We start from the raw sequence: 54,324 nt of genomic DNA, 5'->3' as shown, positions 1-54,324 counted from the left end.
ATGTTCCTTGGGTGATCTTTTCATAGGCTGTCTGGAGAGGGCGTTTCCAACATGGGACTCTGTGAGGAGTTGAAGCTGGGAGGTGGAGGGATTTTCCATAGCTCCCTGTGGCTTACTTGGACGTGACCTCAGTTTCTCCAGCTACAAAGGAAGCTGCATCTTAGATTCTATAAAGTGCTGGAGAAGCCCTGGCTGACCATGCTGAATTTGAGCATCATTCTTTTCTGGCTGTCAGGGTGTTTCTTCGGGGCTCTGCTCATTTTTTCTTGATTCTTGTGTTTGAGGATGTCTTCCCCAGTGGCCCAGAGAGAAGCCTGACTAGGGATCGATAAATCAATTGATGGATTGAATATGACCCTGGGTGGGAGCAGGCTTTGAAATGAGTTCCCTGTTCAATCTGACTGTTGGACCACTCCTGGCCTCCCCTCTCCCAAAAATTGCACTTGGGGAGAGGAACCCCACTATCACTGTTCCCGCTTGTCACCTCAAACTAGAGTCGTGTGTCCTAGTGCTCTAGCCAGGGGTGTGAAACACAGATCAACCTGGCCAGAGAGGAAGTGCATTGCTTTGTGGAACCTAGGAGCAAACACATCTGTGCAGAGGGCACTGAGGGAAAAAAGAGAGAGTGCCTGCCCATGCATGTGTACACACGTGCCAATGTGTGTGCCGATGTGCACCCGATGTGCTCCCCCTAAGCATGTGCATCTGCGGGCTAAGACAGGAGAAAAAGGGGTGGCGTTGAAGGTGTTGGTGAGAGTGCACGATGGGGCCCCGTTCCTTTGTTTCTCCTCCTCACCCCGTGTGCTCTAGATGATAAAAGAGAGCTTCTGACTCAGAAGTGACTGCGTAAGCTCTGTCCCTTGTGACTCTGATTCTACAATTCTCTGATCCCCATGTTCTCTTTAGAGAAAAAGGGGAAGAAAGGGACTCTGTGGCGGGGACTAGGAGGGAAGAGAAAATAGCCTGGAAGCAGCCAGGGAAGCAGAGTGTGAGTGAGGAGAGGCCGCAGCCTTCGGAAGCAAAGGCAGGATCAAGGCAAGACACTAAGTGGGACAGGAAGGGTGAGCTTGATGAGAACAGGGGCAGCCAGCGCAGGAGGGAGGGGCCAAGGCAGGTGGGAAAGGGTGACTCCCAAGAAGGCAAGGAGCAAAGACACCCCAGAAAAACAAAGCAGGAGAAGGGGAGCCAATGCATAGCGCCCTCATCAGCTCTCCTGGTGCTAGGTAATGGGAAATATTATGGTAAATAAAAGCCAGAAGGACTCTTTGATTTTACAGTATTTGCAAACCATATGCTTTAAACAGCCCACAAACTTCATCCGTTTGCCTGCTTCTGTGGGAGGATCAGCCGCCGTGTGGCTCTGGTCTAGATCTCGAGCCTTGACACACCGTGAAGAAGTCAGCAACACAGCCATGGCTCTGCTCTGCCCGGTGGCCCAGCCCCCAGGTGGGAGTGGGAGGACCCCAGCACTGGCAGGGGCCTTGGCCTGGAGAGGCTGACCACATGAGCGGGCCGAGTGAGCACAGTTTTCACAACTCTGGGAACAGGGTGTCTTGCTCTCCAAAGGGCCATCGTGGGAGCAGGAGGAGTGTTTCTATCAAGGTGCCCTGCCCTGCTCATCAGTGTGGCTCAATCCAGAAGAAAGCAGGGGAGTCTTCTCCCACACAGGCAGAACAGGGCTCGTAGGGACCAAGCCAAGAAGGCAAGGACCACACTGTCCCCACTGGGGAACAGGAGCAGGAGGAGCTCAGCTCTTCTCGGCCACTAGTGGTGTTCAGGGAGGGGGCACGTGGAGCTGCTCCCCTGCCCCCTCCCCTCTACCCCAGTTTGTCCCCCTGAGCCAGGGGAATGTCCACCCAGCACTTCTCACCAGCCACACAACTAGCATGCAGCACATTGTGTCTGGTTTGGGCTGTGACGCTGTACATGACTTAGGAGCAGGGAACTTCCAGAGAAAAACCAGTTCCTGTTCAACCAGTTGGGTTTTGCTAACCTCTTACTGAGGACCACTGCATTTCAATGATCTGGCACCTGCCACTGCCCACCCACTTTCAGATGGCCTTGGGATGATCTCAGGCCCCTGCTTCTCAAAATTTCAAGGGCCTGCAAATTGCCTGGGGACCCTGTTAAAATGCAGAAGCCGCTTCAGTCCTGCGTTTCTAACCAGCTCCCCGGCGCTGCAGGCAGGGTCTGCACTTGAGCAAGCAGGAAGGGTGAAGAACTTGGCAGTGAGCTAAACAGCTAGAAAAATCAAATGGGATTATTTTTCTGAGGCTACTCAGTCATTTCTCTTAGTTGGTAATGAATACGTCACTTTGATTTTGGGACAGACCCAATTCCGAGCTGTCATTATGACATCATCCATGTTTGACAGCCCAGTGACTTATTATCTTCATCTTTACCAGGAATCAAACACCTTTCGGACAAACAGGAATTTCCTAATAGTAATTGTTTTAAACATGAGCAGAGTTTACAGAAAACATTGCAAAAGCTTCTTAGGAAATCTTTGAACATAAAATTGACACCCGTCACATGGGGGCAATAAGTGAGACAGGCACATGGGCCTCCATGACATTATTGGGTCTCCAACAACCCCAAGCAAAACAGCCCACAGTGGGGACAGATTATCACTGTCAAAATATTTGCCAGTTGCCTTGTCTAAAGTCGACATTTCTGCCTGTCTGTACCAAGAGCAGTATGTGAAAAAGATTTATTGTCTCAATTCTTTTAAAAAATATATTTTTCAAGTTTCACCACTTCATCACCGCTGCCATGCCAGCCTCCTGTCCCTCCTAGGCAACAATGTCCTCCTCCATACTTTCCTCCCTGCATTGTTTCTTGCCCCCAGTACATTTCCCACACAGACGCTGGAGTGAAATTTGTAAAATAAGTTAATCTTATCAGATCACTCTCCTTCCAACTGCCCAAAGTCCTAATGTGACCTTGCCAGGTTTGGCCTCTGCCAGGATCCCTCTCCAGCCTCCTCTGGTGCTTGTCCTCTTTTTTCATGTCCCTGAACCACTGGCCTTCTCTCAGCCTCCAGATAGCCCAGGATTTGTCCCACATAGCTTCTGTTCTTTACCTGCGAATTCTTGGTCAGGCCTGGGTTTAAATGTCACTGCCTCAAATAGTCCCCCCCATGACCTATAGACTAGACCCCAAATCCCATGCTTCCTGAACAGCACAGACACAGACTGAGTTATCTGACTGCTAGACTGGAAGCTCCCTGGGGCAGGGATCGGCTGTTTGTAAACCACTGTGTGCCCAGCATCTCCCATGGTGCATAGCATGGAGCCTTAATAAATGTATGTCTAATAAATGAACAAGCAAAACCTGCCTTGTCTCATCCGTCCATTCGTTCTGTAACCCAAACGTCTCGGGCTTTACAGACACAAGGTAATATTAACAACCATGGTCTGATTACAGTAGCTTTAGCCACTGCCCTCAGATTCTCCTTGAGGACTTCTGAGAGTCCCAGAGAGGGAGGTTGGTATCTCTCACATGTTTGGGCACCGTCTGTTCATGCTTCTTCCTGGGGTTGTGTTCTACTGCCCTGGGTGTCCCTTGCTGGTGACACCCTCCCTGATGCTGTGATCTGCTATGCACTGCATTGAACTGCAGGGGAAGTGGCCTCATCCTTCAGGACACCAAAGCTGCCCCGCCGGCCACAGAACAGGACAACCGGGTAAGGGGTGGGCTGGAGGATGGTTTGCACCCAGCTCTGAAAGGGACCAGCGTGGGCCCAGCACCCCTCAATGTCTTCCATGAATTCTACTGGTCCCCTTCCCTCCTGAGCCCTCTCTCCATCAGACAGAACGGTGGATGCCAGCCTTCCCCCCATCTCTCTCGAGTCTCTCTCTCTTCCTGGTAAGTCTTTCTCCTTCAGCTGGAAAGAAACATCCCCCACCACTTCATCTGTGCCACAGATAACACGGAAGGGCTCAGCTGAACAGTCTGGACTCGGCTATAATTCATTCATTAAATCAACACGTCTTTACAAAGCACCTCCCAGGGGTCCAACACAGTCAGTCACGGGTCCTTCACTTCCCCCGCTCTGTCTTCTCCCTGCCCACACCATAGTCACAGCCTCATCTCCTACTCTCTCCCAGGCAACTGCAGTAATCTCCACGCTGGTCCTCTGGCCTCCAGGCTGGGCCCCTCTAATCCAGCCTCCGCCTGCTGCCAGTGACATCTTATTAACATGCAAAGCAGATGACATCAGGCTTTTGTTCAAATCCTCCAGGGCTCCCCACAGCTTTCAGGCTGGTGTTTAAACTCCTTAGCTTCACACTAAAGGCATTTTATGATCTAGCTGCTGCCTGTTTGTTCAGTTGCATCTCCCAGATCTCCACTCCCAAGCATGCTTTACTTCCATTTCTCTGAACCAGCTGTAGCTCCAGAGGTCTGAGTCTCCCACATCCTTTTGCCCTGGATGACTTCTCCCACTTTTTTTTTTTTTTTGTCTAGACCAGTAGTGTACAATAAAACTTCCTGAGATGGTGAAAAAGTTTGTATTTGCCCTGCCACTAGCCCCATGTGACTACTGAATACTTGAAATGTGGCTCATGCAATTAGCAAAATAGACATATGTGGTTGGTGGCTCCTTACTGGGCAGCCTGGGTCCAGACAATGGTCACTCACTTTGAAGTACTTAGCTCAGGACTCAAAGTCTCTGCCAGAAGCCATCCCACTGCCATGGTTGATCTTGTCGATCTGCCTCCGACATGAGAGTAGTTCAATGGTTGACGTGTGGTGTGTTGGTAGTGGTTTGGCCACCAACCTTCTGAGACAGCCCTGATTTGTATCATTTGCCAATTCTATGTGTCAAGAGAATGAGAAGACAAGCCACAGACTGGAAGAAAATATTTGCAAAGACAAATCCGAAAAAGGACTATTACCCAAAATATATGAAGAACCCTTAAAACTCAAAAATAGAAAATGAACAATCTGGTTTAAAAAATGGGCAAAAGACCCAAACAGACACCTCATCAAAGAAGATATGCAAATGGAAACATATGAAGAGATGCTCAACATCATATGTCTGCAAGGAATTGCAAATTAAAACAACAATGAGATATCATTTCACACCTATCCGAATTCCCAAACAGAATTCCCCAGAATCCAAAACATTGATGGCAGCAAGTTCTGGTAAAGATGTGGAACACCAGGCAGGAACACTGATTTATTGCTGGTGAGAATGTAAAATGGTACAGCTGCTTGGTAGGACAGTTTGGCAGTGTCTTGTTAAAATAAACACATTCTTACCATACAATCCAGCAACACAGTCCTTGTCATTTATCCAAAGGAGTTGAAAGCTTAAGTCCACACAAACACAACACCTGCACACCAACATTTTTAGCAGCTTTATTCAGAATTGCCAAAGCTTGGAAGCGACCAAAACGTTCTTCAGTAAGTAGATGGATAAACAGACTGTGGTGCATCCAGACCAGGGAATAGAATTGTTTAAAAAGATGAACCATCAAGTCAAGAAAAGACATGGAAGAATCTTAAATGCAAATCCCAAAGTGAAAGAAGCCAACCCGAAAAGACTACACAGTATAGGATTCCAACTCCTGACATTCTAGAAAAGGAAAACCTATAAAGACAATATAAAGATCAGAGGTTGCCAAGGGTCGGGGGAGGGAGGGATGAACAGGCAGAGCACTTTTAGGGCAGGGGAGCTACTGGGTAGGCAGCCTGATGGTGAGGGCAGGTCAGTGTACATTTTTCAAAATTCATGGAACGTACAATACCAAGAGTGAACCCCCATGTGAGCTATGGGCTTTGGGTGATTACGATGTGTCGCTGCAGGTTCTTCGGTAGTAAGAAATATACCCCTCTGTTGGGATATGCTGACAGTGGTAAGGCTTTGCGAGTGGGGGAACCTGGGAAACATCTGTATCTTCTGTTTCAATTTGCTGTGAACCCAAAACTGCTCTAAAAAAAAAAAAGTTTACTTTAAAAAGAACAACTCCCACCATGGCTGTCTTCAAGCTATTGACATGACATCACCAAACTCCAAGCTGGGAAGAGACTGCACAGCTGGCTCTCGGGAACAGATGGGAGCCTGAACACGTTGTCCTGGACGTGGGGATGCAGGGAAGCCTCGGGCTCTCCAGGGAGGAGCCTCCTCAGACTTGCTGGAAGCTGGGCGTGCAGCTGCCCGTGGAGTTGAGTTCCAACTCACAAGAATGGAGGAGTCAGATCTTTGATTTTTTCAGAGAGAGACTTGTTTCCTTTCAGTCCTTCATCTTTAATGCCAAGACTTGTCTAGACATCTACTGAAAGGCCACTCAGACAGGTGGAAAGGGAATGAGCCTCAGGTGAGAAATGGAGGTTGGACCAAAAGCAGCTTCAACAATGAGGGGTTTGTGATCTCCCAGAACAAGGTGTCCGAGGGGGCAGTTCCTGCTTGTTTAAGTCAGTAGCTAGCAACGCCATTCTCCAACTCAGTGGCATCCTTTGCAGTGATGCTGCAGTGCCCGACGTCACATGCAGACATGGCCATGTCAAACGAAGAGGCACGTTCACTCCCAACTTCAATTAGTGAGCAAAACCTTTCCCAGAAGCCCTTCAGCTTCAGTCCCCAGACTGCCATTCCTAAACCATCTCCCAGAGAACGAGCGTGCCAGAGTTGACTCAGACCAGGGGGCAGGACCCTGCAGGGCTCTGCCCACAGAAAGAAGCAGACTTGGGGGGGGCGCTGTCAGAACCCAATGTAGAGGGACTTTTAGAGAAAGAGCCACTTATTTTATGACCTGGCTACATAAACATTTCTTGAGATAATTAAGGAATAAGAAGGCAGTGTGAGGAAGCTCCCTGCCCCCAATGGAAATGCCTACGTGGACATACTTGGACATTCCCCGTCCCCATCAGCCTTCCTCCATGGATTCCATATCCACACCAGCAAGTCAATGGGAAAGTTCCATACTGTTCAAAAGAACTAGTGCTGTACACAGGGAAACCCTATGTCTGCTGTGGGGATGGAGGTCCCAGCCAGCCCTGGGGGCTACATAGTCCCAGCAACTCGCTGATCCTGGCATGAGACTGCCCCCCTCCTACCCAGGTACGCCCAGGTAGGGCTCTGAGCAAGGTCATTTGTGGCAATCCCATTTCTACATGTCTGAATTCCCCAGAGAGTCAGCACATGGTGTCTCACTCCCCCAGCTCTGACCTGGTTATAGGGAGTTGCTAGGTAACTGCTTCCCACGCTGAAGGAGGCTTAGTTACCATGGTGAGCCTAGATGGGTGGGGGTGCAGAGGAAAGGAGAACTGGTGGAGAGGGGTGCAGCAGCCTCGCCTCTTCCTCACTCTCTTGAGCTCCTGGACCTCAGAGGATTGTCTGAACCCCTCCAGGCCTCAGTTTCCCCATCAGTAAAATGAAGGAATGTCTCTTCTTGTTCCTTGCTCTGATGACATCACTAAATAAGCACTGATCCTCAGACCCCTCCCAGGCGAGGAATGACTAGGGATGGTGCAAAAAAGGAATGGATAAAGTTTATTTGTCTTTTTCAATGAATAGGGGATTAGCCAGCCCATGTCAGAAGCTCCTGGGACTCCTTAGGTCTCCTTCTGAACCTAGACTTCCTAAGGTCCCCAAATGCCCAGCTTGCTACAGTGTGCTGTCTATCAGATGGGCTCTACCAGCTCTTGAGCTCTGCTGGCCCCTCTGCCCCAGGTGGAGCCATGGCAAAGCCTTTCCTAGGTCACTGGCAGTGACCTTGACTCCTGCGGTGTGGGCCTCTGCACAAGCCTCTTGGGTCGACTTGACACTGGCTTCGTTCTGAGACCTGACTCCGCTGCCTTCTTCCCTCATTCCTGCAGTGAGGTCCTGCCTGGGCCAGACACTGGGTCCTCTGCTGTACCCAGCCCTTCCCTTCCCTGCTGCCTCGCTCATGCCAATACCGGGTGTAGGACCCAGGTGGTGTCTGCCGACCTTGGTTGCCATCCTGCCTGTCCACCCACCTGAGCCTTCATATCCTGGGGTCTGTGCACCACCCCTCAGCACTCCAGTGACCATGTGCCAAACCCTTGATCCTGCTAGCCGCCCACAAGAAAGGCCAAACCCTTCCCATGCAGCCGCTGGTCTGTCTTTCCCCCATCTCCCTCAAACCCTGCCTCCCAGGTCCAGTTCTAAGCCTTGGCCACTTCTGCTCCCTCCCCACCTCCATACAGACTTGGCAAACAGGGTGATGTCTGAATGTGGCTGGAGACACTAGAATTGTTGGGGAACATTCTCCACCCCCACTGGACAGTGAGCTGCCCCATGGTTGGGGAAAGAAGGAGGAATTCATACCTTGTGCATAGGGAGTGAGAAACACTGGGCTGTCACCTTGACTTCTCAGTGATATCATTCTTAGCTGCCCACTGTGCTCTGATGCATTCTAGAACCTTCCAGACTAGAGAGAAAGCCCCAATCTTGAGCTGTGTGCCTGGCGTCTGTCTCCACTTCTTTCTAATCATTCACTTTCTCCTTCAGGTGATAACAGAAAAGGCACAGCTTTGAGTCAGATTGACCTGGCCCCGGTACAGACTGTACAGCTTATGCTGTGAGCCTAGGCAAGTTACTTGACCTCTCTGAGCTGATCCAGATAACTGCGGATAATAGCACTGAGTTGTCACAAGAAGCAAAAAAAAAAAAAAAAATTATGGGAAACACTTGGTAAGGGGCCTAACAAGTGGCAGGTGTGACACAATGGTTTGCATTCCTCCTTTTTATTTCTATGGCCCAGGCCAAGCAACAAGGCATGAAAGAGAAGGAACCTCAGTCCTTCTCTGAGGCTCCTGTTCAGTCTTTCTCTGAACCTCCAGGAAGGATTTGACCTTCCTGGCCCTTTCACGAGTCCCGCTTCCCCTGGTCAGCACTCACATGGGTGTTTACACACACAAAAACAAACAAACAAACAAAAAAACCTACCTTCCATTTTGGCAGAAATACCCCTGCCACCCTGTGCCGTATCACCCCCAGCAAGGGGTGTTTCTGCAGCGGTCTCCTTCCCTCTATACGTGCCTGTTCTGTATTCTGCCCTCCTCCAGGCAATCTCCCTGCACCTATCAAACTTCTAATTTGCTGATGTAGAAAGTCAACCTGGGAGAACCCCCTTCTTTCCCTTACCCGCCCTCTTCCCAGTAGGTCCTCCTCTGTAACATCAGCCTGCAAGGGACAAAGGGGTCAGGGTGTGACAAAGAGTGTTTGCTCAGCCAAACTTGAGTCACACCCTTGGCTCTTCTGTGAGACCCATCTGTGCACTTCCTGGTAAAATCCAGTTTTACCAAAGAACCTTGCCAGTGTGTTTAGCCAGAAGCCCTACCCTAGATATCTGTTGGTCCTCCTGCCTGGTGGGTGTTCCCCATCCTCCACCATCCTCCAGGGGGCCAGTCTTCACAAGAGTCCTATTAGGTTGGTTAGGCCTGAATGCCCTCACCCTTCATGTTTGCTCAGGAAGATTTTCATCTACACACACACACACACACACACACACACACACACTGCTCCTTGGCCATAAATCCCCACTGGTCCATGCTGTATTTGGCCTTGAGCCCAATCTCTCTCCCCCAGCTGCAGGACCCCACTGCAGTGATCCCGGGACCTATCTCAATGGCCCTGAACAAGCCTTCCTCACCAGGCTTTAAGGAAAGTCATTGAACAATTTTTTCCATAACAATTGGAAAATAAAGGAATTGTCCTTGAAGAGAGAGTGTCAGGCTGGGCTATGGTGTCCTAGGGCCCGCAGGATATCAGCTCTCCTGGTTGCTTCCTTGGGGGGCCTCTATTACTTTATAGAGCATCCCACCCAGATCAGGAACTTCCTTTTTTTAATATGTATTTTTAGTTGTTGATAGACCTTTATTTTATTTCTTGACATGTGGTGCTGAGAAGGGAACCCAGCGCCTCACACATGCCAGGCAAGGGTGCTACCACGGAGCCCCAGCCCCAACCCCAGGAGCTTTCATTATTGGAAAACATCCCTTGTCATCGAAGCTCAGGGCTCAAGTTGCCACCCTCAACCCCTGACCCTTGCCCTGCAGGTTCCTTCTTTGGTGACCGTGTTCATGCAGGTCCCTCCACCTAGAGATCCTCTCTCTATTCACCTCTGATGGTATCCTAGCAGGTCTTCAAGGCCAGAGCAACGGCCACCTCCTGCCTAGAGCCACCTCCCTGTGGCACTTCCTCTGGCATGTGCTCTGCTGGCCTTGCCCAGAGTGGTGGGTGCACCCAGGGCCTCTGCCCTGTGACCTCAAAGCCCCAAGGACACGGATGAGCAGATACTGAGAAAACTATAACTCCAGCCCAGGGCCCTTGTTGGGGTCCACAAATGTTCCTGGTTCTGACAGTGATCAGGAGGGGGCACTTCATGACCAGCCGTGAGGGCCGGGCCAGCTCTGAGCTGCCTACACAGCCCACTGGCTGCTTGCTCCAGGGCTCCCTGTGCCTGTGCTTCTGCCTGAAGGAGGGTGCAAGGCCCTGTCCCTCTCAGAGGACTCACTCCTAACCCAGCTGATCTCAGACCTTCGGCTGTCTCAGACCCTCTTTCTGTGTCGTCGTCGTTGGAGTCTGCCCTGGGCTCTCCCTGCCCCGTCCACACTGTGATCTAGCCAGGTGCATCTTAAGAGCCATCTTTACTGCATTTGCCATGAATATTACATTTATTCACTTATTTACTCCAACTGCCGACAGGGTTCAATCTCACCCTGCAATTCCAGGGTGCAAGAACTCCCGCAAGGCGACTCATAGTTCTGACTCTCTCCTTCCCCGTCATTCTCCCACCCCTGAAACACACACGTGTGTGTACATATTCTGACATATGTACACGTGTCATGCCTTTTTACACAGACATATGTGACATAAGTATTGTTTTAATCAGCTTTTGCATCATGGTGACCAAAATGACCAACAGGAATAATTCAGAAGAGGAAAAGTTTATTTGGGGCTCCGAGTTTCAGAGGTCTCAGTCCATAGATAGCTGACTCCATTGCTCTGGGCCCAAGGTGAGATATCATGTGGGAAGAGCCCAGTGGAGGAAAGCTGCTCCGCTCACAGCAGGATCAGGAAGCAGCGGGTAGGGAAGGGGCCGGAGGGAAGATGTACCCTTCCAGGGCTCGCCCCCAGTGACCCTCCTCCTCCAGCCACACCCACCTGCCTCCAGTTACCACCCAGCCAGTCCATTCAAACTAGGATGGACTGATTAAGTTATGGCTATCATGATCTAATCATTTACCTCTGAATATCCCTTCAGTAATAGAAGTTTTGGGGGACACCTCATTCGCAAACCATAATACATACGCATACACCGTGACCCGAAGGTTGGTGTACTCTGCATTTGCCATGAGTATTACATTTATCCACTTATTTACTTATTCATTCACTCATTCTTCCATCGACGTCCCCAGGTCTGCTTTAGAGATGGGCATGATTTTCCTGCTCCTCCACCATCTAATTAGAACTCTCTTTCTTCCAGATCTCTAAGCCCTTGAAAGCCTGGCTCAGGTCCACCTTACTGAAAAAACCCTCCCGGTTTCTCAGGCCTCTAGCAGCTCTTCCTGCTCTTAAGTTTCTCTAACAGTGCTCTCTAAAGGAACTTCCTACAACAATGCACGTTTGAGGCTGGCACTAACCATGCTTGGCCACTGAGCACTTCAGATGTGGCTGGTGAGACTGGGGAACTGAATATTTATTTTTATTTAATTTTACCTTAAAGAGCTATGTGTGGCCAGTATCAACTCTGTTGGAGAGTTCTATTGTATAATTCATCTGACCCTTGGATCCCATGGTCTTGTAGCAAGAGGACCTATGTTGGAATTCTTAGCTATGTGACCCTGGCTGGGTTGCTAACTCTCTCTGAGCCTTAGCTTTACCACTTATATCACATGTGGGTTGTAATACATAATATGAAAATGAAGTGATTGAAAGTATCGGAAACCCCTGATGCATGCAGATGGCATACACTAAAAAGACACTGATCCTTATACCCTTCTTAGGCAAGGAACAACGTAAGTCGAGTTTGGTGAGACTTGAGAGGGACTAAACTCTGGTTGGAGGCCTTAGGTTGTCTTAGTCCATCTTCATCTTTAGGAATTCTCTCCTGATATTGAACCAGCAGAAAGAGTCTGAGCAAGAGGCACAAAGGACCATAGGGTAGAGCTCAAGCTAATGGCCAGTCACTTCTTTAGTGATGAGCTCTTGCTTCAGATCAATGCCCGGCAGGGGCACATGATGGACAAACAACCCAGGTGAGTGGCCTCCAGGTAGGAGAAGTGCATAGCACCTGCTTCTTCCTAGGCAGCTTCATCAAAACCTGACCCTTCCTGATCCTTTCCCCCTTCCCCATCAGCTAGAGTAAGGGCCTCCTTTGTCTGTGTCTGCAGGACATGGGTGGATGCTGAAATCCTCTTCAACATTACAGATGAGCAAAAATGTGCACTATGTATCCTACACCCCCCCCCCACGCACACACACCCCTGCACACAGTCGGGTTACCACTGTATCCAAGTTCCTGTTCTTAGGTTCTTCATACTCTGTGACCAGGAAAGAGAGAAAATGCTGACTGGTTTTAAGAAGAAATTCCTGGTCAGTTTGAAGTAAAGCAGTGGTGACAGAGGGGGTACTGGGGTGAAAGTTTTAGTGGTTAGGGTATAAAAATCAGGGAACACCATGACAAATATGACAGTCACCCCCTCAAGGAAATGATAAATGACCTAACTCACACTTGGAGGCCTAGGAAAGACCATGGAGGAGGTGACCACAGGCTGAAGACTGAAGGATTCAGAGGAGTCACTGGTGGATGGCAGAGAAGAGCATTTCCACAGCAGGAGGTCCAGCAAAGATGGGCCACGCCAAGGAAGGGCAGGGGAACGAGATGGAAGAAGCAAGCTTAGCATGTTGGATCCAAGATGGCCTGGAGGTGTTTGGGCTTTCCCCTGAGATAATGGGCCTTGGAAAAGTTTTATGCAGGAAAAGGATGCAGTTCTATTTGCCTTTTAGAAGGGATTGGACTGGGGAAGACTCCAGTCAGGGACACTTTGTTATGAGACTCTTGCAACAATGCAGGGTAGAGGTAGTGCGGAAGGAGCATCCAACCAAGTCCATCTCTCCCATTCAGGCAAGATGGCGGAGGGGAGAGGACTGTGTCATTCTGGAGGTGGGAACCCCAAGTGGAACAGCGGAAGGGGCAGTTGGTTTCCTTTTGGAACATGTTGTGTTGAAGGCGCCTCTGGCAAGGAGAGGTGCTCTGCTCTCTCAGCAGGGAGCTGGAGACACTGGTATGGAGGTGAGGGGGGCTTTCTGGGGTTGAAAGGGAAGTTCAGGAGTCATCCAAGCATAGGAAGTTGGCCCAGGAAGCAGTGAAGCGTAAAACACAGGAAAGGCCAAGAATGGACCCTGAGGGACACCAACTCGTAAAGATGGATGAAGGCGACAGAGTGACAGAGGGGGAGAAAAATCCACTGTGTCAGAGAAAGCAGAGCAGCCACAAGGGTCAGGGACCATAGAACAAAGGCCTCTGTCTGGAAGGTCTGGGGGAGGAAATGCCCACCACATAATTAGAGCTCAATACGGAGTCACCAAATGAATACACAAAAGCTCCAAGTAAGTTGCAAACTGGCAGGTGCCAGGCCTCTGTGTTTGTGTTTCCTGGGACAGTCGGGTGGCCCCGAGAAGGCTGCTCTGGACTTGCTGGGTCCAAGATGCTGGGCCTCTCCGGCCAGGTGCAACCTCTTACCCTCTCTGAGAACAGGAGCAAGAAAAATTTTCCCCGCAGTGTGAGAGAGCCCCCAAAGTTTCATAAGAGGCACTCGTGACAAATGGTTACAGAAGGGGGAAAAAGTCACCCCTGGAAACTTATCTAAGAATATATCATGAGGTGGGCTATTTTGGGACTCAAATTATACAGGAAGGCCTAGGAAAATAGACGTGTGCGGGGATGAACACAGCCACAATTAATGCTAACTATAAGGTGTCATATCTTCACCGAACACTCAGCCTGCAGTGTGCACAGCAGAGGGTGAGAGGAAGGTGAATTAGAGCCAAGTGCCCTGGCGGTGTCCTCGGAGGAAGGAAGAAGGAGGAGAAAGGGGAGCCTGGGGGGACTCACCGGAGCAGGCAGGAGTTCTCAGAAGGTGGCAGTCACCTTGGGCAAGGTGGCCTCTGAGGTTGGAAAGGCAACCTCCAGACTGTGGGGGACTCCAGACTCAGAACCAAGGGACCAGTAGAGGATCAGTGGCTTTCACAGAGCGCCACCCCCTCAAGGAGTGTCCCCGGGCCCAGATTAAGCTCAATTACCAAACTTAATCTGTAGGGCCTGGCCTAAAAGAAATCAGTTTCCACCTCTGGTCAGGTTCTTAAAATATTGCAATAGTAATGCATGGAATTTGTCTGGGGTTGGCAGGGGTAGGGGGTGGGGTAGAGTAGAGGGAGCGGGCCAGGCTGCGTATCAGGCTGTCAGCAGACAACCCTGAACATACATCTCACCAACTGACCTCAGTTGACTCCTTCGTAACACCTCACAATAATCTCTTCCACAGTCTCCTTTAACAGATGGGGACTCACAGAGAGACCAGTCCAATAAGATAATTGTACATTAAATGCCTCTTTGAACTACAACCTCTGTGAATGTCACGGTGCCACTTATTACCTTGCCTTATGAAGACTGCTGTTTCGTTTTGTTTTTCCGGGTTGGGGATGGAATCCAGGACCTCACACATGCCAGGGCAAGCGCCCTGCCACTGAGCCACATGCCCCTCCCTTTGCTATATTTGACTTCCAGCTGAAGGAAGGGATCACCAGGGCAGCTAGCTATTATGTCTCTTTTCTTCTCAGTGGCAGGCATGTTATCTTTCACATGTAAACCTCTCAAAAGTGTCGATTGAAAAAGTAAGTCATTGGTATGTAAATGTGAATGTGACCAAAAAAAGACCACCATGAGTTTCCTATCAGATCTGGGAAAGATCTTTTCCAATGTGAATTGTTTCTAAAATATTCTACCCTGCCTCTAGCCTTCTATCCAATCCCATGTCACATAACATTTGTGCCCCTTGAGAGTAAAAGTCATGTTTTAATCATTCAAGTTCAATGTAAGCTCCAAGTGGACCCCTAGTAAACAGAGCAGGTCCTTGTGCTAAGTAAGGCTCAATAAGGTTTGGTAAATTTTTGGATGAATGACTTCTCACCCTTAACACCATGCTAGACACATGGCAAATGTTTATTGAATGCGTAGGTTGTTAAACAAGGTAAATATTTTCTCTTTCTACCACCCCTTTCTAACATTCTTGATTAAGACAATGCAGCAAGGTGAGTAGGTTGACAGACTCTGGGGTCAGATGGTCTGGGTTTGAATTCTGTCTCTTCTACTTACTAGCTGGGTCACCAAGAGTGAGCTACCAAACCCATCTGTGCTTCAGTTTTCTTACCTGTAAAATGAGGGTAACAATTTTTCTAATAGGATTCTATAATTCATTTAAATTATAAACTATGTTGTGTTTGGTACACAGTAATTGCCACTATTTTTTGTTTGTTTGTTTGCTTGTTTTATGGTCTCTGAATCTTCAGTGGCTCCCCTGTAGCTACAGAATAAGATCTAAAGTCAAGGTCCCCACAACTTGGCCCCAATGTCCTTCTCTTTCCAGTTTCAACTTCCTAAACTTCAACACTCTTTATGGGTGGCTACCTGTGCCAGACTTTTTGCAAAGTGGTACATATCCAGCAACGGGTTTCCCCTTCTTAAAGAATCCCATGAGGTAGAACTTATTACTGCCTGCATTTCTCTGACAATGAAACCAAGTCCCCATCTGGAGAAATAATGCTCCTAGGGACAAACACTAATTCTGGGAAAGCTGGGTCCATTCCAGGACCCACACAACAGAAGTCCGTGCTCTTATTTGCCAGCTCTGATATCCTTGCCATGCCAAGCTCAGTCTGTGGGTCAACACTCCCAGCACAGCCTGGAGATTGGCAGAAATGCAGAATCCCAGACCTGGTAGTCGTCTTCTGAATCAGAAGCTGCATTTTAACCTGTGGCCATAAGGCATGGGAGGCACAGGCTCTAAACCACTTTAACAAGTCAGACCCAAATAATAATTAAATCAAATGCACGATTTCATCTAACCCCTGCAACAATCTAGGAGGTCAAGAGAGGTCAGCACCATTATCCCATTTTACAGATGAGGACACTAAGGCTCTGAAAGGGGTGGTAACCTGAACTGAACCCACATGTGCCTGGCACCAGCATGATGCTCGGACCACACCCAGTCTAACTCCCTCTCCCCACCTTCAATTCTTCTTTTAGACTCAGAGCCCTTTCCTACTGAGTGAAGCGCATCTTATCCACATCCTACTGGGCAGATAAGTGGATTTTTCCTTCATATTCTCCACAGATCCCTGGACATATAACTTCTTCTTGGCCCTAATTCATTGTTTTCTTTAAGAAATATGTACTGAGCACCAACCGTGTGCCAGGCATATAGTAGGCACTGAGTAAATGTTTGTTGAGCCAGTTTGCTTCCCAAGCATTTGACTGTTGTTTATTAAAGTATTTCCATCACTCTTACTATCCACCTTTGCTTTGTTTTCCCTGTCTGTCCCTCCCACTGATCTAAGTGCCTCTGTGTCCCCAGAACACAAAGTCTGGCATCTTGTAGGGCCTCAAATCATTAGAAAACAAACTAAGTGCTCTCCCATCTAAAGATGGAATTTGCCTATAGTACTTAACAATAGAGTATCATCAGCCTTCTAATTTCCAAGAGTGGCAAAGGACAGATGGGGTGACAGGCACCATGTACTGCTCACTACCCCCAATCTTTGGGCTGGCACAGGGTATCAGAACTAGGGGGGCTGGGGTTGTGGCACAGCGGTAGATCACGTGCCTAGCATGTGCGAGGCCCTGGATTTGATCCTCAGAACTACATAATATAAATAAAGATTTTTTTTTTTTTTTAAAGAACTGACTATGGTCACAAAACTTACAGATGTTTGAAAATCTAACCCTCATTTTTCTAGACCATCAAAGGAAGGCCTCGAAATGGTAACTGACCTCTTCACAACCTCTGGAAAGTAAAAAGGGCAGGGAGGTTACACCGTAGGAGAAAGATCTCCCCCCAGACAGCGGCAGTCCCCAGGGCTCTGCCTCTCCTGGGCAAAGCACTTGTTTCTAGGCCTCAATTTCCTCTTCTGTGAAATGAAGGGGTTGGACTAGTTTCTAAAGCTCCTTCCAGCTCTTAAGATGTTGTGCTGTAAAATGAGAGAAATGTGAACCTTTAGTTGCTATGATCTGAAAATATTTTGAATGTGGAGAATCAAATTGTACAGAGCACAAGAATAAAATAATAAGTTAATGACTAAGAAGATTGTATTTAATCCAATGGGAAACAGCAGAGCTGCTGCTGCTACTGGTGGTGGTGGTGGTGGTGGTGGTGTGTGTGTGTGTGTGTGTGTGTGTGTGTGAGAGAGAGAGAGAGAGAGAGAGAGAGAGAGAGAGGGAGAGAGAGAGGGAGGCACTGCGAACGAGTATCTCTATGTGTGGCTTCTTTCCTTAAGCTCAAACATATATTTTGCATCACTAATATAGTAATCAGGCCTCTGGCTGCCTATCTTGCCCAAACACACACAGAAACACGTGTGCACACCACTTCAAATTAAAATGGACAAATTCCACTGCTGCTGCTTACATCCTTTTACGTCCTTTCTGTTTGGGTGGGTCTCTTTTTTTTTTTTTTTTCTGAATTTTGAATTTTTATTTTTTTGTAGGGAAGGTGTGGGACTGAAAGCCCCGGGAGGTCTCTGATCTCAGAACTGGGACAAGTGGGCGGGTAACTATGAATTTATTAGCATTTTGCTTTCCCTCACCACCCCCACCCACGCTCCCCGCAGCGCAGCCGTCGCAATTCCGTCCAGCAGCGGGGCCCCAAGACCCTTAACTCCGGAGGGGTCAGATCAGCGGCCCTAAAGGCGTTCTGGCCAGAACTCGTGCTCTGGGCCCTACCTGGACCCAAAGTGAGCGCGCACCTGCCGCGCGTTTGCGGGGGCTGGCTGTCGGAAGGGGTCGGCCACGGGAGGCAGACGTGGGCCAAAGGCTGCACGTGGGTCTAAGGCTGCAAGTTTCTTTCCATTCTGGGCCCCCAACCAGGGCGGAGCCCTCCACCCGGGCCGAGCCGGGAGCGCGTCCCGGGAAAGCCCCGAGGGCCTGGCGAGCCCGGCGGGGGCGGGGGGCGGCGGCCCCGCCCCGCCCGACGGCCGCGCCCTCGCTGTGGCCCTCGCGGATTGGCCCGCTCGCGGCCGAGGGGCGGGCCGAGGCGACCATGCGGCCAGGTGAGGCGCCCCGCCCCGCCCCTCGGAGGCTCCAGGTGAGGCTGTGGGACCTCCGCGCCCGGGCAGGGGCCGGCCCGCGGCCCGGGCGCCATGGCCGATTCCCAGCTGAGCTGCCTGGACGAGGCGCACGTGAACCCGAAGGTGACCGAGGCTCAGGCCGCCTTCTACTACTGCGAGCGGCGGCGGGCCGCGCTGGAGGCGCTGCTGGGCCGCGGCGAGCAGGCCTACCGCGAGCGGCTCAAGAAGGAGCGGCTGCGGGACTTCCTCTCCAGCCAGGAGCGCCAGGCCCTGTGCACCGCCTGGAGCCCCTACGAGGACGCGGCCGCCGCAGCCCCCGCCGTCCGCGGCAAGAGCAAGAGCAAGGCCAATGTCCCAGCGAAGGTCCCGGCTGAACCATGCGAGTCCCTGGCCTACTGGCCGGACCGCTCCGACACCGAGGTGCCCCCTCTGGACCTGGGCTGGACCGACGCTGGCTTCTACCGCGGCATGAGCCGCGTCACTCTCTTCACCCATCCCCCCAAGGAGGAGAAGGCGCCCCACCTCAAGCAGGTGGTCAGGCAGATGATCCAACAGGCCCAGAAGGTAGGCAGGGCTCCGCTGCCCACACCAGTGGTACCCCCACTCCCAGCCTCTTGGACCAGGCCTCACTTCCGACACGGGACCCCATACAGGCCACCCTGACCACCCTCTGGAAAAGGGTCCCCAACCCGCCTTCACCTCCTGAGGCTGTGGTAAGCTCTAGAAGGGGTAAAAGTGAAAGTGCTAGATGGATGTTGGTCACCGCTGGCCCAGTGTCCAGAGGCTCTGACTTTCTGTGCCCTGCCCTCAGGCATAGCCTGGGAGAGGGGGCTGTGAACCTCTGCAGTACAATGGGCCACTCAGGGGTTTTCATCAAAATCTGGGCACTGTCCAAGGATTTGCAAAACTTATCCCTGGACATTTTCTCATTTGATCTTCACAACAGCCCCATGAAGTGGGTAGTAGTGACGCCTCCACCCCAACTCCTCTTAGGAGGCCCCCAACCAGACAAAGCTGACCTGACACCCTCACCTTCACACCTTCTCTGGGCCCAGTACTGAAGCTCCAGCAGCCTGGAATGAAGGAGGGAAGCTATTTGTATCACCCGATGTGGCCTGGCATGGTGCTGGGCACTCCATCAAGGCAGGTGCTAGACTGCAGTTCAGGAAGAAGTTCCTTCTTGGCCCACTTGCTTTGCTTGGGTGTTGAAGGGAGATCCTTCTAGGTGGTGAGGCCAGTAGGTTGTGGGAAGCAGCCCACGGGGGATAACTTTAATCTTTCCTCTGTGCCCTTGTGCAGGACTACGTAGGTAGTTTCCAGGTAAAAGGTAAGATGTTCCATTAATGAACTTCAAATAAATAACAAATATCACAACTATTGCATGGGACATACTGGTACTGAAAAGTTGTTTGTTCTTTACCTGAAATTAAAACTTAGGGACATCCTATATTTTCATGTAATCTGGCTCCCCTCCACTGAGATGTGTTAAGAAACACCAGCAGCCTTTTGATGCCTAGTTCAGAATATACAATAGAAGTGGTTTGAGTTCATCATTCCAATTCACCTGCATGAGTGTGATTGGTGTCCCATGTCCCCTAGAAACCAGAGCTTCCCCTGGGGCTCCTCTGCCTGGGAAGGGTGACCCATGTAGGGGCTAGATGGGTTGTAAGAGGAAGGGTTAATTTTTCCCTGTCCCAATTTTATACCCTCTCTCTCTAAGCAATTGTTCCTCCTGTGAATGAGCTTTCCTTGTATGTAGCATTTTGCAGAAGAAAAAGGCAAGAGTGAACACGGGTGGGGTGGGAAGAGAAGTGGGAGGTGGTGCTGGGCAGTAGGCTCAGCTAAGAGTCAGGGGTCACGTCTCATGTTATGTACTAACGAGCTTCAGTTTATTTAGCCTTATGTGTCAGCCACTGTCCTAATGACTTATCAGCATTTTCTCTTTCTTTTCACAACTACTGGTCAAAACAGGTATTTTCCTAATTTTTAAGAAAAAGGAAATCCGGATCAGCACAGGACAGCACAGTTTCTTGCTTGAGGTAACATAGCTAGTAAATGCCTAGGCCAGGATCCAAACACCAAAGCCCTGGCTCTTAGCCTCTGCACTACCCTGTCCCACAGTCTGAAATTACAGTTCCATGGGATGAAGCAAGGAGTTTGAATGGAGCTAGCCTGGTCACAGTCTGCTGGGGTAGAGATTGTATACCCTGGTTACAAGAAGAGAGAGATAAGGTCCCTGGTCACTGGGGCTTCTTGTCCCCTGTGGGATGTTGGGACTCTTCTGTGGAGTTTTCTTAACTCTTTAAATATTTAGCTACAGAAACTTCAACAGTTGTGAACCAGTCCTAATGTGTACAGATTTAACCAATAATTGTTTCCTGGGCCAGGCTTTGGCCATAAAGAAGATCCAGGCTGTGACCTTTGCCCTCCAAGAGTTTAATGCTGAAGTTCTGCTGGAAGGAGGAGGGGTTTTGAGGCTGAATGTGCATTCTGGGAATGCCCTCTGAGGGAGGGGAGATAGAGTTGGGAAAAAAGAGAAATTGGGGTATTTATCTCATAAGAGACTCCCAAAAAGCAGAAGGTTGATTGGCAAGAGTGGCAAGAGAAAGAGCTGTTGCGGTGGGGCTGAGAACTGAGTGGGTCTGGTGTAGGGTCCTTCATCTGGGTCCCACGTAGATGTCTACCCCTGGAAGCAGCAGCTTCTGGCCCTGTACCCACCCAACTCCCAGACCCTCTGGGCCCCCACGCCTAATCACTGTCTCTCATGTCTGTACAGCACTCTGCTTCATGGGGGAGGAAAATGAGGCACAGAGAAGGAACGGCGTTTGCCCAAAGGCCACGTGACTGGCCAGAGAAAGACCTAGAGCCTTAAAGGCTGTGCACCCCAGCTTGTCCAACTGGCAAGTCACTTTCCGTGGCTATTACATTAAATCCTTCCTCCTCCCTATTCTCCCTGAGGGAGGGAATTTCCTTTGTTTCCAGAGAGTCTGGCAGCTGAGGCCTGCCGCTGGGCTGGGCAGACTGCAAGCTGGTTTTTGTGTAGAGATGCAGGTAGCCACTGAGAGGAGGCAGAAGGGCCAGAAGGGCCAGTGTGTCAGAGAGACTTGCTTCTATTTCATTTAATCCTCAGTAATCGAATAAGGTGCTGTCGCTTTTTGTTCCCAAATGACAACCAGGAAATTACGACTCAAAGGGAGTTGCTGTGACTTGCCCACACTCACAAACCAGCCTGTGTGATTGGTCCTCAGGGATATGGAGGGAGAAGCCTAGTTAGGGGACACTTTGAAAGCATGATTGGGGATGGGAGAGAAGGAGCTGGGTGGCAGACAGGCCCCATACCTGTGGATAAGGGGGAGACCTTTGAGGAGGTTGGTCTAAACTAACTGCTCTCTGGGCCACTGCAGATGACTGAGAGCTCTTCCCAAGTTGAGCTGGGTATCCAGCACCCCCCAGAGAGCTGCTTAGTTTAGTGTCATTGAATGATGTCCTTTGTTGCTTAAACTGAAGACAGAATACCTTGAGGGACCCAGAAATGAGCCTCTGAACTAAGCTGTGCTAGCAGAGGAGATCAGGGCAAGTCCCTGGTGCTTGGGTCATTGCAACTGCTAGGAAGTACTTTCTGGCATAACCGAGTGTGGACTGGGAAGCTCTTGGTTCTTGATTACAAAGCCAGAGTAGGAGGAACAAACAATGTCATCCTGCTGGGCTGGCAATTTGGAGGGTGTGTGCATCTGTTTGGTTCCTGGGCAAAGGTCCGGAGGTCTACTATGCGCTAAGCATACGTTAGTAGCAAAGAGACACATAAAGTACACCTCTACTCTTAGGTCATCTAATAGTCTGCTAATTCATCACTATAATTTATGACAAATGCTGGAGAGAAGGTGTGGCAGGAGGGGTAGGGCACTAGCCCAGCCCCCAACCCAGGTCAGGGAAGGCCTTTGGATGCTGAAGGCTTGTTTACCTGCATGTCTGAGCACAGCAGAAAGGATGAGATGGCAGTGAGCCATCTGCCTGTCCTTTCTCGGGGCTCCCTTATGAGTCACTTCCCTGGCCCTTTTTTACATTTAATTTTGAGACAGGGTCTCACTAAATTTCTTAGGGCCTCACTAAGTTGCTAATGCTGGCTTTGAACTTGCTAACCTCCTGCCTCAGCCTCCCTAGCCACCGGGATTATAGGTGTGCACCACGGAGCCCGGCCAGAGGCTTCCATTTTTGAGGCTGCTTGGGTGGGTTTAGAGACTATTTCCTTATGCTTCAAGAATAGTAGAAAACTTACCAGCCCTCACCTCAAAGATTATTCCTTGACTCCTGCATTCCTGGGTCCCGCACCCAAACCCACCAGCTACCCAGTCTTCTGAGTTTCCCACAAGTGGCGCAGTTCCCGTAGTGCTTCAGTCACTGTGTAAGGCAGTGTGTTGTCTTTGTTTCACAGAGAGGCTCTCTGAGGTCCACAAGGACAAGGTGACATCTTTAGACCAAGGACAAGAAGTTTACACAGCCTTCCCAGGTCCTTGGTCAGGATTTCCAGGGATCCAACAAAGATTGTAAGCACAGCCGGGGAGAGGGAGGCTGCTGGGACAGGTAGCGGCTGTCAGCTGAGAACTAGGAGCTGCTCCTTTGCATTGCTGTCACAGGTAGTGGAACAGCTCCATGGGGAAAAGGGGTGGGTAACCAGCCAACCCCACCTCTGTCAGTGGGCTTGTCCTTCCTCCTTCAAGTTTTGGCTGAGAGGCCACCTCTTTCTTGGCACTTTATCAAATCCAGAAGTTGTACATGGGTTGGTTTGGGGGAGCTCCTGTTCTCCTCTTGGGTTGGGAGCCTTTCAGAGCAGAGAGTGTCTTACTCCTTTTGGTCACCTTTGCAGGGCTATGATGATACCCTGATTGTTACGGCAAGTGTCTGGAGATTTCCCTGCGGAGTTGCCCATCCCCGGGGGACTCCTTGAGTCTCCATTGTAACAAGTTGTCTGGCAGCAAAGGAAAGGATGCTCTAAATTGGTTGGGAGAGGGTGTGGGGGATCAGGGATCTGGAGAAACTCTCCAGAGTAGGTGGCAGGGGCAGTGAAGGCAGCAGCCTTGTTAGAGACCTGGGTAGCTGTTGGGAGGAAGCCGTGAACGGCTTGGTGCTCGGGGCACGTGGCAAAGTACTGGTCTTACCAGTTCACACCACCAAGAAACCCAGCTTTGGCCGGGTACAGTGGTGCTTGCCATAATCCCAGCAGCTTGGAAGCCTGAGGAGGCAGGAGGATCACAAGTTTGAGGCCACTTAATGAGACCCTGCCTCAATATGAAAAATAAAAAGGGCTGGGTTCAATCCCCAGTACCAAAAGAAAAAAAAATCAAAATTCAAACCCCAGGCGGAAGTGGCCTTTGTCCTAAGTAGAGCCCACTGTCTCCTGTGAACCTCAGTGGACACTTCCCTCATCCAGCTACATGCAGCAAATGATACGGAGCTCTCTATACCAGATTCTGCACTGTGCTGGACGTTGACATGCAGGGACGAAGCAGATGTCCCCCCAAAACAATATATAGTTTATTTGTAATATGCATATTATAAATAGTACATTTATACAGTGTGTGTGTGTGTGTGTGTGTGTGTGTGTGGTTTCTGGTTTTAGTGGGGATTGAACCAACGGGCACTTTAGCACTGGGTGTATCCCCAGTCCTTTTCATTTTCTATTTTGATGCAGGATCTCACTAAGTTGCTGAGGCTGGTCCTGAACTATCCTCCTGCCTCAGCCTCCTGAGTTGCTGGCTTGTGCCACCATGCCCGGCTACATATATAATTTTTTAAAAAATCTTACTTTTTTATGAAATCTGAGTCAGACAGACAATACGCTCTCTAGGACCTGACCACCTGTTTGACAGCTGGCTGCCGTTCTTTCTCCTAATACCTCCGACCTCCCTCCTTTCCGCCTTCTCCCTACTTCCATCTGCCGTCCAGCTTTGGAGCTGCCTCTTAAACGCTGATTTTAATGCACAGAGTAAAGGAAGCACATCAGGGAGGCCCAGGGGCCTACAGGCCGCACACATGTCCTTCCTCCCAACTCTTCTGCCTTTCCACCAGGGGCCATTTCACACAGTTTTGTTTCCAAGGCCCGAGGCAGTTCCAGAGTCTTTGTCCCATGAAAGCGGGTGGATAATTGTCCAGCGGCAACTCCAGCTCCAGGGAATAAGCACTTCACAGTCCTTCCGGGATCCTGCCCGAGCCTGCCCAGGCATCCCTGGCAATCCCGGGTGCTTTAGCTACGGGGTTCTGCATCTCTCTCTTTCAGTCACTGATTTCGGGTGTTGGAATTCCAGAGCAATGGAGACCCAGCTTTCTTCAGGTCAAGGACCGAGGACAGGCTCTGAAGTTGAAAGGTCTTAGTGTCTGTCCTGATCTGGCCACTTGATAGCTGTGGCTATCAAGTGACTTTGGGGAAAGTCACTTCCCTCTGTAAGTCCCCTGACCTGAAAAATGGAGGAGGCAGTGTCTAGGTTTCTGGATGGTTTCAGAAAGGGAGAGACTGTGAGGACTGAGAATATGAGGAAGCATCACGTCAGTGTTCATCTGGAAAGTAAGTGCCACGTTCCCCCACTGGATTTGCTCCCAGGAAGCCGGGGTGCCCCACCCAGGAGGTGAGAGTCAGGAGAGTCGGGCTGGCCGGCCTGCAGTTGCATTTCCTGTTTCCTCCTTAGAGGGCCACCTGTCTCCCTTCTCTCCCACTTGTCTGTTGGTTTTGATTTGGATTTTGGTGAAGACAGCTGTCCTCCCGCCTCCACCCTGCTTGTGAAGCCTGTGGGATCCAAATCCTCAGTCCAGGGTCTCTGGATCTGCCATGGCAGGGAAGAATAAGACAAGAGGAGCAGAGCTCCCTGTTCCTGAACTAGGTTCCCTTGAGCATGTTCCCCAGAAGGGCCAGGCTGGCAGCAAAGAACCCCAGGGCAGCCAGGACAGTGTCCCCAGCCTCTCTGATGCCGACACCTAGAGCTTCATCAGGAGACGAGACCCCTGCAGACCCGAGGGTGGAGGTGGGGTGCCTGTGGGCTTGGGCAGTACTTCCCTCTTTGAAGAAGAGGGAGGAGAACTCTGGTTCCTCTGAAATCTTACACTTGGGATCCCTGAAACTCTGAAGATGGGTGTTTCCCCGAGAGTTTGGACGTGGGAGATGGGGCCTCAGTAAACTTCTTCATGACCTTCACTTGGTTTCATGGCAGCAAAGCCAGGTCTGTTGGGCAGAAGTCTCAGAAGGCCCCCGCCACTGCCAAGACCCCGGGGTCCTCATCTTGTTCTGGCTGACGTCTCCTGGCTCACTGGGTAATCTGGTACAAATCCTTTGTCCATTTTGGCATCTATAAAATGGGGATAATGTTTGCTGCCTTGTTTATGTTCACAAGATTGTGGTGAGAATCTACTGTGAGACTGTCGGGAAGCACTTTGATGAAGGTGAATAATGCCTGCAGGCAAAATGGGATTCTCTTAAGAAGGGTTACCACTGTGGAGAGATGAGATAGACCTGCACATGGTATTTCCTCTAATTAATCCAAATCCCCAGCATCTTGCAGGGGAAGTGGTATTCCCCTGAGGCTCAGGGAAAACAGAGTTGCGGAGTGCTGAGAAGCTGGATGGGATTCCACCCAGGTCAGAGGTCAAGGCCATGTCCTTCTACCACACTTGCAGGTTACCCTTGGGGAATGCCTCAAAATCTTCCAGAAACATTCAGAGTATATTCACCATCAGGCCCTGGGAGGCTCACAGACTGGCCCTAGAGACAGACAAGTGTAGGACTGTCAGCTCCTCTGGTCTGGGCCTGGTGGGACAGAGGAGTCTTTCTGCCAGGCAACATTGGGGCACATGACACAGGGGTACTGATCATGGATAGCTGATGGGGACCTATATTGTCCTCTTCATGGCCACTCTCTGGCCCCCTGGAACTTGCACCCCTCCCTGACAGCTGAGGCCTTGAGGAGATTCCCAGCCCACCTCCCCTCTCGGCCCTGGCTCAGTGTCCTCACCTTGGCCAGGGGCCAGCTCCGCCTCCCTTTCCTTAGAGTGTACAAAGCAGAGCCTGTTCTGAGGCCGGCTTCCAATCTGAGCGGGGAGGGAGGAAGCCTGGCAGAGAACAAATGTGCACGGGCTGGTCCTGGCTGACCGCCCTCCCCTGTACTTGGCACTGTCTGAGCCTCCCCCCAGGGGCTGAGTCACCCTAGCCATCCCTGTCCCTCCCCAAACCCCCAGGGACCATGAGCAGTCAGCCTGAGCTGGAGCTGTTGCTTTCTCCAGTTTTCTTTTTCCTTCTCTGAAGCCCATGAAGTCTGTGGACTTGTTAGTGATCCCAGACTCCCAGCCCTGGGGACAGCCTGTGGCTGTGCTAATGATTAGTCTCTCTGGCCCTGGTTTCTGATGATCAGGAAGCTCATCCCCGGCACAGCTTGTACACAGGTCATCACTTGGTCGTGCCCTTCACAGTACTGCCTGGGCACACAGGACGCTCCAGGGACATGTTCTTTTTGTTTTGTTTTAGCAGAGTCAGGAGACGGTGAGGCAGAGGCAGGGACCAGGGCTCTTTTCTTTTCAGAAGAGGACAGTATAGGTCCCCATGAGCTATCCGTTGCCTGTCGATTCCCCACATTTGCATATTTATTCAACATGTTTTTACTGAGAATCTACTATGTGCCAGATACCAGAAATTTACAGATGAATAAAATGTGAAGCCTGCCTTAAGTCTAGTGGGTGAGACAAGAAGAAAACACATTTCAGTTCAGTCCTGGTCATGGTGGTGGGGTGTTGATATCTTATTTATTGAGCATTGAAGTGCCAGCGTGCCAACCCTTTTATTTATTTACTTGCAGTCTTGAGAATCCAACGCGGGGCCTTGCGCATGTTAGGCAAGCACACTACCACCAAACTATACCACCAACCCTACCAAGCTTTTAGAATATATTGTTTCATTAACAACAGTCCAACAACTTTCCATTTTACAGATGAGGAAACTAAGGGTCAGAGAGGATAAGCTCACACTGCTGGCAATTAGTGGAGCTAAACGGGAACTGAGATGAGTCTTATTCCCAGGCATGTACACAAGTCTGAGAATCAGGCTGAGCAGAGCTCCAGGCCAGCAGAAGCTTCTTGGGAATTGATGACTGAATCAGCAACTTGTGACAAGGCATGGCGGGCAGAGGGCGGGCCATGCGAGGCTGGAGGCCTGGGGCACGTGAGCTCACACTGTTCCCATTGCCCAAATATCTCCACTCCTTCCTTAGCATCCCCCCTCTGCACCTTCACCTTGCCTCTCTGGGGAGTCCTGCCAGGTAACCCCACGTGGCAGTGGCCTCATGTTGCCCTTTCTGCTTCTCAGAACCTCCCAGGAAGCTGTGGGCACTCGTTGTCCTGCTCGGATGGATCAGCCAGGAAACAGCCCTGCAGGTGCTTCTTGAGGCCTGCCTTGCTCTGCCACGTGTCGCCTGGTGCTGGAGCTCAGGGCCATAACCCGAGCCGGAGGATGATTCTAAAACTCATTTGTGTATCTTCATTGGATTTTTTTATTTTAGCAGCTGATTTATCTTCCTAATTATGTTTGGCTTTAAGCTAATGTTAAAATGAGCTTACATTAGATAATTTTCACTAATTAACACCAACTTAGTGCTGGGGAAGTCATCCCAGAAGTGCACCGTGGGGCAGGGAAAAGCTGGACTAGGATCTTAAAAAGAATCACTGTGCTTACTCCCCGGTCTGTCCCGTATGGCTCTTCACGCTGAATTAGTTGACCTTGATCACGTGGGTACATCTGTCCTCTTTCTTTCAAGAGCCAGCCTGGGTTTCCTATGTCTGTGACCCTTCATTCAACCTTGTCTCAGGGTAAAGGTGTCAAGAGCAACAGCCTCCTAGGGTCAGATCAGCAGGAAGTGAGTCCCATGGGTGCAGCAGGGAGAGATGCCCTGCAGGTTCAGGGACTGAGGCTTGAGGGTTCCTGGAGAGGAAGGGGCCTGACTGGTCGGAATTGGGCTCCAGCCATCCCGATTGTAGCCAGGGAGCCTGGTGTTTAATGATGTCTAATTAGTGCACTTGAAACAATGTAACATGGCTACAGACAGCTGGGAGTCTCCGCTGACAAAGCGCAGATGTCTTGCTGGTAGGTTGGGGGCAGCCTGGCAACCACAGGGGGAACAGGACCCCGTTAGAGCCGTGGTCTGGGATCTGGCTCTGCTTTTGGTGTTTAACAGAACTCAGGCCCAAACTGTGTCCTAACTCCCCCAGGGAAGCCCCTGACTGTAGAGGTATCTGTTCAGCACAGACTGAACTCTGTCCCATGTGGGCAGATGGGGAGACTCCCCCACGTGCCCGACAGACATGCACCCGAGGGAGGATGCACCCAAGGGAGGGTGCACACTGCACTACGAACTGGGGACAGAGTGATCCTGGGACAACCTCAGGACCCCAGAGGAAATAGAGCATTCTGATCCCCACAGGGACAAGGTGGTGACAGCATGGGCTGGGGTATGTTTGGAGGGTAGCATAATCTCTGTGGTGTAAGCTTGTGGTCAGGAAAGGGGGTGGAAGTGACCTGAAGGTCTTTAGCCAGAATGAGAGCCTAGGAACTGCTTCTGTAGGCAGTCTGGGGACACAGAGCATTCGGACAAAGAATGACACATTGAAGGTTGTGTTACGGAATCCATCTACGAGGCGGGAGAAGGGTCAGGAGGTGTAAGGTGGTATCCCATCAAATCCACACTGAGACATACTGTGTCCAGGCACCCCAAGGGAGGAAGAAGAGGGCAGGTCTCGGCCACCTGGGCAGGGACGACACAGCATTCTTTCTAGGTATAATTGAATTTTTCATCCTGACAGGAACCAGGAGGTAGCCTCATTTTATAGATGGAATTCAGAGAAGTTATGTAACTTGCCCAAGGCCTCACAGCCAGTATGGACCTTCTGATACTACAGTCTGTTCTGTCCTGACTGAAAGATGCTTTGGCACTGTGTGGATTTAGTGAACCTAGAGTCCAGGGGTGGAAGGAGGCTATGGTTGGTGTCGGGCAGACAGCGTTCTGAGGGGATCCTGCAGTAGAGCCCCTTCTTGGGTCAGGTGTACAGACCCCATCTCTTGGGCTCTCCCCTCCTCTTTTACCCCAGGGTATCCAGTGGGAAAGTTAAAGTTTTGTTATTCACACCTGGTGGTTAAGCATGGGCAATGATTCAGTTGGCGCCCTAGGAGCCCTGATGGCAGGTGTTTGATCCCCTCCCAGGTGACCTGGGTCCACCTCTAGCAGCTCTTGTTTTGCACAGTGCCGTGTAGATGCCCAGCCACGCTCAGGGCACAGTGTTACCCGGTGAGACTCTACCGTGACTGGGCTTCCCTCCCCTCTGTTGGTTCACATTTTGACCCTTCTGGCAGTGCAGCACTGCCTGGCTTTAATCACGACTCCGGGCTGGGCCTGCCAAGCAAGTGTTGGGCGAGAAACATCTCCACCTGATGTCGGCTAGGTGAGCTCCCAGCCCCACACTGCCGGTTCTACATCCCTCCCTGGAAGCCAGGGCCCTCTTGCTCTGGATTCTGCCTCTGAGAGGAAGGTGTCTGCCATCACTCTCAACAGGCTAGCATGGTGCGCCCTGCCTGCAGGGTTTCATTTAAAACTCAGAACAGGTGGGCTTGTGGCCTGCAATCTCACCAACTCTGGAGGCTGAGCCAGGAGGATGACAAGTTCCAGGCCAGCCTGGGCAACTGAGTGAGACCTTGTCTTAAAAATAAATAAGGGCCAGGGGTGTACTCCACGGTAAAGCACCCTTCAGTTCTATCTCTGTACTGCAGAATAAATGAACAAGCAAAATAAATAAACAGATTTAATTGAACAGCCCTGGGAAGCCCCTCCTGGTTTTAAAATGAGGAGACCAGGGCTTAGGCTCTCCCAAAGCCACATGGCCAATATGCTTCTCTGCTTCCAGAACTCTGTGTTCTTTTCCAAATAAACACTGTTCTTTACTCAAGGGTGATCCACTACCTGAATTCAGTCCCCTGGCAGGGCTGGAGGATGGGTTAGTTAAAATGCACTTTGTTGGGCCTGATGAATCAGAATCTTTGAGGATGGGGCTCTGGAGACTGCATTTTGAACAAGGCCACCCCCACACCCACTCCCAGCTTTCAGGTGATTCTGCTCAGGCTGGTCTGACAACCCCAACTACAGCCCTGTACCCCTTGACCCCCTCTCTTGGGGGTTGTCAGAGGAGACTCCACAGAGATGTCTCAGTGGAGGCATGATGCTCCACAGTGGGAAGGAAAGGGCTGTCCATGGGTCCCAGGCAAATTAACTACCCTACCCCCACCCCCATGCTGGACCAGTGGCCATTTTGGGTGGCTGCAGCTTGACTTGTTTGCATAGCTGCTGCCTTTCCCTTGAGGGACCTTCAGTCTTAAGGTGTGGAGAGTTAGGTTTCGAGTGAGCTTAGTGATCCTTTGTAGTTTTACTGCCTTTTCCTGGGATTTCATGATCTTATCTGAAACTCCTGACAGCCTTGGGACATAGGTAAGCAGGTCAGTCCTGGAAGGCAGAGGTCAGTCCAGGCTCACAGGGTGATCCATGGGAAAGCCTCCCAAGCTCCTTTCCCTTCTGCCCCAGAAGTGACCATCACCAGCAAGCTGCTGAGGTCAGCATGTCTGTGGCCCCTTACTTTTTCACCCCGTGGAGCTGGATGAAGAAGGGGTGGGTTTGGGATCCTGCAGACACCTGCAGCCACTCCCACCCCACTTCAGCAGAGGTGAGGGCTGGGACTCTCCAGAGGCCATGTGTCTCTGTTTGCATCCTGGTTTTCTGTGCCCAGCGGTGGCCTCTGGTCCTAGCCAGAGTCAATCTGTCCCTAGAGCTTCTAATGTCCCCATGATCTGGGGATGACAGCTTGGTAGTACAGAAAAGGCGGGTCATAAGCCCAGGCTTCATTTCTAGATCTCCAGGACCCAGCTGGGCAACTTTAACCTTGGGACTGAGCTAATTGCTGTCTGAGTTTCTTTCTGGCTCTGAGATTCTCCAGCTCTGGAATGTCTTTGAGTGTAGGGCCAAGTACAATGGCGCCCTGCATGTGGGCATGGCCAAGTAGCTTTGTGGGGTTGATGTGCTGCTGCGCTCGGCTTCCTGGCCTTGTTCTTTGTCACTGGGAGGAGGGCACCTTTTTGTAGTTTCCACAAAGGCGCTTGCTGTGTGTGCCTGTGGGGCCTGCCTCCGGGCCTGGTTTCCTTGGTAGGGAACTTCTCCCATGTTTTGTCCTAAGGCAGGGATGGCTGCTCCTTCAGGATCTTCAGTGGGCAGGGCAAAGGCCAAGCCACCAGCCCTTTGAGCTGTGCTGAGGCAACCACAGTCCCATTCTCTGTGCCCTTGGGGAAGATCTTCCACTCTGCCTTCTGGCAAAGCGCTCCGACCAGTAGCCTTGCTCTTGCTGGGCATCCTTTTCTCCCCTTCAGGCCAACACCCGTCATCAGTGAGAGAGGGAAGACCACCCGCTATCCCCACCCCAGCCGTGAAACAGAACCCGTGGAGCTCATTCCACAGTGGAGAACTGACCATGTCCAGCTCTGCGCTGAGGGTGAAGAGTCTGAAAGGAATTGGTGTCTGCCACCTAGGGGCCCCGGTCCTGGTAAAGGACAGAAATGCTGGGCAGACATTAGAGTGTCCAGGGGCTCTGGTACTTGCTGGGCAGAGAATGGTTAATATTATCGGGGAAGGAAGTTTAGGAAATTCTAGGCTGAGTCTTGAAAGCTGCATGGATGTTTCGTGGGTATGGAAGGCACAGGAACAAAGGACTTGAAGTGGCCCTACACACACGGTTGGGGCAGGGGCACAAATCTCCCCCAGGAGACATTTTTGGGGGTCTTGCCTGAGAGTGATACTGCTGGTGTCTAGTGGGAGAGGCCAGGTATCCCCGGACAGTCTCTTACAACGCAGAGTGAGCCAGCTCCCGAAGTCACTAGCCCTGCAGCAGGGAAGGCCTGTGGCCAGGTACCTGTGGGTCTTTCAGAGAGACCAGAAACACAGGTGAAGGGGACCTACGGTCCAAGGCGAGGCGGGGGAGGAGGGGGGAGGAGGGGGCCTATCCCGCAGGCACCTAATGTGCTGAGTCCTAGAGTTGGACCCCCTTGAGGGCTGCAGGACCTACTGGTTCATCCGCTTGTCTTGGGGGAATTTCTGGGGAGAGAAGGATTCAGAGGGCAGAGGTGGAGTAGGGGAGACCAGAAGTTCAGCTAGAAACAAGGAGCAGTACCCTGGGAACAGCCAGGAGTTGATGCAGAGGAGGTGCAGGGAGGGAGCAGGACCTGCTAGACTTGGTGGCAGGTGGGATTTGGTCAGTAGGGAGGAGGAAGCTACTGGACTCAGGCTTCTGGCTGTGACAGATTTTGGAAGTGCCCGCAGGGCAGGCTGGGGGCCATGTCCCAACAGCTGTCAGCTCTGTGGGTGTGCATCTGGCAGTGCCTTCTACAGTGTGGGTCACCCAAACACAGCAGGGCTGCAGGGCAAAGTGGAGTGGCATTGCTTTCTGATGGCAATTAAGGAGTTCAGAAGGAGGAGCTGCGGAGAGGGAGGATAATTAAAGCTGAATGGCAGACAGGGGGCACTCCCTCCCCACCGCAGCCACCCAGGCAGGATATCAAACAAGGTGGTGAGCTAACGTAGTGCCCAGCAGAAGCCCTACAGCATCAGAGCCTCTGCCGGCCTGCCCCCGACAGCTTCTAAAAAAACAACTTCCAGCTTGAAGTAACCCCTCTCCCAGAGCTGCACTTCAGTAGGTAACTGGTGAAGGGTGAGGAGCCCGTGGGGAGGGGGGATGATTTTCTCTGACAAAACCTGCTCCATCAACTTCTGAACCTGCGATATCCTGTTTTTAAAAACCTGATTTTCCATCTACAACGGGAGCCTTGAAGTGAGTCTTGGTGTGGAGATCACATGGGCACATTCAATGCAGAGGAGCAGAGGAGCAGGGAGCTGATTTTTCTGGGCCTGGTACTGAGTAGCTAAATGTCAGACGGACCCTCAGAGATTAGAGTCCAGGGTAATTATCACTCCTCCACAATTAGGTGCAGGGGTCAGCAAGCAATTGATTTTTTTTTTCTACTACAGATATTTCATTGTTTAACTAGCAGTGACACAGATGGCTGATTCTCTGTCGGGGTGTCACAGACTGAGCCTCCTCTAAGCCAGTCCTGGGAACTGTCACCTCTCACATCCCTAGGCTGACTTCTCTACTTACTTTTCCAATAACAAAACAAACTAAGAGCAGAAACCCAAGAAGCTCATCTGTGTATCCAGTCAGGGGGTTCTTGGTGACATGAGTCCACTAAGCTGGATGTTGTAAGAGTTTGGAAATGAAAGGACAGTGGACTCTGGCCCCAGACAGCACTGGGGATGAGATGAGATGCAGTCAGTGTCAGTGCCCTGGGAACTGGGTTTCTAATGGGAGAAGAGGAACTCGCAGCACCATGCTGAACCCTCCACCATCCCACCCAATCCTGGAACCCACCCCAGGCCACCCAAACTGGGCCAGACCAACTGCAGGTCTTAATTGTGTGGGTTTTTTTTTTTTTTTTAATGGGTTGGCTTTTGGGGACCTCAAATACAAAGAGAGGATTGTGTAGCTCAAGTTCAGGGTACTCTGCTGTCACCGACTGGTGGAAGGCCCCTCTCCTTCCCTCCATTCCTTTCTCCTGTGAGCAGCTACCCTTGCGTGTTCAGTGTATGTCCTTGGGCACTTCTGTATCCTTGAAAAAGCTGCAGTTTTATTTTAGTAGTGAAGAACTAATTTATACAAACAGTCTTGGGCTATAGATCTCATTCTTTAAACCATTCCAGTTGAACAGCCCATTTTGAAAAAGAACCATCCAGGTTATTGCACGTGGAACTAGCTCATGGCTTCAGTCTGTGGTAGAACATCCTGCCACATGCCTCACGTTTTCCAGTCTTCTAGAGAAGGACATCTAAAGTGTTGCCAGCTCCTTGCTGTCCTAAAGAAACCCGCGGTTCCTGCTGCCTTGTAGACCTGTGCCAAGCTCCAAGAGATTCCTCCGGGTACGTGGGCCAGAGTGGTTTCCTGGCTTGTGGCTGTGTGCTTACTTAAATCCAGTAAGTTCTGCCTGATCCCCAGACAACCATGTCCCCATCAGTGAGTGGGGGCTCCTCTTTCCCCACATACCCATAGGTAGGAATACCCAACATTCAATTTTTAGTTAGTCTCACCATTGTGAAGTGCCCTCTCTCTCGTCAAAGTGTTTGGAGTTTTTCTGATGAAGAGGAAGATCTGCTCTTTATACACCTTTCCGCCCCTCAGGTGTCTCCTCCTGGGAAGTCACCTGTTCATAGCCTTTGCCACTTTTCTGATTAGTTTCCTTTTTTTTTGCTGGTCTATGGGGATCTCCTGTGCATCACAGATTCCTGTTGGTGGTATACATCGCACCCCATTGTTCATCAGCGACCTTTGTCTATGGCATCTTTATTTGAAGAGAAAAATCCTGAATTTTTCAAATGCATGCATTTCATTTTACTTGCCTTATGGTTTGTGCTCTGAGGACCATTAGAAATTCTCATGCTGTGTCATGAAGATATTTTTCTACATTTCATCAATTCTCTTAATAGTTCTATAGGTATTTAGCCTAATTGAATTGACCTTTGTCTATGGTATGAAGAACAGATTCACCTTTATTTAAGACAATTCTCTCAATAGCACCCACTAAACAGCATGTTTTCACCACTGAGTTGTGATTCTACCCTGTCCTACATGAAACTTTATGCACGTGTGACTTTGATGTGCATGTCCACATGCACGTGTGTGTTTATTTCTGGTTTCGCCGTCTCTTCCCTCTGGCCGACTGTCAGTGCCTTCCAACTTCAGCACCCCAATCCTCATTCTTATGGCTCTATAGAATTTCTTACTTTCTGGTAGACAAGTGTCTCCTTTTAGCTTTTCTTTTTCAAAATTGATATACCTATTTACGAATATGTATTGTTATTTCTTAGAAGTATTTGTATTCCTCAAAAACACTTATTGAACTTTTATTGGAATTGGATTAGATTATGATAATAATGATACTTACTATTATTTTGATATAGGGATTGAACCCAGGGGTGCTTAACCACTGAGCCCCATTCCCAGCCCTTTTTATTTTTAGTTTTTCTCCACATTTTTTTATTGGTGCATTAGCCCTTTTTATTTATATTTTTATTTTTGAGGCATGGTTTCTCCCCGTTGCTAAGGGCCTGGCTATGTTGCTCAGGCTGGCCTCAGCCTCTGAGTCACTAGGATTGAATGCACCACCACACCTGGCTGGATTGAATTTTATTAATATGGAGAGAATTTGTTTTTTAAGATGTTAAATCATGGAGCTGGAGATGTGGCTCAGTGGTTGAGCACTTGCCTAGTATGTGTGAGGCCCTGAGTTCGATTCTCAGCACTGTGTATAAATAAATTTTAAAAAAAGGTCCATTGTCAACTAAAAATATATAATAAAAAAAAGATTTTAAATTGTATTATCCATTCATGATTTTTCTCTTCATTTAGTCACATATTTTTAAGAGTCTTTTAATAGGATTTTCAAAATTTCTCCATGAAAGTAGCGATTCCTAGACACCCTGTGCTTAAATAGTAGCTGTGAGTGGATCTTATGTTATCTTAGTTAATTAGTGTTGGAGTAGAAGAAGGCTATTGGATTTTGAAAGTTTTTCTTGTATCTGACAATCTTACTTAGTTTTCTTATTAATCCTAATAGTTTTCTCTTGACTCTATTAGGTTTTCTATAAAAAATGGTTTAATTTCTAAATACTGGTAATTTTGTCTTCTTTAATCTTCACCTCTTATTTCTTTTTCTTGTTTTATTGCATTACTTAGGCCTTCTAATACTAAGCTGAACAATACAGTAAAAGTATTGTAAATATTTTAAAAAATATTTTTATTTTTGAGACATGGTATTTAATACAGTAAATATCCTTGGCTTGCCTAAAACTTAAAGGGAATACATCTTCGGTTTCTCTGTTAAGTAAAATGTTTCATGAGGATTTTGGGTAAAGGAAGGGTCCTTCTAAGCTTTCTGAGAATCTAATCTATTTGTAGTAACGGGGTTCAAACCCAGAGGCTTACACATGCAGAGCAAGTACTGCACCTCAGAGCTATATCCCCACCCCTTTCTGAGAAATTAAATCTCAACTGGAGATCTAGCTTTATCTCAGGTACTTTTTAGAAATTACCAAAAGCTGGGCGGGGTGGTGCATGTCTTTAATCCCAGTGACTCAGGAGGCGGGAGGATCACAAGTTCAAGGCGAAACTCAGCAATTTAGTGAAACTCTCGGCAACTTAGCCAGACCCTGTCTCAAAATAAAAAGTGAGGGCTGGGGTCATGGCTCAGTGGCAGAGCACTTGCCACACATGTGTGAGGCACTGGGTTTGATTCTCAGCACTGCATATGAATAAATAAAATGACAACTAAAAGAGTATTTAAAAAAAATGATTCTTTCAAAAAAATGTATATAGTTTCCTCCTTTGGATTCTGGGTTATAAACTAAAGTGATATATTTTCCAAAGTTGAATCATCCTTACATTCCTAGGATAAACCTTTATTGATTGTGATTTATTTGCTTAGTTCCTTCTTTAGTGCATTATCCATGTTATTTGTGTTTTCAAATCATTATAATTGGTCTTAATATTCCTTTTAATGCTCTTACTCTTTCTGAATGATTGTGTCTGGAATTCTCTCTTTCTTCATTCAGTCTTTCATTTGCATCTGCTGTCTTTTTGCCAGTCTTGGTAGATGTTTCTTATCTCCCTTACTTAGTCTTTTCCAAGAGGAGTCTTTGATTTGATTGTCTAGCACCTCCCACAGCCCCCGCCCCCCAGAGCCATGAGAGGAAGACTCTGGAGTAAAGTGGATCTAGAGTCTTGCTCTGTCACATGTGAGCTCTAGGACCTTGGGCACATTATTTGCTCCCCCCGCCCCCAGTTTACTTCCTCACTGTGAAATGGGAATAACGACACTTCCTTGTAATGGTGAGACTCAAATTACTTGAAATACTTAGGTATTCCTGAGTACTTCAGCACAATGTGCACTGGAAAGTATTTAGCACATGCTGATTCCTGTCCTCAGTGACTATAATAGGGTTCTCCAGAAGAACAGAACCAGGTGTGTGTGTGTGTGCGTGCATGAGAGAGAATGGGGGGGGGGTTGCTTGTTAAAGAATTGGCTTTTGGGATTGTGAAGATGCAAGTCCAGAATCTCAGGGGGCAGCCAGAGACCCAGGGAAGAGTCACTGTCCTGGTTCAAAGGCCATCTGCTGGTGGAATTCCTCCTTGCCCAGGGGAGGTCAGTCTTTGTTCTATGAAGTCCTTCAACCAATTAGAAGAGGCCCACCCACATTAGAGAGGGGAATCTGCTTTACTGGAAGCCTGCAGTTTTAGTGCTATTCTCATCCAAATCATATCTTCATAGAAATGTTCAGAAGACCCTTTGACCAACTGTGGGACCCTGTGGCTCAGTCAAGTAAACACATAAGATTGACTACCAAAGTGCCTATGTGGATGCTCTTCTCTATGCCTGCAATGCTACCTCCTAGACCCCAGCAAGGCCATGTGCTGACTGGCTGTAGATGGGGACAGCAGCGCGGTTGTCCCTTCCTCAAACAGAGTGCTCTGGCTTTAAACACAGACCTGCCACCATCTTCACGCACGTGCTCTCAATAACCTCTGCCTCTGACATCTCCCCGCCCCCCACCTTCAACCCAGTGTGGCATGGGCTCTCTGTAGCACTTGCACTAGCCAGTCAATCATTAACACCCGGGGCCGGTGTGCAGGTGAACTTGGGCACAGTGACCCAGTCACCTCCTCTACTATTTTCTTCCTTGCTCGTTCTCAGGGCACCTGGAGGCACCCCGTTCTTCGTCGTAGAGTTTTTCTTGTTCTCCCCTGGCTAGACACAATCTCGTTCTGCCTCCTCACTGTGTCCCATCTACAGCCTTTCAGACACTTCTCCCCTTTACCTCATGCCTTCATTAGTTCGTGCAGCTGTCTGACCCTCCGCCTGGATTACCCCGCAGTGATTGTAGCTTATCTGTCTCAAACCCTCACTCTGCCTTTGGAGCCCAGAACCACTGATCCCCGTGTTAATGATTGACTGGCTAGTGCAAGTGCTGTGGAGAGCCCTGGGCAACACTGTATTGAAGGTGGGAGGCGGGGAGATGTCAGAAGGCACGAGTGTAAAGATGGTGGCAGGTCCGTGTTTAAGGCCAGATCTGACCCAAAGCTGGCCCTTTCTTGTGTCACATGCACACCGTTTGAGGCCAACTAGAAACACTTGCAGGTGGAGCCGAGAGAGGTTTGTGCAGGGAGATGGAAGCTGGGGTCAGGAGGCTGGGTCTGCTCCAGGCTGCATGAGGCCTCTCAGGACTGGCTCTTGAAGGTGAAGGGCTCTGAGTGGTGACCTCCATCTGAGGATGGGGTGGGAAGGGCTGGGCACCAGATGCCTGGGCATCCAAAGCAACTGGTGCATTGCCCCATTGGTGCTTGAGAGCGCACGTGGCTCTGCACAGCTGCAGAGAGGTCGGATGCCCAGACCTGCTGAGAAGGCAGTGTTTAGGCAGATCTGTGGCTGATGGAGACCAGCCCATCCCTCCCACCTCACCTTGATGATGGCAGCTCCCTGCCCCTGCTCATTTCCTTGGGGCAGAAGGAGCAGCTTCTCTCAGCCTCCTGGCTCTACCCTGACGAGGCCTCTGAGGATGGGCTAGAAGTCCCCAGGATTGGGGGGAGGTGGGATTTTTGTCTAGGATGAAATCTGTGCATCAGGGCCTGTACCCGGGGCCCCTGTCCTGGGCTCAGATATGGTCAGAGATGGACAGGGACCTGAAGAATCCAGAGCGGTACAGGAGGGGGGTTTACTCTTAGCCACCAGTTGCCACGGGGAAGCAGGTCCTCTGTGGGCAGGTGTGTCTCCAAAGACATGTGGTCACAACATGCCTCAGCAGGGCCCTTCCCCGTACAGGTCATTGCCGTGGTCATGGACCTCTTCACCGATGGGGATATTTTCCAAGACATTGTGGATGCTGCCTCCAAGCGCCGGGTCCCAGTGTATATCATCCTGGACGAGGCGGGAGTGAAGTATTTCCTGGAGATGTGCGGGAGCCTCGAGCTGGCTGACTTCCGTATTCGGGTGAGTGGAACCACTGGGGGATGTGGGGCAGCGGCAGGAGGTGAGACAGAGACTCCCCTCCCTGCCTCTGCTTCCACCACAGTCCAGGCCCTCAGATGAAGCTCAGGATCTCGACCCTTCTCCTGTCAAGAGCCTTGGCTCATGAACTGCTCAGTCATGAGTCCAGCTCAAGTTTTATCCCATGGCTGCCAAGATTGAAGAAGGCAGTTCTGGCCCGTTCCTGGGGTGCTCTGCTGGCAGAATCACTGACATTACTGTCAAGGTCAAAATTAGGGCTGCGATTCTCTTCTGGGGAACTTTGGGAGCAGACAGCAACTTGCCCATGCCTGCAACAGCATCCGGTGACTTCCTCTTGCTGTCCAAATGGAGCCCTGCACATCAGGAAGCAGAGGACCTGGTGAAGCTGGAGGGGCTGTGGATGCAAGGCTTCCTCTGCCCAGGCGAAGCCCTGGCCCAGAGCCTCGCAGTCTCCCCCAGTGGGTGATGGTGCCTTTCTCCTCTTCCCAACAGAACATCCGCGTCCGCTCTGTGACAGGCGTTGGCTTCTACATGCCCATGGGGAAGATTAAAGGAACCCTGTCATCAAGGTTCCTGATGGTAGATGGTGACAAAGTAGCCACTGGATCCTACAAGTGAGTTGGGCCTGGTCAGAGAGGGCCCAGGAGGCCATGGGGACTGTTAGGAAGGTGCTCGGCCGGAGCCTCCACAGGCCTGAGTTTCAGGAGCTGTCATCTGCCCCAGTGGCAAACCGCCTCCTGCCCAGTCCTTCCCTCAAACTTTCTGGCTGATGGATTATTCCAAAAAAGAGGGTCGACTCTTGCTGGACATTAAGCACTGGCTATTTTTCATGGTCCTCGGTGACCTGTTGCTAGTTGACAAGTGGGACAAGCAAGAAGAAGAATGGGACCAGCTCTGGAGGGGGTGTGTGAGGGCACAGCACGGGCAGGCGCTCCCAGGATTTTAATTTAAGAGTAAATTACCAGGAACATGAGAGTCTCTGTTGTGTGTCTGTCCTCCAAGTAAATTAAAACCTAAGTGAGAAGAGAGCTGGGCACATGAAACAATTAATAAATGGTCTCAGTCCTCTTTTGAGGTTAAAGGATGGGGCTTGCAGACATTGAGTGCTGTAAAATTTCAGAAGAGAACCCATAAGGAATGGGACAATTTCAACAACAGTGGCGTCTCAGTTATCATTTATTAAGCGTGTGTTTGTGCTGAGCTAAATGTTTTAAAGAAGGTATTTCCTTTGAGTCTCACAACCACTCTGAGTTATGTGATTGTGCTGTGACATTTGGTACCTTGGGTCCTATGAGTCCCATTTTACAAGTCACACAAGACTGGAAACTAGGTTTGGATTCAAACTAGGTTTTGGATTCTCACCGTTCCCTGCATCTGCTGCCTGCTCTCTGCATCTGAGACCTAGACCTGGGGAGAGGGAGGATCTGGGCTGGTGGAGAGAGAAGTCCAGCAGGAAGGCTGGCTTGTGCCCTGTCCTGTAGGATGCAGAACACACGGCACGTCAGTGAGGGGTGGAGGAGGCCGCAGGGAGGGAGGGCAAGGGAGAGACCTGGGCACATGTGTCTGCTTTTCTGTCCCCATCTTCCCAGATTCACCTGGAGTTCCTCCTACGTGGACAGAAACCATCTCCTCCTCCTGACAGGGCAGTACACAGAGCCCTTCGACGTGGAGTTCCGGGAGCTATACGCCATCTCCGAGGAAGTGAACTTGTTCCAGCAGCTGGGCCTGGCAGGAGGCGCTGGCAGACTTGGCCTCGACCGCTCCTCCACTGTGGCTCGCAAGCTTATCAACCCCAAGTATGCCTTGGTGGCAGGCAGCCGCCACCCACCGGGGGAGATGATGCGCTGGGCTGCCCGGCAACAGCGGGAGGCTGATGGCAACCCAGAGGGGCAGGAGGAGGGCAGCGGAGGTGGCGAGGCAGCCCGGCGCCTGGAGAGCTTCCTGAATGACCTGGTTACTATAGAGCAGGTGTGGCCCCCCGTGGATCCCGTCCCCTTGACAGATCTGAGCCACCCGAGGCTCAAATCCCAAGAGGCAGTCACCCAAAATGGCAAGGGAGATGCTGCCAACGGGGGCCCCATACTGGCCACGGAGGGCAAGCGTCTCATTGGCAGCAGGTTGTTCAGCCGCCGGGCCAAGAGGCCTGCAGCACCCAGCAGCAGGGCCGGCTCGCTCTCCCCCGAGGCCTGCCCCGACGTGGAGTTTCTGAAGGGGAAGAGGCCCACTGAGGACTCCACCACCAACATCTCAGGTGAGCCCTCTCCTGGGGCCTGGCGTGGCCCTCCCGAGGAGCACGGCCTCCTATCTGCAGAGGGGCTGCTCCCAGGCACGGGCCAGCGGGAGGTCTGGGCTCCGAGGCGCTCGGTTTCCATTCTCCTCTGGCCTTTACCCACCGGGTGTCCCTGGGCACAGTGTTGCTGCTCTGAGTTCAGGTTCCTCTTCTTTGAGAGGGGGGAGTAGGATGGGTCCTTCCCAGTGCTCACTAGGGTGGTGGGCATGGAGTCGCCCAGCTAGGTGGCATTACTTCCTTAGAGTAAGTCAATCAAATGAGAGGCGTGCGGCCAGGCTCTCCTCAGAGAAGCGGAGGCTGCAGCTCAGCAGGGGCAGGCGAAGGCGCTGACTCCAGGGCTCTTTCTGGCTAACCTTGTCCTCGCTGGACCCCTGTCATGGGGATCCAACCTGGCCAAACATCCCACCCTCACCTGTGCCCTCCCAGCACCTGGCCTGGCTTCCTGTTTCTGCTGTAAACAGTTTGCCTTGGTTTTCTCTGTGTCTATTTGATGAGTGGGTTTGTCCTGTGTGAGGGATTGACGGTGGCACTGGTGGCTTCTTCCTGGCCACCTCTCTAGGATGCCCTCATAGCCTGGTCTGCAGCTGCTTAGGAAATGTTTGAAGTGTTTCTAGGCCCAACAGGGCAGGGAAGGTCCTGTGAGCCCCATTTTACAAGAAACATGTGGAGCAGTCACCCATGTGGCCTCTTAGGAGAGTGTGACAGCCGGGCTGCTGTGGTGCCTTAGTCACCTGAGCATGCCTGGGCAGAAGCACTCCTGTGCTGTGATTCCTCCCTGGGTGACTGGGGGGGCGGGGGGTTACGGTGATGAGAACTCGGCCCCTTCACTGGCCGGGTATGTCGAGGCAGGCCTGAGGTCCTGTCCTGCTGCCAAGTCTGACACACCCAGGCTGTGCTTGTGGGATATGTTTGCTGCTGCTTTTTTTTTTTTTTTTTTGTACTGGGGATTGAACACAGGGGCACTTCACCACTGAGCCACATCCCCAGGCCATTTTTACATTTTATTTAGGGACAGGCGCTCTCTAAGTTGTTAGGGTCTCACTAAGTTGCTGAGGCTGGATTTGAACTCACGATCCTCCTGCCTCAGCCTCCAGAGCTGCTGGGATTACAGGCCTGTGCCATCGCACCTGGCTTCCTTTGCTTCTTGAAGTTGAGCAGGCCCGGGTATCTCTGATGTGGGCACAGCGGGAGCGTGAGGACCTTCCCCTGCCCTGTTGGGCTTGGAAGCATTTCCTAAGCAGTTGTAGGCCGAGCTCTGTGCGGATACACTCTCCCTTCTCCCTCCAGATAACCCTTTGAGCCAGAGGTGGCAGGTGGAAGTTGGGAGACGTGCATAAGTGGTCCCAGGGCATAGGAAGTGGTCGTGGGCCGGGAGTCAAACCCAGGCCTGGGCCCAGGCCCTGTCCTCTCAGGGATGGGGAAACTATTCCCCCTTCCCATTCCCCTGGGCTCTCTGGCTCCCCCAACACCAGATGCTGCTGCAGCTCTGTCCCTCTGGTTGGAAGGAGGGTTGCCATGGTGAACACCTGGCAGGGAAGGGGAGGGGCGAGCCCAACCACAAAATGCTGTTTCCCAAGTCCTGACTGGAAGTGAGGTGGAAGCTTTCTCTTCCCTCGGCCCCTCACCCTGAGGTGCTGTTTCCATAGAAACGCAAGGCCCATTGTCTTGTCCCTTCCTGCCGCCTCCTGTGTGTCACTCAGCCTGGGGTTCCCCTGCTTGGATGACTTGGGCAGATGCTGCCACTGCTGCCTGTCTCCGAGCATTTGCACACAGTGCCCTGGAGTCAGCCAAGCAGACCGGGCCTGCACCCTCGGGAGGCCCCTCTCCAGATGCCTGACATCCAGGCAGAGGGAGAGGGGCGAGGGCGAGGGCGAGAGAGGCTGGCACGCACAGTCAGGAAGGTCTGAGGGAGCTTGAGCTGCCACCCCCCTCCATCCTCGGGAGGAAACATGGGGCTGCATGCAGCTCACCGTCACCCGCCTGGATGGGCATCCCATCCCCGAGGCCCTGAAATTCAAGTTCCTTTGTGAGCCCTCTCCTCCTGCTCCTTTCTTCCTCAAAGGCGGAGATGAGAAGCAGGGGCTCCTCCTGAAGGCCCCTCTTAGCAGCCCCCACCTCCCAGACACTGATGTAGTCAGAATGTCCTCAGTGCCTCCCCTCCACCCTCGGGGGGTGGGACAGCTGCAGGACAGCTGGACATGAGAAGGACGGGCCCCTAAAGCCCAGGCCTAAGGTGGAAACTAGTAATCCTCCTATATCCAGAACTGTGGTCAGGAGGAAATCACTTCAGATTCTCTGTTAGGGCCCCAGTCCAGGGAAGGAATCCCCTTCCCACAGGGACACTGGGGACATCAGGACAGCCATGGTAGAGCTCTCTGCCGGCCCACCCCCTAAGTTCCTGAACTTGTCCCTCTCTTCTCTGGGGCTGTTTCCTCTTCTAGAAGATGAGGGGGTGATCGGGGAGGTTTTCCGAGGTCCCTTTGAGCTGATTCACTCTGTCCTGTCTCTGCGCCCTTTTGTCAAGAGAGAATGTGGGTTGATGACAGGGTGGGTGAAAGAGAAAGAAAAAGCAAAGAGCTGACAGCCTGTAAAATTGCTTGATAAGAAGTATATAGTTGTCAAACAGCATGCAAATTTTTGCAAACCCAGGTGTGGCCCTTGGGAGAACCTCAGGGAAATCGCTTCCTCTGGGATTGGGGGTGGGGGCGGGGGCAGGGGAGAGCCCGGTGATTCGAAGGCTCACAGCGCCCTCTAGTGGCGGAAGCTGGGCATCTTTTCCTTTTGCCTTTTCCCTTGATTGGACCTTGTCCCAGTGCAGGCTGAGCTCACCCCTTCCCTCCAGCCTGCCACCCAGGAGTTCAGGACAGGCTGTCTGGGGCAGAGATCCCCAGCCTCTGGGAACAATATCCAGGGTGTTAGTAGCATCTGGGGTGGGCTCAGGAATCCACATTTTAAACAAGAACCCCAATTTTCCCATTTAGTTCTTCAATGAAGAGGGTCCTCAGACCAGCAGATGACACAGATATTCAGACGAGGCTGTGCCTCCAAGGAGCTGCCAGGCTAGGGCACGAGGTTCCAGGTGCTGTACCAGAAACCCCACTAGCTCCACCAGAGGGAGAGCTGGACAAGGCCACTGGCCACCCCTGTTTAAGAAAGTTAAGAGAAACGCAGTGTGAGGTGCTCCCACACAAAACTGGGGTAGTCTTTACAAGCAACCTGCTGAAGGTATCTTGAGATCAAGACCCCTGAGCTTCAGGGAGGGAGTCCTTGTGTCCAGGGTCAGGCAGTGAGGAAAGGGCAGCACGGCCTGCACCTCGCAGGGCCTTCTGCAAAGCAGCTGTGGCTGTCTCTCAGAGGCCAAGGCTGGCACCTCCCCTACATCTTTAGACTGTTTGGATGAGCCACAGGCCTCAGTGTAGACTGAACCCTTCCTGCTGGGTCCTACCAGCTGAGAGGAAGGTGAGTGCAGGGACTTTTCTGCCGCAGTCTGGCTGGGCACAAATAACCAAGCTGCCACAAAGCCTTGTAGTTTCAAACAGCAACTCTTTATTCCCGAAGTCTCACCGGTACTCTACACACACTTCCTGGAATACACTCCCTCCACCAGATTCCACGCGCCAATTCTCCCGGAACCCCCGCGAGAACTCAACGGGAACTCCAAAGTAGTGGGTGCCCAGGCAGAAGGATCCGCCCTATTCCCGGAGCAGGGTCACCTTTCAACCATTCCCTCTAACAAAATGCCAGGCGTCATTCCGACTAAACTGTGGCTCTCAACACTTTTCCTCCCAGGGTCCTTTGAAGTGGCCATGCCTTTCCAGAACTCTCCTACCCACTCCCCCCTCCCCAGTTCATGTTCACAGGGTTTAGGACCCTGGAGATCTCAGATCTCTCCTGGAAATCTGGGTCCCTGTCAGGAATGGGCTCTTGGGGAGATGCTTCCTGGGCTCAGAATTTCATAGGGACCTATGGGTGCCTGTTCCAGGCTATGTCTTCTCAAGTGCTGCAGGTCAAGGTGGGGTTTCAAAATTTAGGATCTCCCTTGAGGAACGTGGGTCAGGCTCCAGCTGGTGCATGGTATCTGTGCTCTGATCTGATGATTCTGAGCACCATTACCAGTATGTGTTGGGGGGAGGGGTTTTGATCACACAGCAGAGGTGAAGGCAACACAGTGAGTGTTCTCAGAGCAACAAACCCCACTCAGGTCCAGAGAAGAGGCAGGGGTGCTCCTTCTCGCTGGCAGACATCAAAACCCTCTGCCTTTACAGTTTCTCTTGGGTGCCATCTTGGGAGGCGCCGGTGAATGAGGCGTGGACCTCACCCAGGGCAGCCCTTGTTCCTGTGGTTGAGAGTATGAGTGTCACCCCCCTCCTGCCTGCCGTTGCCCCGGGCCTTCTGTTGGGTATGTATCTATGAGCCTGCTCTGCACCAGGCTCTATCTAAAAGTTCCTATGTGGCAGGAAATAGAATGAACAAAGTCCCTCCTTATGGAGCACGTCAGGCTGGGGGGTCTGGGGAAAGACCCTTTTGTAAAGAGTGGTCAGGGAAGACCTCTCACCAGAGGAGTCTCTGAGCAGAAATTGGAGTGGAAGGAAAGACCCACACAGACATCAGGGAAAGAACCTTTCCCGCACAGCCCCAAGAGCTGCAGGAGGACGAGGCCCGTTACTCCTGCAGCTTCCGCAGCCGTGTCCCTGCTCCCGTCACCACCTTGCTGCCAGCCCTTCCCTTCTGCCACCCCTGTGCATTTGGTGGCCCTCTCTTCCTATGCCATACCCCTATTTTCAGTCTCATTTCAGTGTTACCTCCTCTTGGAAGCTTGACTTTCTCTCATAAGCTTTCTCTGGGCCATCTTTACCCATGCCATACATATTGTGTTAAAAACGGTGCTCCCTCGTGTCATTCTTCCCCATTGATCTCAGCGGATCCGATTCACCCGCCCATGGCAGGCTCCGGATAAATGAGCACTGGTGGGATGACAAGCACAAGGCATTTCCCCTCAAGCCAGTCTCTCTGTCAGAGGCATGGAAATGAATTCCCAGCACAAGGGATCTCTCCAGGCTTGCATCCAGCCCTGCCAGCCCAGGGGAGCAGGTCCTGCTGAAGACAGCCTTCTCCAGGAAGGAACGAGTGAGCAAGGGCTCCACCCCCACCCCCAGGATGCGTCCTCCCCCGCTTCTGGGTCTGAGATTGATTCTGCTTACCTGCCTCCAAATGCGGCCACCTCTGGGGAGGAACTCCGCGTCTGCTTAGTAGGCCAAGCAAATAAAACAAGCCACTGAGGAGAGGGAGTGGAGGCCCTGTGTCCCTCATAGCAGTGAGGAACTACAGGGTGGCAGAATTTAATGACTAGCAGAGCCACACCAGACATAGCCCTCAGCAGCACCAAAGAAGGTGACCTGTCTTCCCTCCCACCTCCCGCTAGGCCACCACTTGTCCAAGCCTGGGCAACACCAAGGAGGGGCTCAGCTTGTTCATTCTGGCAGACAAGGTGGTGGCTACCGGGTGCAGACCTGGGCATGAGCAGTGGCCTTGCAGGGCTTGTGAGGAGCAGGAGGAAGGGGCTGTGGAGCCAGGGCTCCTAGTCCAGCTCTGTTGAGTGTCTCTTGCTAACAGCCCAGAAGAGGAGACAGATGCCACCTGAATTAAATTCACAGCTGAAGTGATGTGGAAGGTGGTGTGAGTGCCAGGGAGGCCACCCTGGCTGTGTAGGAGGGACCAGCAGGAGACAGAAGGAGCAGCCAGTGCTCTGAGGACATGGTCTCCAGCAGCCTGGCTCCTCAGGGCCAGAGGTGTCGGTGGGCTTCGCAGAGCCCCTCCTTCCCTGCGTAGGGCAGGAATTGGCCACAGACACTGCCAGCCTCATGGGAATGGGCGCTGAGGCCTGGGGGAGAGGAGGAGCAGCTGCTAGCACCAGCATACCCCTTCCTCCACCTTGGATTGCCCTCCGCATGGCCACCCTGGCTGTGCTGCGGGCCCCTCCCATGGGGCAGCGTTTCCTCATCCAGCCCAGCAGGCTGACCACAGATGAGGCTGAACCTGGCTTAGAAGGCTAGTCACTGCCCCGTTGCCGGTCGGCTCTGGGAGTGGGGCCACTGTCTCGGCAGCAGATCCTGGAAGAGGGTCACCCACGGGACTGCCCATGTCAGCCTGGTGAGCCACCTCTGGGCAAGCCTCTTGGTGGTAGTTGTTGACTCTGGAGTCCCTCCCACCCGCCCCCTTTATTCAGGAAACAGAAGGCTTCTTGACATCCCCAACGCAGGGGAACCCTGTGGAGGCTGGCAGGGCACGAAGACTCTTTGTGTGGCTTTTCCAGGGTGGTGTAGACCTGGTTTCCAGACAGGCCGTTGTAAGGGGGGCAGTCACCCTAGCCTCCACATCTGAAGGGCAGACAGCCCACAGAGTAGGGGCTGGAGGCGAATCTGCTGAGCATCTCCCCCATGCCATTCCCTGCCTGTGTCCCCTGTCTCTGCAGGTAAAACAAGTCCCAGTCCTTCCAAGTCCGGCAATTGCGTGATTTCCTAAGCTGCAGGACCTGTGGATGCCCACCTGTCCTGCCCTGTGCCCTGGACAGCACAGGCCCCACCCTGTACCAGTTTGTACCTCCAGCCTCACCGGCCTCCGCCTGCAGCCTCCATCCTGGCCTCAGCGCCTGAATCCAGATGGAAGGGTGGGTCCCAAGACTTCTAAGACCATCGTGTGCTTCCAGACTGTGGTGGCCAGGCCAGGAAGGGTCACTGCTGCTTTGTTTACATGAAGAGGAAGCTCGACTAGTGTCTGTTCCCCTTTATATACCTGCCCCTCCCTCCATTGGGTCAGCCCTGCCCGCCATGTCCCTGGGTAGGGAAAGGGCCATGTCTTTGTGCCCTAGTAGGAGAAGTCTCTGGGTCAGCTCCAGCCACCTGGTTTCTCTTTTTCTGGGCTTCCTGGTGCTTTTTGGTTGCTCCTACCAGGAAGGACAGGGTTCTGAGTAGGGGTCCCCAGTTCCAGTCTTGCTCCAGCCTTAGAACTGCCAGTAGAAGGAGCATCTGGGACAGCTGGGACACTGGCTGCTGTGGCCTTCCTGGCCTAGACCTATACTGGGCTCTGAGGGAACAGAGGGGAAGACACCAGCCTCCCACAGTCAGTGGCAAGTTTGGACCCCGCCCATGCAAAAGTCCCTTCCCTCCCCAACCCAGCAGGCGGGGTTGGTACTCCAGGCCTCCTGGGCAGGTGCCTGCTGCAGCCCCTCCATGGGTTCTTAGAGGGCCTGGCCTGGGCCTCCCTTCAGTTTGCTTTGGTTTGCAGCCCAATGAAGGGAAAGAGAGGGTCCCGGGTGATGGGGAACTGGACTCTAAAGACAGGAGAATTTGCCCCTTCCCCTTAAGATGGTCATGGGTCCCCTCCACCTACAGAACTTCCCCAGTTACATTTTAGCCAAAGACTAGCCTTAGCCTCCTGTGACTTATTGGGCTCTGCTCAGGGGCCTCGTCCCCGCCAAGCAGGTGGCCTCTGCCATGGTGCTGGGCGAGGGCACCCAGTACACAATGCCCCTCCCCATCCGGTGACTGGTTTAAACAGTTCTGGAAAGTGCTTCCTTATGCACCAAGGCCTGGCCATGTGACGCATCTCTTTCTGGAGAGCAGAGGAGATGTGAGAGTGGGGGCCAAGCCTTAGCTCCAAGTGGTCCCTTAGAGGTGAGGGACACAAGAGGCCTAAGCAGGCAGCTCAGCCAGCCCTTGTCCGCCCGGAGGTGGGAAGCTGGCCTGCTTTACCCTTCTTCCCTCTCCTTCATGCAGGGCCAGGAGAGACACCTAGCAGGGTCCCTGTGGAAGTTCCAAGTCACTGCAGCCTAGAGCCAGCCCTCCTTTCTGCCTCAGTTTCTCCATGTGCCAAGATGGGGCTTTTCTCACTTTCTGTAGGACTTAGGGGAAACCATATGTTAAAGGGGAAGCGACTGAAGGTGGCGCAGAGTGCCGACCCTTAAGCGGGGTTCCCCCTGCAGGCCCTCTCCCCTCCAGCCTGTTTCTTCATCCTTTCAGAGGGCTGGCGAGGATGGTCTCTGGCCCCCTCAAGCTCTGAAAATGCTCAGGAAACTACAGTGCGGAGATGGCCAAGGACCGTGACGTCATAAAATGCAGCTCTTACTGTTGGCTTGTGGGCCTAAGCTTCCACCCACTCTGTTCTGCCTCTTGGCTTCTCAGTTTCGGGTGCGTCTGCCCTCTGTTCCAGCACGTGCATGCACTTGGTGAACTATGCACCCCCTCACCACATCTCAGGAGGACATCTGGCCTTCCCAGTTGGGGGGCAGGTTCAGGGGTGGATGGTGCCCTTGGACCCAGCCCAGCTGCTTCTGCAGGCTGGCAGCACCGCAAGGGCTGGAGGACAGATTAGGAGGGCCCTCAGTGTGGGGCCCTGGCTTTGTGGCCCCCACCCCACCAGGCCACTGTCTCGCCTGCCAAGTGCAGAGACTGCAGGTTGAGGGTTAGCAGCTCGTGCAGCCCTGGAGAAGGCCAGCCTCCCGGTGAGCAGAGCCCCTGGTGTTGCTGCCACCCTGGCTTCTGCCCCACAAGGGCAGGAAGCCCAACTTCTGTATGGGGCTGGTAGACTGTCCCTTGACCTATGTCACCTGTAGTATCTGTCCTCAGAGTGTGGTTAGTCCTACCTCTGATCTATCAAGGTTATTTCTAAGACAGCCTCTGCTAACATCAATACCCTGCTCCTGTAGAGAACTTGATGGAAAGTCTAAACGAGAAGGGAAGCCTAGACACAGAGGAAGAGGCGAGAGGGGGAGTGGCTCTGTCACCCCCACCACACTGCTTTTCTCTCTTTATTAAATGCCTACTATTTGCCGATCACTGTGCCAGGTGATTTAGGAACATACAGGTCTCAAACTAAGAACAGCTGAGGAAAGAGCCCTTTTCAAAGTCATCAAATAATTTTCATGTGCATTTGGGGCATGAGCCTCGTCGGGTTGTGTGTTGAGCCGCATGAGGTGTGATTGCCATTTCTCAGGTGAGGTACACAGCTCTCCCAAGTCCCTCATCACATAAAATACAGTTCTGGAGCTGTACCTCAGGCTCAGACTCTCAGCACTAATGACACTTTGGAGCTGCCAAGTCCTCTGTTGAGGGAGGGGCTGTGGTAGTATCGAAGGGTGTGGAGACATCCTTGCCTCTACCTGCTGCATGCCACAATGTCTCCAGATGTCACCCAATGCATCGGGTGGGGGTGTAAATCCCCTCTGTTTAGGGCCCCTGCTTTCTACTTTGAGGCTCCGACAACCACAAATGACTTCTTGAAAGGCGCTTCCAGGCTCTCCGCCCTGTGTCTTGGACAGAGAGCTCGTCGGAGGTGGCTGACGTGCCTGAGATTTTGACTTCTGGGACAGCTCTCCGAGAGGCATCCTCCAGTTTCAGCCTAGTTACCTTGATTGGCTCTTCACTGCCATGCTCACCCCAGAACAGGTGTGTTTCTGTGCACACATCTGCCTTACTGCGCTCTGCTCCTTGTCCGGTTTCCTCCCAATCTACTGCTCTTCCTGAATCTCACCTACACCCCATGTGGAAAGTACCCTGGGGTGTGCCTGTGTGTGCCCAGCAGTGGCCCTGTTCCAAAAGCAGCCAGGGCTGATGGCAAGAGAGCCTCTAAACTCAAATCAGGCCAAGGATTTGCTACCTGGTTGTCATGGCCATATTCTGAATAAACATCAACAAAGCCCCCTCTGCAGCTAATTAGCCCTGCCTTGCACTGTGGATTCAGTTTGTCATCTGGCAACGTGCCACACTGTGCCACACTCAGGCCTTCCTGCCCCAAAGACGCAGAGGCTGTCATTGATCATCTGCACTGCTGTTCCAGCTGCACAAGCTTTGCCACAGGACAGACAGACACCCTGGGCTCAGTGAGCTGAGCCTGACCAAGGTTGGGAGCGCATACACCTTAGACAAAGTCAGGAAACGGGTGCAAGTGTGTTTTTGAGCTAATTGCAAAGACTTCCCAGTTAGGCATGCACTTCAAGGCTTCTACTCTCCCACCTGTGCAGCAAGGAAGATACCATGTGCTGCAGCAGGACATCACAGGTACCCATTCTTTAGGGTTCCTGAACCTAGAGAACAGGTAGAACAGCTAGACCTCACCTGTCTAGCTCACTGTTGTAACACAGTATTTGCTTCATACCTATTTGTTAAAAGATTGAAGACTTAACAGTCACTTAAAACAGAAAACAAGCCAGACTAACAAACTGGTGAGGCGTCACCAGCCACAGTGGCAATCGCCTGTTATCCCAGATGCTCAGGAAGCTGAGGCAGGAGGATGGCAAGTTCAAGCCCAGCTTGGGCCACTTAGTGAGACCCTGTCTCAAAAACTGTTAAGTCCAAAGGGCTGGGGATGTACCTCAGTGGTAGAGCATTTGCTGGGCATGTATGAGGCTCTGGGTGCACACCTCAGTACTAAGTAAATAAATAAATGGGAAATCAATCATGACCCTTTCAGCCTTGTTCCTGATTTGCTACACAGTACACGAGAGTCAAATGAGACCCTGCTGTCTGCCACTTAGTTTCTTAAGGCCTGCGCTTATCCCTCCTCTAGGAGCATTTCTCCTGTCACTGTGTGTTCTAAGCCAAGTCTTCATCTCCCAGGCCCTCAGACTGGGTAGAACCATGGCTCCAGGCCCCTGGCTGCTCAGAAATGGCCCTTGCTGCATGTGTCCTTTCAAAATGCTCACAGAATTGGGAGGAGGAAAGGAGCCTCCTGGAGGTGAGATTTGTCCAAAGCCACCCAACAAGTCATGGGAAGGGCGGGCTGGCAAGGACACCCAAGAGCACTTTCACTGCGCTGAGTGGCCTCTCTCCAGGTGACCGGTCAAAAGCTAGTTTCCACCTATGAAAGTGGTTAGGAGACAGGGCCACGTCTGCAGTCACTAAAACGCAGCTTCGGGAACAGATGTCCACGTAGAAAGACACTGACTAGGACCCACTGCAGATGCCAGCAAATGCATGGGAGCCTGAAAGAGGAAAAGCAGCCAAAGGCAAGAACAGGCCCTGAGCGGGGAGAGTCCATTGTGTGCCAAGAACTGTGCCTGGTGACTCTCATTTCCTGTGTGAGGCGTTGATTCCCTGTCTCGTCTCTTCCTGAAGGTGTCTTGGAGTTTAGATGACTGGACAGGGAGAGGGCAGTTCATGGTGGCCGTTGGAAGGCCGTGCATGTTTGTTCGTCCCGTGGATACGCACTGGGTGCCTGGCCTGGGAATATATGGTGAGGGAGGAAGACGCTGGCCTTCTGGTGGCGTGGCTGGCTGCATGCTGCTTGCTGGGACCTTATTGGCATGTATGGTGGAGAGGACAGGCTTCAGGACAGAGAGGCATGTGGAATCCTCATTCTGGCACTGAACGGCTAAAGACCTGGCAAGCTAGTTCACATTCCTGAACCCTGGTTTCCTCGTGTCTCCACGGGGCTGATCTGAGTCCCTGTCCTGAGGCCAGGGAGTAGTCACATAGAGTGCCCCAGCAGGAGGACGAACTCGGGAGAAGCATCCACCCAGGAGTGTTAGATCCAGGTCTTGGGATGTTCTCTCCTGGATTCTCTCCCTGCCCCGCCCCCTGCATATTTGCCAATTATGCAGCTGAGATTCTGGCACACGGGGCTAAACACCCCCAGCCCCCAACACATGGCCCTGCCTCAGAAAGAGCTGCAACATTAACTGGTGGCACAAAAATCCCACAAGTTTTTTTTTCTTTTTAATCTTTATGTTGTTTATTTATTTTTATGTGGTGCTGAGGATCGAACTCAGTGCCTCACTTGTGCAAGGCAAGCGCTCTGCCGCTGAGCCACAACCCCAGTCCCACAACTTTTCTTGATGGATAGTTTTGGGTGAAATGTTAATTTAGTTTGAGAATCCTTGAATATAAAATACAAATAAAACCTACATCAGGGCTTGGGGATCTAGCTTGGTGGTAGAACTCTTACCTAGCAGGGGTGAGGCCTGAGTTCCATCCCTAGCACTATAAAAATAAATAAATAAATAAAATAAAACCTAAGAAACAACATTTCCAGAGAGGCTGGCCAACCCTGCACCCAGCCACAACCCTTTCCAAGCCCCTGTCTGTGTGCGGTGTGTGCGCCACTTTGCCCGGCCTTAAAAATGGTTTTTATTTATTTATTTATTTATTTTGGGGGGGGTTCCTCTAGCCTCTCCCAATAATGACTCCACTGGCTGTCCCCTGGCTGCACTGGGAAGATCCTGACGTCCCTCTGGTGGCCCTGAAGAATCTATGTGCTGGCTCCTTGGAGGAGCCCAGGCGGCTGGCGGCACTGTGGGGAAAGTCTGACCCCTTGTGGCCAGCTGGCAGCTCGAGTCCTTCCTCTGGGGCAGATGGCAGGGCCGGGTTGGGCAAGATCTTCCTGCAAAGAGTCTGAGTAAATACTCCAGGTTTCTCAGACACACGACCTCTATCGCACCAAAGCAGTCACAGACCAGCTGTGAAAGAGCGGGTGCAGCCGGGGCGTCTGTGAGACTTTTTGGATGTGGAAATTTAGATCTTACATAATTTGTATGTTCCACAAAGAATTATTCCTTTA

The 54,324-nt window shown here is 51.6% G+C and overlaps 1 protein-coding gene across 1 annotated transcript; it reads left to right on the top strand.

Moving 5' to 3' along the window:
• Positions 1 to 18,388: 18,388 nt before the first annotated feature.
• Fam83f (family with sequence similarity 83 member F) lies at positions 18,389 to 48,345 on the top strand. The gene is made up of 5 exons (XM_026405968.2): positions 18,389 to 18,880; positions 39,297 to 39,464; positions 39,975 to 40,096; positions 41,072 to 41,733; positions 48,245 to 48,345. Exons 1-5 carry the CDS (start codon positions 18,389 to 18,391, stop codon positions 48,292 to 48,294), a joined length of 1,494 nt encoding a protein of 497 aa, XP_026261753.1. The 3' UTR covers positions 48,295 to 48,345.
• The last annotated feature ends 5,979 nt before the right edge of the window (positions 48,346 to 54,324 follow it).

This window comes from Urocitellus parryii, chromosome 5, assembly GCF_045843805.1.
Source record: "Urocitellus parryii isolate mUroPar1 chromosome 5, mUroPar1.hap1, whole genome shotgun sequence".
Taxonomy (NCBI): domain Eukaryota; kingdom Metazoa; phylum Chordata; class Mammalia; order Rodentia; family Sciuridae; genus Urocitellus; species Urocitellus parryii.
The sequence above is the reverse complement of the archived record's forward strand: the minus strand, read 5'-3'. Positions and strand labels throughout refer to the sequence as shown.

What these genes read in the sequence shown, in the direction of transcription:
- Fam83f (XM_026405968.2), top strand. Translation starts at nt 18,389, where the DNA reads ATGGCCGATTCCCAGCTGAGCTGCCTGGACGAGGCGCACGTGAACCCG. An exon ending in TGATCCAACAGGCCCAGAAG is followed by an intron (nt 18,881 to 39,296) that starts GTAGGCAGGGCT and finishes TTCCCCGTACAG; the next exon opens with GTCATTGCCGTGGTCATGGA. An exon ending in TGGCTGACTTCCGTATTCGG is followed by an intron (nt 39,465 to 39,974) that starts GTGAGTGGAACC and finishes TCTTCCCAACAG; the next exon opens with AACATCCGCGTCCGCTCTGT.